The following is a 72089-nucleotide window of genomic DNA, read 5'->3' on the forward strand; positions in this document are numbered from 1 at the left end:
CCTTCTATTCTTGTAATTATTCCCCTCTCCGAAACAGAAGAAAGATCTTGTTTTAGCTTAGAGAGAGAAAATGTCTAGAGAGAGGTAATCCAAAATTGAGATATCTTTAGAAATAAAAATCTTCCTAGTGTCTAAAATGGTTTCCCCTGAAACAAAAGTTCAAAATGAACTTTCCAATGTGCATTAGGAATCAATTAAAAATGATATAAGGGACCTTAGCCTAAGGGACTAGATTTTCAGAAATTTATGGATTATGGTCCAATTAAGCTTCCTATGGACTAATAGGATTAATCCAAGTGTTGGGATGAGATAAATCCAAAGAATAAAAGAAAATACCCAAAAATGAGTAAATGCTCACATAAGATGAAGAGTTGACTAAGTACAAGGTTTATTAGTTAAAAATTAAGAGATATTACTTAAAAAAATGAGATATTTTGAAGAAATGATGAATTTTTGACACCTTGGTAAGGAGGGGGAGACTTGAGGCAGGTACCTATTTCACACACGTGGATGAGTTTTTAATTCAAAATAATTATGATATTTTTATCTCTCCTCTCTCCTGGATCAAACCAAATAAAAAAGGGAGCCAAACTGGTCCAAATCTTGTCCAAATTCAGCCAAATTGAAGTTGGAAAATTCTAGAACTTAGTTGGACTCAATTAGTGGCCTCCCTTACCTATAAATAGACCCTCATTCTTTTGTATTCTCATCTTTGAGCTATACCATGCCAGTATTACATTAAAATAATGATATTTTCTATTATCCCTTAAAAATCCTCTACTTTTGGAGAGATTGGAGCAAAAAGAGGTATTCTTATGATAATAGAGATCCATGTAATTAAATGAAAAATGTGAAATTTTGGTATATTAAAATAATGAATATTTTTATTTAAAGAGAAATTTTAGATAAATTTATTTTATGCATGAGAAATTTTTAAATGATAAAAGAGAAATTTCCATGACAATTGGAATTCAATCATTTAAATGGTAAAAGTGAAATTCTTGCTATATTTAAAATAATGGATATTTTTATTAAAGAAAAGAGGAATTTTAGATAAATTTATTTTATAATAAAAGAGGAATTCCCATGACATTTGGAATTCAATCATTTAAATGCAAAAAGAGGAATTCCCATGATATTTGAGATCCAAGAAATTAAATGGAAAAAGAGGAATTCTTAGCATAATTCAAATTATGAGTATTTATCAAAAGTGGAATTTTGAGTATTATTGGGAAATATGGGTAGAATTGATTTTTGTAAATCCCATGAATCTTTTACTCAAAAGAAGGATATTGAATATATTTCACTTGAGAAATTTGAGAAAGAATATAAAAATATATGTCGAGAAAAAGTACCTTTAACTAGGCCAAGTAATTGGCAGAAATTTAAAAAAGTCTCATCGATATCGAAAATAGAAAATGTTACTCATGTGCACACAAGAGGTGGATACACCACCATCCACACAAATGAGGAAGAGCCACAACTGGCAGATTTTGGAATCCAACCCACATGGAGGCAGGAGTTTCTAACAGTTCCAAAATACAACATAGTATACATGAGCGCACCACCAACACTACGGGTAGATCCATTGTACATGCCTACTATCAAGAGAAGGTGGACGCTACTGGAATTCCAAGAGGCAAAAAACAGGGACTCCCATGTTTCTTATAACTTTCCCATCTTCACACCAGCAACATTTAGCCATATTCATCAAGAACAAAGACAGCAAACTACTGACCTGGATCAGAGCATGGCACAGAATACCTGATCCTACCATTGTGGCAAGTGTTAGATTTATGAAATTATTGGTGATACTAATTGATCAACTTGAAGAAACCTATGATGGCTTTGAAGCACAGCACTTGCAATTCAACATGAACCAAGGGCCTTCAGACATAGGAATGATGATGTATTACCACCGCTTACGATGTCTTCCAGCCTATATGCATCTTACATTTGAAGACATGATAGACACTGGATTTTGGAAGTCACACTCAGCATTCCGTCGCACTCTTCAGAAGCTCAAGTCCAGATGCAACTTCTACCAACATGAGTTCGGTGACCAGGTCTTCCGACCTCGGTAATAGGTTCTGAGGACAGAACCTATATCAGGAAGGGGGGAATGTTAATCCCATTCGGATTAACAACATGATCCTCAATTGAGGACATTAATAAGTGTCATGCAAAGGCACTATAAAGGTTGTACATTATGAGATATTGGCCACCCACCAAGGCCTAGTTAGTAAGTTTTGGGCGCCCAAGTGTGAATAAGGGCCAATTGTATATAAGGCATTTTCTTATAATGAAAAGGACACAATCCCCTTTGTGCTATTGAGAGCTCTCCCCTTGTGACTTGAGAGACAGTGAGGAGTGAGAGCATTCTAGCATTGTGCCTCTTTCATGCTTGTGTGTCTATGCTTGTATGAGAGAGTGGGAGAGAGTGTGATTGGTCTATGTGATGGTGTGAGCGACTCCAGGGTGATAGTGTAGAGGTGGAGCTTGGAGCTTGACAAGCGAGCTTGGAGGCCTCAAGGGACTCAAGATCTTGAGGCCTCAAGGGACTCAAGATCAAAGCATTGGTAATAAGTACCCCACGACGGTTGTGCTCTATTGCTCATCCATTAGGTGAATGTGTAGAGTTCCCTCTTGGAGGTGTGGAAGTCCATAACACCCATGCTGTAAGTGATGCCATACTCAAGAGTGCCTCTGATGTACCTAACCCTCTTCCCTTCCTTACAATGACTCTCTCATGGCTTGTTGGAAAACTTGCTCAACACACCAACTGTGAAGCTGATATTAGGTCTAGTGTTAGTGAGAAAAACCAATTTCCTGTATTTCTTGATGTCAACAAGTGATGAAGAATCCTTTGCAGAAAGCTTCATGTTCACTTCCATTGGCATAGACACGGGCTTGCAGTTTATCATCCTCCCAAATGCTTTAAGAATCTCCCAAGCATACTTTTGTTGTGAAATGAAGATTTTACCTGACTCTTGCCAGACCTCAATCCCTAAACAATAATGCATAAGACCCAAGTCTATCATCTCAAACTCATGGCTCAACATATCCATTGTCTTTTGGATCATCTCTTCATTGTCACCTGAAATGTTTAAGTCATCTACATACAACACAACCAAAACAATCATGACTTTTTAGAACATACAAGTTAGCATCAGAAGCACTTCTTATAAACCCAATATTTTTGAAAAATTGGTCTATCCTATGATACCATGCCCTCGGGGCCTGTTTCAGCCTGTACAATGCCTTCTTCAGCCTACAAACTTTGTTTTCTGATCTAGGCATCTCAAAAGCTGATGGTTGAGCTACATATACCTCCTCCTCTTGAGATGGCCGTTCAGAAATGCTGATTTGACATCCATGTGAAAGACTGGCCACTTTTTGTGAGCAGCCAAGGCAAGTACTGCCCTGATAGTTCTCATACGAGCTGTGGGAGAAAAGGTTTCATCAAATTCGAAACCCTCTACCTGTGCAACCAACCTAGCTTTTTATTTTTCAAGTGAGCCATCAGCCTTATACTTAGCTTTCCAAACCCATTTGGTACCAATTACCTTTTTGTTTGGTGGTCGGTCAACTAGCTCCCAGGTGTTGTTCTTTATGATGATGTCATACTCACACTACATCACAGCTTTCCACTTTGGATTTGCTAAGGCTTCATCCACGGTGGGTGGCTCCTTCGCTGTTCCCATTATCTCAGCCCCATCAAGCCCATATTGACAATGAGATCAAATGCTCTTATCTTCTCCTCTATTCTCCTTTATTCACGTGGTCCATCTGCTAAAGATTTTTGGTTCTCAGGTACTGGATTACGCTCATCAAAGAGCTGTTGTGCCCACTTTGGAAGTGGCTTTCCTTGTGGTGCAGCAGCAGAGGCTATTGTGATGTGTGAGAGTCTTCATCCTTTGAAAACTCCTCCTCCTTTGAGAGGAAATCTGACTGGTGGGTTGGGCTCATGGTGGACTATTTCTTTGGTTGATGATAGAGTGGACGGACCTCCTTCCTCCACTAAGTGTGGCTATTCTACAAATACCACATCTCGGCTGGCCACAATCTTCTTTGCCTCTATATCATAGAGCTACCTTCAACTCTTGACTATATCGAAGAAAGATACACTTCTTGCTTTTGGCATCTAGCTTGGTCCTGGATGCATTTGGAATATGCACATAACATTCATAGCCAAATATTCTGAAATGAGAAACTGAAGGTTTCTTACCAGAGTAGGCCTCTTGAGGTGTAACATCCTTGAGTGCCTTTGTGTAGCTCTGATTGAGGACATAAACTTCTATGTTGACTGCTTTAGCCCAAAATGTATTGGGCAAACCCTTTGCCTTCAACATGCATCGAGCCATCTCCACCATGACAGTTTGATTGCGGCGTTCTAGAATACCATTTTGCTGAGGTGTGTGAGCAGTGGTGAGTTGGTGCTTGGTGCCATTCTCCTTGCAGTAGCTGTCAAATTCCGTTGAAATGAATTATCCTTCTCGATCTCTAGAAAACTTCTTCATCTTCTTTCCTGTCTCATTTTCCACAAGCTTATGCCACTATTTGAACTTGCCAACAAAAGCTTCAACCTTATCTTGAAGGAAATAAACCCACATCTTCCTAATGTAATCATAGACTAATAGCATAAAGTAAGAAGATCCTCCTAATGTAGTAGTAGACATTTTACCACAAATATCAGTGTACTAGCTCTAGAGGAGTCTTTGCTTGATTGCTCTTTTCCTATGGAAATGCCTTACATTGTTGCTTTCCCGCCCATCATACAAGCTTCACATAGTTCCTGCAATTCTGAAAATGCAAGCAAAATTAGCTACCATACCCTTTTTCTACATCTCCTTTAGCTAAGCAAATCCAATGTGACCAAATCGCTTGTGCCAAAGCTTACTTCTGCTCTTATCTACAAACACTGTAAGGGCACTCAGCTCATAGAGATTGTTGCGCCTTACTCCTTTGCTGACTACCTTTCCAACAACATCTAGAATTTTTGCTTCAGTTTTCTTGAAGCGTACTTCAAGCCCACGATCTGTCTCATCACAGCAGGCTTATAGTAGATTTCTCTTTATCTGGGGTACATAGAGTACATTTGATAGCTTCTTCTCTTCACGTGCTACCACAAAAAATATGGTTTCAGACCCTTCGGTTTAGCATTATTCCTAACAACAACACTAATGGGTTCCTGTGTAGAGGCTTCCAGGAACTATACTTGCCCTTCTTACTGGTCATGTATCGGGATGCTCCACTATCCAAAATCCATGAATCATCAATTGGAGCCTGAGCAAATGAATATACCTCTTCAATGGCGACCCTAAGTTTAGGCTTGGTCTTGACATTGTTGACTGACTCCTTTCCCTTCCATGAAGACTTCAAGGTGTCATTCTTCTCGTCAGCCTGCTTCTTTCTACAGTCTTTGACAGCATAACCCTTCTTGTCATAGTAATAACAACTCCCTTGAAACTTCTTCTTTGGCTTCTTCTGCTTCTCATCTTAGAAGGTGTCGTGCCTTTGCCTTTAGCATTGGCCGAAAATGCAGCATCACTACCATCGCGGGTCTTTAGCTGCATCTTCTCCTCAAGTAGCATAGCACTAAATTCTTCAAATGATAAAGATGGTACTCTAACATAGTGCAATGCAGCGGTGTGACAACGCTCACGAGAGACACGGTGGAATTGCTTCTCAAGGAGTTGTGAAGCTTGGAGACCTCAAGGGTTACAAGCTCGGCCATTGGAAAGATCCTCACAACAGTTGCGGTTCACCAATAAAGCTCTTTTGGATGTGTTTCAAGGAGGGTTAGGGTGAGCCATAACATTTTTGGTGCCGTTTTCGGGGAGCCATCCCTTGGCTTTTTCCATCGTTTTGCCTCTAATCTACACATAACCCATTGCCTATTATCTTGATTAGTGGTTTTCCATGAAAAAGATGTGGATTTTATGGTGATTTGTGTGGATTTGGTGTAGAATAGCTCTCTTTTTTGTTTTTGAAAAGAATGCTTTTTGCTTAATTTTTAGATTAATTTGTTGTTGTTTTGGTGGTTTTTCATGTTCTTAGGGCTTGCACATAGTTTGTATTAGGCTTAGTTTGCATCCATTACATCAAACAATGCAAGAGAATGCATTTCTTAGTGAATGTTAGCTCTCTTTAGTTTAAACATAGATCTAAGATCATTAATTCTAGTTTAATTGTGTGTTTTTTTAAATTGTTTGGATTAGAGTGTTAGCAAGCATTAGGAGTAGCTTAATATTTCAAAAAATTTCTTAAAACCATAAAAAAATCCTTGAATTTGACTAATTTCTCTTAATGGACTGGTTTTTGTCATTAAGGGTGATTAATCTTGTTCAAAAGGCTAAAAAAATTAGAAAATGTGTTAAGTGGGGTCTAAATTGATCATATGAGTAGTCAAAATCAGAGTTTTTGAGTGTTTTGAGAGCATCTAGATGTATCAAAACACCTAATCACATCAATTTTTAGATCAATTGGAGAAATTTGACTCTCTTTGCTTAATTTTACCTTAAAGAGGAGACTATAATTAAGAGTCTAATTAATCTCCTAATTTAGATTAATTTACACAATGGTTGATGCACAAAGATTAGTTTTTCCTTGCTCTATGGTGTGCTCAATTGTGTGAATTAATTAGAGATTAGTGGTTAATTAGAGTCTTTGATTAGTGTAAAAGAGAAAAAGAGTAGTGAAAGGATTAATCATGGATTAATTCTTAATCATTTTTTTACATAACTCATTAAGGCTAATGAGCATTCAATGAGAAGATGTTCATGAGTTGTCAATTTGTCCATTTTGGGGGTCATTTATGAAGGGTGTAAGGGGTGTCATTAAAAGGTTGACTTTTTTTATTCCACTTACCTTTTTTGGAAAAATGCCCATATCCCTTTCATTTTATATTTAAAAAATATTCCCCCTCAGAAGGGAAATTTGTATTTCTCACTAGACTCCAAAAAAAAAAATTTAATTTCCACGTGAAGTCCGGTTCACGCATGTTAACCCTAGGAATAAGTTAACATACCTTTATAGTTTCTTTTGGAAGGGAGGGGTGACTTCGATGTTGTCAGTCAAATTTGACTCAACTAGGCTTATGAACTCCACGGTTTCTATGTCTATTTGGGAAAGACTCCTCCAGTATGATGGCCAATGTATACAAGGATTCAAGCCTAGTCCACCATGAGCACTATATATAGAGAGCTCTTTGAACACTTCCTCCTCTAGCCATTGTTCAAAGGGTAGTTTTATCCCACTAGGATCTTGATCTAACTTAGCTATGTCCACCACGTTACACTACTCAAACCCTTGATAGGACTCTAACCAGTTTTCCAATGGTTCAACACTTTTGTGTTCTAGTCATAATAGATCCTAGTTCTTATCCAAGGGTGTTTCTTGCCACTCCTCTAATGGAAACTCATACCATAGTATGGCTAACTCCTCTGACAATAGATTCCCCTGCTCTGTCCTCAAGTACCTCCCCTATGGGGATGGTATCATTCAGGGTGGCTCCACCTAAGGCCTCATCAATACCCTTCTCTAGAGAAAAGGTCACTGCGCCTTCATATGTGGGAACATCTAAGTTATCTTAACCCCAATCATGCACCACTCGAGCTGCTCGCGCAACCATAACCTTCCTATCACTAAACTAAATGCTCCTTTGGCTAGGGCAAGTCCAGGCGTACAAAAATTCATGTGGAACATCAATCATTCAAGGGAAATCGAGACTCACCATTCCTAGAGGCATGACTTCTCTTTGGTTGGCCACTCTGATGGAAAAGGGGGCTGGTCGGTGATGCAAAGCCCTAAGGCTTTCTTGGTCGCCTTTGGCATGATGTTGACTCCTGACCCGCCATCTACAATGACTGAAGAGACTTGGGTTCCATTGATGGAGATTGTGTCACCCTTGGGTTGCATGGTCCGCTAGTAGAGGTGAACTTTTATCCTGTAGGCATCTAGGATCAATCCACCTTTGAGCCAAACTTTGAAGATGCTCAATGGCTTTTGAGCTTAGACAACAAAATTGAGAAAGGGGCATCTCCTCCTTCAAAACCCCGACAATATGAATTCCCACCCTTTTGCTATGGTGGATGAGGAGGAACCTTTAGATGCGGCTGTGCCTCCCAATGGATGAGAGGTATGCTGGGGGAGTGAAGGGCCAAGATGTACATCAATTTCCATGGGGGGAGTTTGGCTCAACTCCTCCATCGCTTTGTTAACGGCTTGGTCTACCACGCTTGGAACTACAGTTGCTACTGAGGGTGGGGGAGGTGAAAACTCCCGTGACTGCCACTATCAGGGTTCTTGAGGACCCGCAAGTGCGATTGCCTCAACTATGTTGACTATAGGGGTTTTAAGCAAATCACGGGTGTAGTGATCTTTGCTCTCCCATCAGTGCAAGCACGGTAGAGAGCTTTCTTGTAAGCAAATCACGGGTGTAGTGATCTCTGCTCTCCCATCAGTGCAAGCACAATGGAGAGCCTTCTGGTACTTGAGGGCACCCAAGGCCAGGTAACTGGAGGAGGTAGGCCAGAGTGGGGTGGTGTGCCAGGAAGGATGCCGTCAAGTTCACCACACTGGCACACCTAATAAGTAGTTGGGGCATGCGTGGTCGTGGTAGTCCCAGCAAGACCCGAGTGGTGTTGCAATGGTTGGAGCCACCATATAGTCTTTAACGAATGGATCTAGAGGGAGCAACCATTAGTGTAGCAGGGGTCTTGAGGTAGTCGAGCTATTAGGACCTTTGCTTGAGTGATGAGATGGCCACTAACTCTCACCATTATTCATAGAAAGTTGATTAAGCTCTTGGGTGATAAGGTCATAGTAGTTTCTTGGCTAGGCAAGAACAACATTGTCATAGGGAATCCCAATCTGGAAAGAGGTGGAACTGGCTGTACTACTGGTTTGCACTTTCTTCCAAGGTAGTTGGGAGAAGACCAGTCGCACATCGTCTTGATTAAGTCCAGGGGAGTCACACACTGTGAAAAAACAACGCACATGCCCATGTTCTCAGGATGATTTAAGCTAAGTTATGCCATTGAGAGGGGGGCTGCTACCTAGGTTGAGCTCACAACCCATTCCACTTGTTCGGTGTCCACGGATGGATCCATGCAAAGGTAGGCACTATTGTGTTGCACACACACCCACAGGCACTTGTACATTCTCATGTGTAGTGGATATTAACGAGGTTGCTCACTATCTATTCATAGAGAGATCCAATTCCTCTGGCGCCCATGGATGGATACTACATGGTGTGCACACCAAAGAACTTAGCTAGAGCCATAAAGCAAACAAAATTTAGCTAGAGCCATAAAGCAAACAAAATTTGACACTTTTTACATTAGCATTTGCCTTTGACTTACTACTGCAACCGTATTTTCTCTTTTTTTTCTTTCTTGGCTGTTCTCGCGCCCCGTCGTTTGGTTCCATCATCAAACACCATCTCCATCATAGTTGTTGTTCGATTTTCAGCATAATTTTCGTTCGATTTTTGTGCAAACAACAAAGGGTTTCCCTGCAGCACCATCTCTGCAGAGAGGGTTTTCTGCCTCTCATCCCCGTATCCTGGTACGTGCCCTCCGCCCCCTCGCCGCGTCCCCTCACCCCCAATAACGATGTTGTGTTTATTTTCCTCCTCTCTTACCGTGATTTCTGATATTCTTTCAATATTTCTGCAGATTTTAGCGTTTCTTCTTTGCTCTCTGCAGTCTCCTTCAAGCTTTCGTGCCCTAATTACCAGGTTAGAGACTTCTCTGTATTTTTGGCTTCCATTAATCACGGCAGACTCTAGAAGAATTGTTACAGCAATTTTATGTTGCAACAGACAATGAGAGGATTTTAGAATGCGTTAATCCCGTAGCCGCATGTCGTATGCCTACCCTGGTGATGCTGGACATGACAACAGTTTAGTTTGGGATCAAAATAGAGACAGATGAGTTTCAACTGTAGCATTCTTCTCCGACGACAAGATCCTAGGGTTCGACTGCATGTGCTTCAAGAGCTTGAAAAGCGTTGACAACGGTGTCCTTTGCACTGGTTGCTGAAAAATTACATCCATACCCCAGCACGATGAGGAAAAAGCTAGACACACGCTTTCCAGCGGTAAAATCTTACCTTCCTTGTCATTTTGACCTTCAATTTTCAGTGCATTGTGATTTGCACGAGTTACTTCACTCATTTTTTTTTGGGGAGCACTAGCTTTGCTGTTTTCATTCCGTTTGCATGGACGAGTGTTTCATTCCGAGTCATTTTCATTACAGTTGGCTCAGTAGTAACCTTTCTGCAGCTTCAAGCTTCATAATTATATTGGTTTGAATCGCCTTTGAAATGTTCACACGGTGAATTTGCAAGGGCTTCTTTGAGTATAGCTTATGTAGACTGTATCATCCTTTGCTCGATCTTATCACTGCATAATACAAAAGAGCCTTGATGTGGTCTCTTCCAAAGCTTAATAGAAGTTTACATTTCTCAAGCCATATGCAATAAGCACATTAGGTTTGGGACCTGCATCACAAGTCATAGATGCCTTGAGTACATAGCAAGGAAAGTTATTCACATGATCAATTCATGGGACTCCAGGTGTGTCTAATGCCTCAAGGAACGTTATTGTGTACACACACAAAGGGGGTGCTTGTATGATGACACGACTTGCGGTGGGGGTGGGAGGGGAGGGGCTACGTCATGACCACGCTATGAGGTTTCAAGTTTTTGTGCCCAGTTCTCGCTCACCGAAGCCTTGTGGTGGACACATGGTTAACCATTCCAAGCCTCCCAACTTCATGCAATCATTGTGGCATCCTTAAGGAGTCGCACTGCCACTACCTTTGGGATTGCAAAGGTGCAGCAGGTATGGTGGAGGATTCTCCATTTGCTCACCTTCGAACCCATCACTCTTTGCTTTGTCATTTGGGGCACGGCTGCCTGGGGTAGAGAGGTGGGAACGTCTACTCTCTTTGAGGAGGATGGCATTGGTCTTGCCCTGAATGTCACAAAATTCCTCATTGCTTTTGTTTTTCTACTGTTCATGTGTGGCATATGGAGCCTGACAGGACATACATGTATGGCTTATGGAGCTTGACATGGTGTGCTTGTGTGGCATATGGAGCTTGATATGACAGTACATGTATGGCTCATGGAGTCCAACATGATGTGATTTCCCGAGACTAGCTATCTTGGTGATTATCTGCACTTATGTTTTGGGAAGATTCCGGAAGGATTTTGGATCCTTGAACACTTTACTTGATACAACTGAGCAGATGGGCGTTTCTTCCGGTCTAGTTGTACTCATGTGTGTGTATGACCTTAATTTTATTTTGGATGACTTGTCTTGTTTACTTGGGCAATGCCTGAGATTACTGCTCGTGTTGTCCATGGGGCCGGGGACGCTTGGGCACCCTGTGGACGTGTATGTGCACACTTGTTTTGGACTGACAGGTGGTCTACATGTGTTTTACAGGTGGTAAGTGTCCCTCAAACTCAATTTACAGCTTTATGATTTCACATACTAATATTTATTGATGCAGGTCGATACTCACTTATAAGTGATCGGGCAAACTTATAAGTTGTGCATACTAGGCAGGACTATTTTAATACACGTGGTGGCCAAAGGACGGGCACTGAACAGATTATGGGCTGATGGCTTGTAGGCGCCCCTTTTTGGACCTTGCATGGTTATTTCTGACGGGGAGAACTCTAAAATTGGAGGAAAATCTGGTCGCATGCTTTCTAGGTGGCTAGGGAGTTGGTCGATGTGTTTTGGAGTGCAAAATTTGTTGGCTGCTAAGATCAAGTCTCTCCTATGTGCTGGTTGCTTTTTTTGGAGCTTTCCCTTGTGTTGGCCGACTGCTAACAGGCATTAAAAGGTGTTGGGCGACTTCTTCTGGTGCAGTCTATGTGCTGGTCAATTGGAGAATTGAACCCTATGCGCTGGCTGACTCTTCTTGGCATGAGAGATTGGTGGTGGAGTGCTGCAGGAAGCTTTGAGGGCTGGTCGACTACTACTGGTTCAACCCCTTGTGTGGTGTACTGTGCAGAGTTGTTTTCTTCTCTCTCTACTCTGGCATGTTCATGTGTTTGATCAAGATTCATGATTGATAAGATTTCCGTGTTACAGCTGCCCCTCCGTTACACTGAAGCTCACACACTTTCCGATCTAAGTGTCTCTACTCCTTGAAACAACTCAAGGCAAACAATTCACCCTTCTTGTATACACATACAAGAGTAAGCACTTATCCAAAATGCATATTTGCTAAACACAAAACAAACAACAATGGAAAGTACTTATCTCTTGTTTGTCAAGTTCGTCATGAGTCGAGACGAGATGGCTTTGGGCTTCGATATAATAACCCAAATACCTATACAAGTGTACGCACAAAAGCGAAGTTTGTGCTTCCAAAGTAGATTACAGGAACTTATATATCCATAAGCCTAACATTCTTCTACTCATGCTACCCATGATGTATGTCTGCCACTAGAAGTGGATAGGCTCGCAGTGTTTAACTACACTAATAGCCAGTGTTTATACCCCAATAGGATCGTATTCACACAAGAGTGAGAAAGCCAAAGCTCTGATACCAATATAACTTCGAGTTGTTGGGTGTAGAAGGGGTTTTCTCAAAACACTTTACCATTAATGCAATTAAACACTTAAATTGGCCACAGCCTTAAACTTATGCCACTTAATTCCACAAAATTGTAAAAGAGAGATGTGCACATCTAACACCACATGGAGGCTGGAATGGACTGATCCACCCCCTCCCCCCACTTGGAGTATTTTATTACCCAAGGAGGAAATATCATGTACAAGCTTTAGGGGAGCACACGCTCTAGGGTTACCCACATACAACGATGAATAATTTATATATATGGGCTGTCATCAAAAAGCCCATGAAAATGCCAAGAATATGTATATTCCGGCCAACATAGCTTATCCAATTGCCCACATGGCTGTCCATAAACCACTGAATCACGTGTCCATAAAGCTGTCTATGTACCCATATGGCTGAGTTATAAGCCCATAAAGCTGTCCATGAATCCATATGGCTGAGATACAATACCCTATGGCAATAGCAAGTGCCCGATGGCTCAAATACATGCCCAGTTGCTATAGCAAGTGCCCAATGACTGTGCATATATAAGATAAATGCCCAATGGCTGAAAATCATAATATAATGATCAAATACCCTTGCCTTCAAGATTTCTTGGTGATGGAAGCCTTCAAAACAGTCCCCAACAGTCGGTATACTTCATTGGCAACCTTGCAAAGAGAGAGAAAGAGAGCAACCAGCATTAGGGCAGCCTGTAGAGGTAGTAGAGAGCCTTAACCATGGAGTAGAGAACCATCAAGATAGAGAAGAGTTGCCAACATGGTAGAGGCTAGTTTGCAGCAATAGAGCCTGCCCAAATGAAGAGAGGGCTCCAATTTATAGATTTTGGCCTCTCATGAGCTAGAATGACAAGTAAAAGTTATAATGACAAGTGTAGAGCTGAGGTGACAAGTGTGAGGCCACTTGTCTCACTTTGATCCATTGTTTTGCGGCTTGCCGCATGTCCCAATTTAAGAGATCGTTTCTACCCATAAATTTCATCTCTAAAAATACTTAACTCGTAGACATTTTGTCAAAGGTGGGTTATGGCATTGGCCCACAAAAGCCCCATAGCATTGTTGGCCAGCCTCTAGAAGGTATGGCACTGTCGGCCAACCTCTAGGAGGCACGGGCATCTTGTTGGCTAGGTGTAGAAGGCTTGGGCAGCAAGGCGGCCAGCCCATGGTGACTCAGACCATAGTCGGCCAACCCAAGAGGTTGAGGGCTTAGTCGGCCAGCCTTCTTGAGCCTTCACAGCAGTTGGCCAGCCTTATGGGTCTAGACCCCAGGCGGCTAGAAGCCTAAAAAGCTCACGTGTGAAAGACGCATATTTTACAAGTCTTGGATCTATAGCAAGTTGGCCGACCCCTTGTAGGTTAAGCGATCAACATCTGTTTGTGCCTATAAAAGCCAAGGCTTGGCAAAGGTCTTTACCATCACATTATTCACAAGTGGTGAAGTGATCCAAGGGCCAGGATAGCCAAGGGAGAACCCAAGCAAGGTGAACTTGAAGGTCTGGTCACTACAGGAAGGCAGATTTATAGCCAAGGAAGGCCTACGAAAAGTGAGTCATTTTCATCATTCAATTAAGCCTATACACCAGTCCTTGGTGGGGGCTCACCAGAGGGGTTTTTTTTTTCAACTGGCCTTTGGCTCAAGATCCTCCCACAGTTACCAAATTTCACAACCCATAGGCGGCCGCCCATAGGCGCTTATTTATCCACCCGTAGGTGATGCTGCCGAGGAAGCACCAAGTGGGGTTTTGAACCCAAGACCTCTTGGTCCTAGGCAAACACCTTCACCTCATTGGCCTCCAAATGGAACCCAATCGGGTATACTTTGTTGTTGTTGTTCTTCTCTCTCTCTCTCTCTCTATCTCCCTCTCTCCCTCCGTTTCTCTCTTGCACTCTTATCTCCTCTACATTGTGCAATCATCAAGAACCAAGGTGCTGAATATTCCTTATCAAAGTATGATCCTGTTTGTAAGCTTCCACATGTTACAGTGGTATCAGAGCATGAGGCTCAGCAAAGCTAAGTGCGGATGGTGTCCTAGATGAAGGTGCATAGTCGTCCAAGGAGAGTAACACAGACATGGAAGAAGATCCCATGAGGTTGGTTGGTGTTTAGCAAGACCTAAGGGGAATGACAAGCCGTGACAGTTTGGATGCCGGTTGGGGCATCCCTAGAAAGCTTTTAGGAAAACGGTTCCAAGGGATGATGATCATCCGAGGGGTGGAGTGCAGATGCCACATCAATACTCGGGGGGGGGGGGGGGGGGGGGGGGGGGGGTACCTAACTTTCCGGTCATTAGCCATAGCCAAGCTAAACGAGAGATTCGGAAAGATGCATAGTTTGCGGTGATCTATGTTCACACTACCTAGACGGTTTCTAGTGCACAAGGCCTTGAATGACCGGATCCAGAAGATCTTTCTTTGGGACAACGTGCCTCCTAAGCTTCCCCCATCTAGACGTAAGGACCACAAAATTGAACTCCTCCTAGGTTCCGAACAAGTGGAGTGACAAGAGCTGATGTGACAAGTGTGGGGCCACTTGTCTCACTTCGATCCACTTCTAACAAGTGTGAGGTCACTTGTCTCACTTTGATCCACTTTCTTGTCATATGTCCCAATCTAAAAGATGGGTCCTCCTATAAACTTTATCTCTAAAAGTATCCCAATTGGTAGCTCATTTGTCATAGGTACTTTGGAAACTCTTGGTATTTGCTCAATTCTAGACGTAACGACGAACAGAGTCGGGCCAAAAATAGCAGCTCGCGTAAATTTTAGGGGAGTGATCCTTTGTATGCCAGGATAATCCCCCATTCACAAAGCTTGTACTTTCCAAATATTTAGATGTCTTGGAGTTAATCAGACCCTTTTCATATTGAGAAATGTCTAGGTTGGTGACATTCTCCCTAGCTTTGTAAAAGTTGTCCGAACTTTAAGCTTCAAGCCATATATCCAAGATATAATCATTTCCATTAAGCGGGCGAGACGAGATAGTCTCATAAATCTGATATGCCTGAAAGAATCCATGTCGCAAATAAATGGGCAAGACTAAATAAGTCTCCATTATACCAATATCAAAATCATGTCCCAAATAAGTGGGAGAGACAAAACAGTCCCATTAAGTCCAGATATCATAATCATGTAATGGGTGAGACAAAACAGTCCCATAAGTCTAGATATCATAATCGGGTGAGACAAAACAGTCCCATAAGTTCAGATATCATAATCATGTCCCAAATAAATAGGCGAGACAAAACAGTCCCATAAGTCCAGATATCGTATCTCTCTATCCATGCTCCAAGAGTATATCCAAACAAAATAAGTTTTGGTGTCGTATCCACTAACTCAAAGGAGCAATCTCTCGTTCCCCAATCCCTAGTGTCACGTCAAATGCATGCTACTTTCCACTGGCTTCCATGCTTACACCTGCAAACACTAGGCCCGAGAAATAGAAGACTGATTGACCGTGCACGCGGATGTCTTGATTTGAGCACAGACGTCAAGTCCCCAGCCTAACAGATTCCAGTTTATTGACACTTGGCATAGACATAGTTCCTTGCCAACAAGGTGTCAGTCCACATTGACCCTTGGCGTAGACATAAGTCCCTTGGTTGGTAGGCGTCATGTTCACTTTACCACTTGCACTCCGTGTTGGTACCCTGACCACACACCACACCTTGGAGGAGAGGTGGGCTCAACTGGGTAACATAAGATAAGAATCATTCACATGCATAGATATCCTGGTGCTTCATAAATATTTCTGTTACACATACTTTAGAGGCATTTCGGCCAGTGAGAACTCTCTAGAGAAAATCCTTGATCCATGAGGTAACCATGAGTTCCATAAGTCCAATGCATCTCAAATATAGGGAGCCAAAAACATAATCCATCCCAATAAAGGGAGCCATAAACAATGTTTCCGTGAAACCATCTCAAGGCAAACAACAACACGCTATTCTCCTTGTACAAGCATACAAGGGTTAGTGAACAGCAAAAGCACTTCATAATAAGTAGCAAAAGCACCAACTTTGCAAACTCAAAGTATACTTAGCTTTTCTTTTCCAGGTTCGATCCTGTGATGTGAGGGTTATGAACCCACCATGCCAGCCAAAAGATATTTCCCCATATCAGTTGCCTTTGAACTTGATGATAAGATCCATAAATGAGGCATAAATAGCCAATTCCATATAGAAAAGAATATAGGCAATAAAGCCAATTCCATGATTCCAAAATAGATTCTAAAAATCCATAAATCAGATTGTCTTTTGCACATGTCTTGATGCATGACTGCTCTCATAAGTGGATAGGCCGGGTGTATTTAACTACACTAATAGGCAGTGTTTATACCTCAATAGGATTGTCTTCACTCAAGAGTGTGAAAAAGCCAATGCTCTAATACCAATGTAACTTCCGGAGGGCCCGGGGGTTTGTGTCACATGCGGGAGCTTTGGGAGTCTTCTTAGAGCCCTAAACACCTTCTTGGAACAACCTGAAGCAAGAGATGGAGAGAGAGCTGAGTTTTAGTATATTCATTTAGTACAAAAAGGTGTACATCATGGCAAGCCTTGTGATGTCCCTCAAAAGTGGTAAACACCTAATCTATGCATATTCTAATGACTCAATCCACTAGGAACTGAATTAATGATAAGGACCCATGCGATTGCTATAAATAGCACTTGGAAACATTTGTGGACTGGCCAACTTGCTGTTGGCCATATCCTTGGACACAGAAATATTCCCATACAGTCGACACCTTGTGATAAGCTCCTCCTATGTTGGCCGACAGGGATTGGTCCCACCACAAAGTCTTCCATGCCCATGCTAGCTGCACAAGCTCTTGTTTCTGGTTCCAAAACTTGTTTTTTATCCTTGCCCTTAAAGGATCAGCCCCTAGAAATGAGCATGCACATGACATCCCCCTCTGCTAAACTTGATGACGGGATTCCAACTTCTATTCTTGGATGATTGTCATTATCCCTTTGTCTCTTCTTGGACTCCCAAACTTGTCATCTTTCCCTTCCTGGCAACCTTTTCACTGAAAACCTTGCCCGGTCTCCAAGTCCAACTCCAAATCTGATGAAGATCTATGCAACTGTTCCATCTTGTCCCCTAGTCCTTCATGCCCTGCCCCTGAACACTGTTTGTGGTCTTCTATTCGTTAGTATTGAGTCTGGCACTCACTCCACCCCTTGGAGGATCGTCCTCTCTTGGAACCGTTGCTTGAACGGCTTTCTTGGTATGCCCCAAGTGGCACCCGACTCACAGGAATGCCGTTTTCCTTGGGTCTTGTGGAACACCACCAACCAACCTCCTCAGAACTTCTTCCATGTCTTGTGTTACTCTCCTTGGACTGTGAACCTTTATCTGGGGCTGAATCAGTTTTTAGCCTTGCTGAGCCTGATGCTCTAATACCAGTGTAACATGTGGAAGCTTGGTGGATGGAATCGATAACTTCAATGTTCAAAATTCAACAATCTTTCGCGACAAAGATAACACACAACATAGAGAGGGAGAGAGAGAAGAAAGATATATTAACGTCTGCGAAAGGCCAAAGTTGCCTATGAGACTAAAACATAGTACACAGCTGATGGTGTCTCATCAAAAGGAAGACAAAAAGGACTAAAAAAGTCCTAAAACAGTCCTAAACAGCTATGAAAGGAAAATACTCCTGCTGCTGAGGTACAACAAAAGTGTATAATATCTACAACTAGCATAAGACTGGTGTAATCTACTAACCTTAGTATCTCTCTCATGGGGTGCTGTAAGATAGAGAAACTAAAGTGGCAGGGCAGTTGTCTCCTGTGGTGGCGGGTGATGATGGCTCTAATCCACCGGTGATGTAACTTGGTTGAACACAATGCTAATCAATACACTTAAATACACTAAGATTTGATGGACAGATGCTCAATACAAGAAGTAATTTGCTGAATTGACAAGAGACACACAATGAGCTGGAACGGCCGACCCCTTCCTCAAATAAAGTATATTGATCTTGGGAGAATCAAGTACATAGTGTCATGGGCATTTCTGACCAGATTTCCATGCCAATGCATATGAATAGAGTATTGCAAACAAGTGGTTGTCGATGTAGACTTGCAACTCACACTACCCTCTCAAGTGTCCATGTTCCCTACCATCTGCTCTCTATTGTTTCGCCAGCACAAGTCCTTGGAGTGATGAGATCTTCGATTTGTCGCATTTCGTCGCGACAACAGTCTTGAAGAGGATAAAGGGAACCCTGGGAAAGCTTCCCCTATGGTTCAACTTGAGAAAGGAGGGCTGAAATTAGGGTTTTTAGCAAAAATACTAGAAATTACAGCAATAAAGAGAGCTGTTTTGCTGAATTTCAGTCATTGGGAGTGTGTAGGAGAGTGATTAGCACCCGAAAACTCTCTTGGAAGCTTGAGAAACACCTTAGCAAGCTTGGATATGGAGTTGGGAAGAAGAAAGTGCAGAAAATGCAGCCCAACAGCCCTCATGAAGGAGGCGCCAATATCTAGAGAGAGGAGTGAGGTGGTGAGTTGTCCAGTGTAGGTGGCAGGCAGGTGCTTTGTGGAGCAAGCTAGAGTGGACACATGGCTGGTTACTACCTTTGTACAAAGGGGATAAGGTCTGGGCGGTGGACATTGGGTTTTGTCTACCTCGGGACATCAGTGCGTGTGAACACCGGGTTGGTCATAATTTATAAGTGAGTTTTGGTCGCCCAAAACTTAATGAAGTGTGTACACACTCACTTATAAATTAGTGCTAACTCCTAAGGCTAGGTCTATGACCAATACTTACCACTTGTCACATGCCACATAACCATGTTAGCAGACAGTTTCACACGCACGGTTAGTGGGCGGGCGTCCCCTTACACGAAACTACACATTGGTCAAGCAAGCATGAAAACAACATGCAATTTCAATTGCAAGCAAGCACATAAAGATGCTATGCAATGTAACATTGGTATGGACAATCCCCGTTCATGAGACTATATCAAAATAGACGTGCTCCAGGCAAGTACACGAAGTACCAGACCCAATGGAACTCTAATCCACCAAGCATTTCCGGGCATGTACACAGAGGCACAAGTTCCAACGGAAAGCCAAGTCCACAGTATCACATGAGTGGCATCAATCCTCGGCATGTACAACTGCCATGGACACCAGTCCAATGTACATACATGATGAGAAAGCACGGGTGGACCAATTGGGTGGCCAAATGGTGACAGGTGATGAAGCGGCCATGGACGAGGTCCTGGTAAGCGTGGGTGTCTACCATCGAGGCGGTAAAGAAAGTAGAGGTGGTAGGGCGGGACTCCTGTGGCTGTGGTATGGGCGGCTGTTGAGGGATATGATAGAGGCTCTTTGCATGTGTGCCATGTGTGTGGATCCTCAATCGGGGTGCGAGGGCGAGGCTCTCTCATCCTGCGCCATGCAGTGGCTGCATCTCTGCTCATGAGTAGGTGGTATATACTCCAGTACTGTGCCTCCTCATATGCACGTCTCTTACGACGTGTGAGGGTCCTCATTTGTAGGCTCGCCTGTGTGTGTGTAATGGTCCCTAGTGCTCTCTGGGCACGGAGGTGTCTATATAGCTCTCTGCACTCATCATCATACCACCGATTTTGGGGCATGCTCCTAGATCTATCTGTGTGTGCAATGTGTGTATGATGGGGGAAGCTGCGGGTGGCGGCCGTATGTAGTAGAGATGACAACTGGGTGGTGAGTGTGTCTGGAGGTGACAGGGGATCCATCTGGAGTAGCCCGTCATATACATGATGCTCATATATGTCTGCCAAGTCATGGGTGAAGTAGAAAGTTGTATGCGATGCTTGTGTGGGCTGTGTGGGTGCTGGTGTGGAGCTCGCCAGTGATAGTAAGAGGTACGTGTGATCCGCACCAATAGGACAGGGGGGGATGGTGAAAGATGTCACTGCCTGTGTGGTCTCCATGGACCCCATGATGTAGTCCACTGTGCTAACCCCCCCTGATCGTGGAAAGCATGTCAGTGTTCCTGAATCCTACCATTGTCTCATCCTGTTATAAATAATGAGATGGTGTCGGGCTCCCAGCTCAAGTAAGTGATGACCATATCTGGTGTTATCCGGCCCCATGTCCTCTGACACCCTGGAAGCTCCTGTGTCCTCCACCTCTAGTGTGTGCATCACCTCGGGGTGCGCGAAATCATAAATGTCGCATTGTCGGCTCTGTGTCCGTGCATTGAAGTCCCCCGTAAGGAGGACTTCCCCTAGGTTGGAGTAGTGTATGATCTCATCTGAAAGGGTTGCATATGGTGACTCTCCCAATGGCCCTGTGTCCTCCTCCCCTCTACTCTCCTCCTCTGCTATCATGGCATATCTCGATCCTCTAGGAGAGAAGTAGCATAGAGCAATGTAAAACACCCTCTACTGAGAGAGAGAGAGAGAGAGAGAGAGATAGATCTGTGCACCTTATTGGGTCCCAAATTACGGACTGAAGGGCCCCCTCCTATTGCTAGGAGTATTTGCTTTATTATTTTTGAAGAGAATGAATGTAAGACTACTTTGGATTGTAGATAAACCAAACGCAAGACCTTTGAAAGACCAAGAGTCGGCTAAACTGTACCCGGCTGTAGAAGCACCAATGATGACTGATCTCAATGCCAATGCACTCTTCCAATGGAATGTAGGAAGGCCTCAAACTGAGGTTGAGAGAGAGGCTGTTTTGGGACTGTTCTAGGCTGAGTTTATGCACTATGAATGAATGAAAAGCTGCGTTTTACCTTCACCTTGATGGCTGTAGCAAAACGATGATGTGAATGAATGCTGAATTCTAATGTATGTTGAAACACGACTTGCTACAATGGATAAATGCCGAAATAATATGGTAAAAATGCGAGAATAAATGCTAATAAATATGGTAAAATGCAGAATAATATTCTAAGCCTTCTGCCGTGATCTATGCACAAATGGGATGAATGATATGCAAATGCAACCATGCTCTGGTGCAAACCCTAAGGTTTCTACTGACTCTATATGCATGAATGATTATCTCCAAGTAGGTTGCCTTCATCCCTCTCCAGGTGTGTGAGTTTGGTGGTCAAGTACTCTTACGACGAGTCCTGCAATGACATTCTACTCCGACACACTTTTGTTTGGGTAACTTACTTGCATTGCATTGGATTATCTGGCTGGCAAGCCCTTCGCGAACTTTGTATAGATTTAAATACTCCAATAATATACTTAAGTATTGAGAGGGCTTCTTCGTGGCCCCTGTGATGGTGTACTATGTAGTGCTTGTCTCTTTTGCAGATTATCTTGTGCAATGTGTATCATTTAGTTGTTATGTGCAATGTGGCTTTTACATATTTAGTGTGACGTGCGTATTGTTCACGAGACGGTGCCCAAGGACGTTCACCCCTAGCCGGTGTAGTTTCAGTGGTATCAGAGCAGGGTTGTTTCCCTCTTTTCAGTGGGGAAACGGTCGATTGGGCATTGGGCTCTGTGTGGACAGCCGTCGAACATTAGGGACAGCTATGCACAAAGTGGTCAAGGGGTTAGTTCACATGACCAAGCAAGTGGTACTCATGCTTTTGAAGCTTTGGGCAATAAGCATATGCATGGAGGTTGTATAGAGGAGCAAATACATGTGGGACAACCTTCTTGAGGTAAAGAGAAGATGCAAGAGGATGAGCCAAATGTATTGAAAGCAGAGAGTGAGCATGTCAAAAGGCAGTTGAATGCCATGGAAGAAGAGCTCAAGATGCTCTATGATAATCCATAGGTTCACAAGCTTATGGTGGTCACAAAGGCTGAGTCTATGGTGGCACACACTATGGATTCTATGGCGAAGGAATTGGGTATGAATCCCCGAGAGGCAGCTCTCAACTACCTTATACGCATTGGAGATTTGGTGAAAGGCAATGTAGGGGAACTTTGTGTGAAAGAACCCCTGCATGGGGAGACAAGTAATGCTATGTCTCGTAGGGTCAAGTCTTATGTGCACAAAGATGAGGCTTCCATGACTTCCAAGCAAGTCTCCACCCTGCTTGGGTTGAGAAAAGAAGGGATGTACATGTCAAAGAGCATGGCAAAGAGGATGTTAATGTACATGTGATGCATGCTCCCAATGGGGAAAGTGATAGGCTAACAGAAAAGAAAGGGATGTACATGGCAAAGAGAGTGGCAAAGAGGATGTTAATGTACATGTGATGCATGCTCCCAATCGCGAAAGTGATAGGCATGCTAGCCACCATGCTTTGCCCATGGAATTGGCTAGAGATGAGCCTCATCATAGGTTGGAAGTTGTGCGTAATATTGGGACAGCCAAAGCTGATTATGTATCACATGCCACTCATGCCACCGAGTATACCTATGGTGAATGAGTCTCAAGCATGGATCCTTACGTGAATGCAAGTATTGGGAGGCCGCCTTTGCACAGGTCACCGTTGCATAGAGCACATGCCTCCGTGTTGTGTGTTTCTCGTCAAGGTCTGATGCATGTACCAATTGCTGTCCCATTGGATAAAGGGAAGAGAAAGCTGGAAGATGAGTGTCATCATGCCAAGAGGCTTATAGAATTTAAAGCAAGTGAGAAATCTGTGAAGTTTGAAGCCTATCATGGTGATTATGATGGAAGCAAGGCAATGGCTTTTCTAGCCCAGTTTGACATTGCCTTCAGTGATGAGGAATTCTCTGAGAAATCCATGATTTGCTATGTAAGCATGTTTCTAAAGGACTCGGTTGCCCATTGGTGGATCACAGAAAAGCTCTCTAGCAGCTACGTTCAAACATGGGAGGACTTTAAAGAGAGATTTATGCACAATTCTTGTCTCCCAATGCTGTGAAAAACCACTATGAAAAACCACTATCAAGGAGGCAATCATAAAGCACTTTACCATGAAAGGGAAATAAATCTATTCGCAATTACTGTACACTGAAGAGGCATGCACTCACACCTACACTTGCCAAAGACTAAACAAGATATAGACAATGGGACTTTAGTTATTGAAACTCTAGATGCAAATTTTTACTTGATAAGTTCTAAAAAAACATTTTTGGTATAAAACATTTGATTATGTGAAGACATCATGATCATCATTGAAAACAAGATCTTATTTTCTCCATTAAATCTATTCAAATATGTTTTTTCTACAATATGATAAGAAAACTTTATGTTTGTGTGTTATTTCCAAAGCTTGAAAATTTTAGCTTTAGAAAAAAGGTCTAAACTTTGTCTTATGAGCTTGGAAATACTAAAACCTATGCATTTGATGTTTTTTAGTAAATTCTAGATTTTTTTCATGATTGAAAAATGTATGATTTGATAAAATGCACATTGGTAAGAAAGTAATGTGTACCCGTGTATGATTTGGTGATATGCACATTGGTAAGAAACTAATGTGTACCCTTGTATATATATATATACCTAGATGAATCCAGGAACATGCCCAAATTCACCTTTTAGGAACGTGCATGTTATATACTCATGGTAGTCAACCCACAAGACTATATAACTATCAACCCATGTATAGTTTTTCTTTTCTCACTAGATATATATAATCATAAGGATTAAATGTTTGCAATCACACTCTCTTGCATGCAAAGTAGCATAAGCATGGCTTTTTTTATGGTTATCTTTATTTATTTCATACTTCCTTAGTCACGCAGAAGCAGCCCCTAAATGGTGATTCACATTGGATTTTGTAAAATGTCATATCAACTAATCCCTAATAAGGACCTTTTTATGTTCTGTTTTGGTACTTAAAATCACAAATTTTTGCATGAAATAATCCATGTGGTCAAGTTCCCCCAAATAATTAAATTGTATTTTTAGTCCCACATGTTGATGTTTAGGTGTTGGGCACTTTTATTACTTTCACATACAAACATTTAGTCTTGGCCACCTTAAGAGCTTCACATATTATGTCATAACACTTAAAAATCATCATAAAAAAGAAATAAGGGCTTGTTCATATGCTCAGCACTTGCAAATTCCATTCACACTTATAGGTTTAACGAGGATTGTTGAATGATGCCCACTCTTGGGGTTACCGTCCATTTTGGAGACCCATCGAAAATTTCACATGCAACATAAAACACACAAATCCCCCTTTTTATAAGGCTTTGTACCAATTTTTCCAACTCCGGAAAGATCAGGAAAGTTCACATCTAGTGACCTTTCCTGATGGCATGTCACATCTGGTGACATGCTTCTTTTGCTCCTCTTTGCCCACAAGGATCTTGTAAGGCCTTGTCCAAAGGCCAAGTTGTATAAGCTCCCATGGCAGCAGGATAATAATTTAATATGTTTATAATATATTAAGCTAATTTACAAACATATGTGGTCTCGTCATCTTTGCAATTGGACCTTTATATCTGGTTCTCTTAGGTTTTGCAGGTTTGGATTTGATTCTGACTAGATGACTCTGAGAAGTATATGTAATTGTGTCCTGTTATGCATAACATAAGTATACTTTCATTCTCAAGTAAAAGAAAAAAGAAAAAGAAAAAGAAAAAGAAAAGGAAAAAGACGTTTTCACGCATTTTCTGGTTGGCTGTTTCAGCATATGCCATACTTTAATTGTGCTTGGTGTGTTCATCCTTGTTGATAATGAGTTTTCCTCAAATAGCTCTTGTTGACATTGCAGGCAAGGATTAAAAAGATTATGCAAGCTGATGAGGAAGTGGGAAAAATTGCAATGGCAACTCCTGTTTTAATCTGTAAGTTTTGTGTGACATGATAATTCTTTTACTTTCTGCTGCAGATGCCAAATAAATACTTTGCTATTCCTTTGAGAAACATCTTTCGCTCTGTCTTATGATTAGGTAATTGTGACAGGTTGGTGGGATAAATTGTCAACTTAGACTGGCCTTTTGGCAAAATATACCTATAAAAGCTTTAAAATTATGCGTTCTAGAGTCCAACTTGGGTTTCAAGAGTTTTACCACATGGTTAATTGATGCTCTTTTCCAGGAAGTTGTCATCATATGTTAGATTTGTGTCTCACATATCAATACAAGACATTTATTCTTTTCCACAATGGGGGTCTTTTTTAAAGGAGAGTTGACAATTCTGGGTTTTTTGAAAAGATTTTTTTAGGGATATGGAGTTCAACATGGAGCTTCCTTTTAGAGGATTCTTCTTGAAGTCTTTTCTTATCTCTTGCAAAGCAAGTCTTCATGCGATCTCACCAATCAGTTTATTTTTTAGGTGCTTGAACTTTGTATTGAATGCCAAGCATAGTTGTTTCTCGTACGCGTACGAACCTATTCGTACGTACGAGTCGTACGGTACGATACCGTACGAATTCGTACGATATCGTACGGTACGAGTTAGGTTTTTTTTTTTTTTTTTTTTTCTCCCCCAAAATTTTTTTTCCCTTGAAAAAAAATTTCCAAATGCTTAAAAAAAATAGAAACCCTGCTTTACGAAGATCCCAAATGCTCGCAATACTTCGCAACTTTCGTGTCCACTCAGTATTCCATATGGGGTTGTGGAGAGACCTAAAAAATCTGGCGAGGTAGACTGGTAGTGTACACTTGATTGGTAGGATGAGAGAATCTTGCTACATCACTTGGGGATCCCTGGTATAGGTAGGCTAGACAATTAGATTCTCAAGTTATGCACAAAGGAGAACATTTGGACATGGCCATTTTGATCTAGAGAGGAGTCCCTAAACTTATCACCCTAGATGCACTCCTCGTATTTGTGCAAGGACGGTCCCTTAGTCATAAACGCTACACTGGGAGACCTTTGGTATTGCATTAACCATCCAGGTTCTTTTTTGGAGACAATCGGGAGATCCAACCGGGAGAGACACATATCCATGTACTGGTTTCTCAAGCACTGTAGACTCCTCCCCTCCCAACCTTCCCTCACATTCAAGCTTGAAGCTCCATAGCTTGTAAGTGTAAAAAATAAAAACCGTATTTTATCGTACCGTATCCCAAAATTTCATATCGTACCGAATATTCCCGTACGGTATCGTACCGTATCGTATCGTATTTTCGTACCGTGACAACTATGATGCCAAGCAACCAATCACTACTGATTGTTGATAGCTTTGTTTCTTAAATTGAAGATGCCTTTGGGATTTTGCTTGCTGTGTTTGGGGATCGACCAATCACTAGTTGTTGATAGCTCTGTTTTTCCATAGCCCCCATGCGCGTTTTTTGTTATGTGCACTGTACACTTGTGTACCATATGGACATACCAAACCTAATTATGGTTAGTGATAAAATTTGTGCCCTGTTGTGAGCCCTAGTCCAGGAACATTCCAGACCAGTCGCCATCAGGTTCAGGCAGTCTTTTGTGCATGAACCTCACAGCGTTTTGTAATCCATTTAGAGTTAATCTATGTACATATGTCTCACAACTTATTAGGCCATGTGCCGGGCACCAAACAGTAGGTCAGAGCAGGTGCAAGGCAAGATGCAGCTGTTCTGGGCAGGTTTTGGCCCTTCTGGGCAGGTCAAACAGCATGGGCGGGGTTGGGAAGGTGGGCAGTTAGGTTGGTAAGATGGTTGGGTTGTGTATAATCAGGTTGGGTGTCATCAGGCGGACATTAGTTCCCTACTTCATGGTAGTGATTTGTTCATGGATTTTGTTCCGGACTCATGGCTCTGATTACTTGGAAATTTACACGGGGAACCATGCGTATGCATAGTGATTTATTTTATGGTGTGAACATTTTGTGGACTTACTGGATTTTACGTGGGCAGGGAGAGGTTTATATCAGTGCTTGGATCCATGATACCTTGATTGGATTTCTATGTGGGCATAGAAAGGTATATATACCAGTGCAACTTCTGGCATGCAATATAAGATGGGAATTTGCTTGAACAATAGTGCATAATACTTGCTTGATTAACCCCGTGGAGGAGCGTGCATGAACTTGTTTGGGCCTAACACATTTATTTTATGTGTTTTGTAGGTAGCGAGAATGTTCGTTATGCCCTAATATATTTTTAAAGGTTTAAGCCAATGTGAATGTTGCAGGTACACATTACATTTACTAAAGGCCCGACAATTTATTAAAATCGAGAGGGCCCAAAGTCTTGCCTGAGCGCCGAGTTTGTAGAGGAGGCGCCCAACTATTCACATGGGTGTGGAAGGGGCTAAAGGCCCATATTTACCAACTGTTTTGGCACCCAGCCAAGTTGGCGTGTAGGACCCAACACTTGGCACTGGTGGGGTGTTGCAAGGAGGCCATCCTCCAACCCCTAGGGGCTGACTATTGAATGTGGGTCTCTCTCTCCATCAAAATCACCTGTATGGAAGGAAAGCACCCTGCTTACGCTACCTGACTTGCATCCGTACAACCCACGCTTCTCATGTACATGCCCATACAGTTCATGCAGCACCATATTTTATTGCCAAGGAGTATTTTATATGTACAACCGTGGGGGCCCCTTCTCTTCTCCAAAATACAATAACCAATGTTATAGAACATACGGGCCTCTGTCATATGCCCAAAAACATCAATCATAGATACAGGTCTTCATCAATAGCATAGAATGTGGTTGAATCAATAAAATCACAATACGCCATATGTCACCATTTGGTCAACCAAACGGTCTTCTTCGGGCCAAGCAACCTTCGTGCCGAGGCTAGTGTATGGATTTGAGCGTCCGGGGTCCTTGTTTTCGTGCCCATGTGTGGCCAGTGTGTGTGGATCTGACTGTCCAGGATTCGAGTTCCGCGCTTTCCATGTGCCAAACATGTGCCTGGAAATGCCAGAGTATGCTGTACATGTTCCATGACTGGGAGATTTGTTCATAACAAAGTGCACATGCACACATGTTTGCATGTCTAAAATTGTTTTTGTGTGACTGCTTGCTATGAATGTCCAGTTCATGGGCTTGGGATGCCTACCTGTGAACCATGCAAATGCCTTGTATTCTGATGTGTTTTGTGGCATGTGAAGAAGTGGTGCAAAGTTTCATTTTCAGCAGTGTCTTTGTCTTGTGCTGTTTCCATTTCATGAATGTTTAAGTATTCACTATTCACAAGAGAGTGCCCAATTGATTGGGTGAATTACATTGTATTAGACATAGTTGCCTCCGGTTCGCGAACCACAACATAAATTCGATTCGAACAGTTGGGTTCGATCCGGTTCGTTCAGTTCGGTTCAGAGGTTACCGTTTTCTTTTTCTGACCATTTTTTTCTGCCGTTTCCGCCCATTTTTTCCGCCGTTTTCTAGCCGTTTGGAGAGCCGTTTGATGGCCGTTTGGAGAACCGTTTGATGGGTGTTTTTTGGGGCTCTTGCTTGCTTGCCTTGGCCCTTAAGGCTTGAGGCTTGGCAAGTTGGCAACTTGGCCCTTTGGTTGCGAACTTGCCTTTGCTTGATGCTTGAGTCTCTTAGCTCTAGGCTCTCCCTATTATCTACATTCTATATAATAGGCCCTCCCCAACCCCATCCTCACAAGTTCTCATTGCTAAACCCTCCCCTCACAAGTGCTCAAGTCTATGATCTATCCTCTCCCTTGAGTCCCCTCTAGGCTCTCCCTCTTCCTCAAGGGCCAAGGCTCAAGCCTCTCCCTCCACCGAATTTTTTTAAAAAGTATTTTTAAATGGACCGTACCTCCACCGTATTTTTATTTTTAAAATTTAGTGGTGCATTCTGAGACCGTATTTGAACATACCGTACCGAATCGAACTTTTTGTACTTGACAACTATGGTATTAGAGCATGGTTGTTTCCCTCTCCTTAGTGGGGAGACGACCTCGTGGCCTTAGACACCAGGTACCTGGTAAATATTGCACTTTACATTATGGACAGCCAAGCAAGGAGTGGTGAAGTGAATTCAAGAGGGAATTCAAGTGATACACATGCCTTAGAATCTATGCATAACAAATACGCACCTACATCACATGCTTTGGATTACGCACGGGTTGAACAGCCATCCACAGGCAAAGAGGTCATGCAAGAAGATGAGCCTAGTGCATTAAAGGCTGAAATTCAGCATGTGAGAAGGCAATGGTTGGCAAAAGAAGAGGAATTGAGGCTTCTACATGAGAACCCATAGGCACTAATGTAGTGCTGTAGTTTCTTGTAGTAGTGACCCTTGCCCTTCTTCTTGGGCTGATTTGCATCGCTTTTGCCTTTGTTTGATGGCTGTCCAGAATCAGCCTTGGGCTGATAGCCACTCTTTGCTTTTCCCTTGCCCTTATCATGGGCATCTAAAGCTTGATCACTGCCATGTGCCATGGAAGACTTATTCTTCCATTTTTGTTCCTCTTGTAATAGCAAACCAACCAACTCCTCAAACAATAGCGGTTGAGGGTTTCCCCTCAATGACAAGGTGAGAGAAGTGTGGAAGTTGAGGTACGACTCTGGCAATGAATTCAATGTCCTCGATACAAATTCTTTTTCCAGTACAACTTCATCTATATTGAGCAATTGCTCTCTAAGATCTTGGATCTTAGTTAGATGATTAGCCATACTGTGATGTTCTTTCATATCCAAGTTTTCAAGCTCTTTCTGCAAAAAGGCAATTCTGGCCTCATTCTTGGCATGATACATGTTCTCCAAGACTTCCCATGCACGCTCTGACGTTTTATATGACCAAATGTGTGGGATAATTGATCTCTTCACAGATAAAGAGATCATTGCCATGGCCTGGGCATCATGTGCATCCCACCTTTTTTGCTCCGGAGTGGCAACTATAAGCTATGCATCTTGCTGAGCACCTCGCCCTGGAGTGGCAGGTGCAATGTCTGTAGGACGAGGTTCATCCCTGCTCACATAACCCCGCAGACTTTTAGCCACAAGAAGATTTTTGACCATAAAGCTCCAAAGTGAATAGTTGGTGTCATCCAACTTATCCTCCTGACTAAGTACACCAAATACATCAGTTGCATTCTGTGCCATAATGATTGTATGCACAAGTTGCAAGTAGACCAGACGGAAACTACCGATCTGTCGATAATGAAGAGGAATATTCAAACTCTCGTAAGCATTGTGGGGTCGAGTTTACCGATTCTCGGGTTCGAAGATACCGAATGGGGTAGGCAAAAACCAAAAGCACGCTGTGCTATGCCAGGCAACCTGGAAGTTCCTCTGCAAAGATTTGCCGACAAAAATGCAAATAGAGGTTGTAATCTCCTTCCAATGTGCTGATTTTGTGCCCAAATGACACCAAGCTTACAACACTGTATTAAATGCCTGCAATGGAGCACTAATGTGGCTCCCAAATAAAAAGCCCCAAAATTTTCAAACTCTAAAGTATGAAAATTACCTGAATCAATCTGTAACCACAGTACCACTTGTAGGGGAGCTTGTACAGATGCAAATGAGTATTCAACATTGCACTATTGTAGGAAATGCCACATCAGCAAGCTACAGGTACACCCTATCTGTTGTATGACTGTACGGACACAAACAAAAGCTATACGACAGACTGAGCGAACACAGATATGCAGGCAAAACCCTAATTAGGGTTGGTCGTACAGTTTTACGAGTAGGTCATATAGGCCTGAAATTAGGGTTTTCAGATTTTGACCAAATTGGCAGTTCCGAGATGTTTTGTAGTGTCCCTTGTATGAAGGGTTTGGGCAGATTCAGAGCAAAAACCCTAAAACGGGCTGAAAACCTAAAATCTGCAGAAACCCTAAAAGGGTGGGAACCAAGGGCTCTGATACCAAATGTTGGCTCTTAGGAAGCTAATGTCAGGGTTTGTAGGGCAAAGAAAGCTCTCACACACACAAGAAGCAAAAACGAGTTGGAGAGAGAGTGGTAGAAGAGCTTGCACATATGTTCACTCAATAATAATCAAATAGACAAGTACAAGTGATAATAATAAACCTACTCTAGGTGTTCTATCATACCAACAAGGGGAAAAACCCGCAGGATAAAAAGTGCCCTTGGTAAGTGCCTGTTCACATGTAGCACTACACATACGCATAGAGTGCCTTCAGTCACGCTAAGATGTGGTGTGTGTGGACAAGATGAATCTGATACCAATCTAACATGTAGTGGAATTATGCGTAGATGTAGAATCCTATCACACAAAGTCTCACACTGCCTTCTTTATCCTGAGTTTCGTGAGTCTTTAGCAATCCACTTTAACACTTCACACTTTAAGAGATGATAGAGAGAGAGAGATTTGTACACCTTATTGGGTCCCAAATTACCCATTGAAGGCCCCCCACCTATTGCTAGGAGTATTTGCTTTATTGCTTTGAAGAGAATGACTGACTTTGGATTGTAGATAAGCCAAATGTAAGACCTTCAGAAGACGAAGAGTCAGGCTGACTGTACACTGTTGTAGAAGCACCAATGATGTCCAATCTCAATGCTAATGCACTCTACCAAGGGGTTGTAGGAAGGCTGCAAACTGTGGTGGCTGAGAGATGGCCGGAATTGGGACTATTCTAGGCTGGGAATATGCAAGGGTAATTACTGAATATACATTTACCTTCACCCAGAAGGATGGAGAAAACGATGAAGTATGTGAATGCTATAATCTGGTGTAGGGCTGAGAAATGCAAGGGGATTGCAGCGCTTCTTCCTTGGGCTGATGATGATGCGTTTTCTGTTGGCTGAATGCCTTTATGCTTCAAGCAATGATGATCTACTTGCTGAATGCTGAATCGATGATGATCCAATTGCTGAATGCTGAGATGCATGAATGATGCAAAACGATGGCTATTTATATGAGCATACAGTGTTGGTTGGCTAGCTACAGAGATGGCCGACTGGCTAATAAAGTCTACATTACTTGAATAAATGGTATATGTTGAATAATATTGATTTTAGCTGGTCGACTTAACATTAAATGCTACCAACTATATGATAATAATGGATAAATGGTGAAATAAAGTTCTAAGGCTTATGCAAGGGTTTACATGCACATGGGATGAATGCTATGGAATGCAGAATGCTTTCTAATGTAGAAAATATCAATCGCCTCTGCGAATCTTTGAAGATTCCCCACATCTACAAGAAGGAAAGCTTTTGTGTCGTCTACAAACTCTGAGTTAAGCATCTCCTCTTGCGTGCGGAGGGGAAGACACAATCCTTGAAGCCCGGTCTCTTGGGTTGAGAGAGAACTACTCATGGCCTCGCGACGAATAGGAAGAGGTAAGGTGCCAAATGACAGCCTTGCCGAACTGAGCGGGAAAGGGGGAATTTGTCTCCACGGGCTCCCTGTATGAGAACCTGGCTGTGAGGCTGAGTAAAGTCTTGAGAGACCACAAATCCACTCCATGGGGAATCCCATCCGGCTTATCGAGCCCTCCAGAAAGCTCCAATGCACCCTATCATAAGCTTTCTCAAAGTCTAGGAGTAGCACTATGAGGCCCTACTACCGCATCTTGGCCGAAGCTGTTGCCTCCCAGAAGGTAAATATGTTGTCGAGAATGCTCCAATCCTGAACAAACCCGGTTTGAGTGTCATGAATCAAGTCCAGGAGAAAGGGTTGAAGTCTCCTGCTGATGGCCTTGGCCAAGATCTTATAGGTCGTTCCAAGAAGAGTGATGGGTCTCCATAGCTGGATCTCCAATCTTATAGATCTTATAGGTCGTTCCAAGAAGAGTGATGGGTCTCCACTGTTGGATCTCCAATCTGTCACCACCCTCTTTAGGAATCAAGTGTATCACACTCTCTAAGAGCCTCTTTGGCATGGCACCTGTGATCATAATCTTGTTGAAGGCAGCTCAAAGGCTGCCTTCCATGAGGTCCCAGTTTGATAGAAGAAAGAAATGATGCATTCTGTCTGTCAGATGCAATGCAAGACATATCAGTGTCTGAAGCCCGTCCGCCCCCGGGCATTTTTCCTTGGGTAGTGCCGTCACCGCCTCCGCCAACTCCTCCGTTGTGAATGGAGTCAGTAAGGAGGACTTAAGAGAGGGGGGAACCACCTCTCTCGTATGTCGCCACACCCTCTCGCGCGCATCCATCACCTGTGGGGATAATGGGGCACCTCTTAGAAGAGAACATAAGAAATCAGTGGCGATGGCTCTCACATGGATGGGTAGAAACAATAGCTCCATCTTGGCCATGTAGTCTGCGAATACTATCTCTCCTCTTGTGGGGGTCGGCTATCGCGAAGAAATCTCCTGTGACTCTGTCCCAGCCTGGGTCCAGAATGAAGCTCTGCCATGGTATCTGTACTCCACCCTCCTCTCCTCAATGGATCTTTTCTCCGTGCGGGTAGTAGCTAGTTGACTCTCAATCCTTGGCCTATCTGGGGTGTCATGGCCCTGTGAAAATGGAACAGTACAAGTGTGGGCATGGTGGTTGCAGAGTCAGAATATTTTATGATTCACATGGGGGGTGCCCGGACAGAGTTTAAGATGTGTGGACATCTCTAGGTGTGAAGGGGGGAACTAAAAACATTAAACTTTAATGTTTAATAAAGTTTGCCCCTAGGCCTTAGTGGCCCTAGGAACTTATTAAAGTTTGGGGCCCTAGGGATTAATTTGGGGGAGGAGTGTTTCTCTCTCCTCTCTCTCTCTCTTCCCTTTTTTGGGAGTTGTGGAGCAAAAGTGGAGGAGCCTTCATGCGCATGATTCACAAGCGTGGAAAAGCTGAGGAAGCTCTAGGCGGCTGCAAAAGACTGGTCTAGCTGCTGTTTTTCTGTGAACTGTGTGTAGAAGAAGCTGTACAACAGCCGTACAGTACTGTACGACTGTAGGGATTGCTGTGGACAGAGAAGTGCAGGTCTGTGGGGCTGGTACAGGCGCCTGCAACTGCAGGATACAGGCTGTACAGCCCTGTACTTTCTGCAGGTACCAATGCTGTAGCAGGACGGCGCAGGCAACCAGTAGCAAAATCCAGCAGGCGGCTACCTCTGATTCTCTGCAGAAAGACCGTACCGTCAAGTAGTACAGGCAAGTACAGTCAAGTACAATCAAGTACAGTGCTGTTTTTCAGATCTGTACTTTCAAGGACAGCATAAGAGTGAACATAAGGAGGAGGGTACAGGCAAGTACAAGCACATGTGTGAAGCAGGGTTGTGGATACAAGTGCCTGCAAGTACAAATTGGTGCTGTTGCTTTCTCCAGTACTGTTTCACGAGCTGAACTTGGTAAGCCTTGTTTCTGTTCATCTATCTCTCTTTCTACTGCTTGATGTCTGTTGCAGATATGAGTTATCTGGCCCCTTGTGAGAGGAGGGGTATGGCAGATTGACAAGGGTTGAGACAGAGTTTGGACAACACATGTATGTTTGAGCTGAGATGATGTATCATGCACTTGAGTTATGCCAGATGTATGCCCATGGCTGGCCTGCTTAGTGATCTTGGCTGATCAGAGGGAGGCACAGTGTGTTATTTGGAGACACAGATCTGTGTGCATAGATCCTCTGTGCTAAGAAGGATTTGTGGGCCGTCAGATTGGATATACAGGTGTAAACTCTTGGCTGATCTTTGTGTTGTACTCAGCCATTCATTTTATTATAATTGAATAAAGAAATACCGCAAGGGGCGCCAAGCTTTGGGGCCAACAGGTGTCGCTGTGTTTTCAGATTTGGGCACTCTAGCTCCAATCTGTGTTTTGTTTCTCATCTAGACTACAAGTGGATGGGTGATTGCTTCTACCGCACTCTGCTTTTCTATCAGAGGCCGGTTTCAAGGTTCCGTCCCCGGGACCAATCATCAACTTTCTGAAGGGGGTGAGCTCGTGGTTGCTTTGAAGAAAGCCATCGCTGAAAATTCAGCAATCATGTCTGATACAGAGGAAGAGTACTTCTATCATGAAGAAGAAGAGCAAGAGACTTCTCCTGAAAGAGATGTATCTGAGGATATTTTTGCAGGAGAACAGGCTGCAGATGTTGAGCCTTATGAGGATGTAACACAGCCAGAAGATGTGCATGGTAAAGAGGATGATGATGCTCGGTTCAAAGATCGCTTGGCTAGTGTTATGGATACTTTTATGCAGCTCACTCAGAGTGAGAGATTTGCTGAATTTATGAGATCTCGCACAGAGCCCCGCACAGAGCCCCAGAAAAAGAAGAAGAAGGTTCGTTCGAAGAATCTTCCTCAGGGTCATAGTGGTGCCATCCCACAGGAACCATCTTTTGGCCAGTTTCCGAATATGCAGCATCTTTATGGTGCAAACTCTCAGAGTTCCTTCTATGGACAGCCACCTATTCCTCAGCAGAATATGCATCCAGGTTATTTTGGTGGTGGCTCGGTGTTTCAATCCATGACTGGGGGTTATCCTCAGGGAGGCATGGGTATGTATGGGCCTTTTGGAGCCAATTTTCAGCCTGGCATGCAAGGGAATATGTATGGTGGTATGCAGTCCGGCATGGCTGGAAATATGTTTGCAGGCATGCACCTTGGGATGCAAGGCAATATGTTTGGTGGCATGCAGCCAGGTATGCATAATGGAATGTATGGAAACATGGCTGGAATGTATGGTATGCCTGGCATGGGAATGGGAAATGTTGACCCAATGATGGGTATGAATGTTGGGGGCAGCAATCTCACGAAACCACTTCCATATGATAATCTAACGCCTATGGGAAAGGCGAAGGATTACAAGGAAGGGGGAGCTGGAGTGAAGTTTGACACTTTCAGTGGGGCCAAGGATAAATTGAAGGCACTTACCTTTTTACAGCAGTTTGATGCTGCTTTTTCTGGTGGGAATTACACAGAGTCCTCTAAGGTGAGGAAAGCTGCCACTTTTCTCAAGGGCAATGCTTTGCAGTGGTGGTCTACTCTTCTTTTGCAGGGCATAACACCCACCACATGGGTCCAATTCAAACAGGTTTTCTCTTCCGTATGGCTCACATCTACATTTGAGGTGGATGTTATGACCGCATGGCACAAGCTGGATGCTTCAAAGTGTGATAGTTTGGAGGATTATAACAAGAAGTTTTGGGAAGCTCTACTCCTAGTGACTTCTTATCGTGCCGTGCCATTATCTGAGCAGGTTGAGAAATATTGTTGTGGGCTGCCCAAAGAGGTACGAGATTACTGTATAAAGACAAGGGTAACGAACATGTCACAGATGATTGAAAATGCTATGATAGCTAATGCGTTACTCACAGGTGGTTCATCTGGATTTAAAGGCAGTAAGAAATTGGGCAAGAAAGCTGAAAAATTTGGGCATGCTTCTCGTGATACTAAAGGGTCTTCAGAGACAAAGTATAAGAAGTTGCCAATGCCCAAGAGGACTTCTGAGGAAAGACAGGCTTTGAGAGATGCTCAAAAGTGTTTTTACTGTACTGAAGAGGGGCATATGTCATTCAATTGTCCCAAAAGAACGTCCAAAAAGGACCCTGACAATAAAGGAGAGCCCAAGCCGAAGAAACCAAAGCCTTCTGCAGGCTTAGTTCCTGATCTTGTGGGGGAGCAGCTAGGTGGTGAAGCTACAGAGTTGTGCAGGGCATGGGGCAAAGTGAGAGATCAGACTGCTTTGATCTTCTTTGATACAGGTGCTAGAGCCAACTTCATTTCACCCGACTTGGCTGGCCGATTGGGGATTCGCGCAGAGGAGATGGGGCCGTTACATGAGGCTAATATGGCTTGTCCAGGGTATGCAGAACCCGTTACTCCTATCATTGGGAAGTTTCGGCTTCATTTGCAGGGTTATGTGGACAGCGAGGAGTTCTTCATCATGCCTTTGGATGGCTGTGATGTTTTGTTGGGGATGCCATGGTGCCACATGGTACATGCGGTGGTGGATACTTACAATAGGAAAATTACTTTGACTCATAGAGGGAAAGAGCATGTATTGGATGTAAAACTCAAAGGGGAATCTGTTCCTATTGTATCCGCTTCGGCGATTTCATCAGTAATGAAAAAGCATCTTTCCGCGTACTTGATTTATGTAAAGGATGCACAGGATGATGAGTCTAAGTCTAATTTGTCAATGTTAGATAAGGACAGGGCTGATTTCTTAAGTGGGTTTCAAGACTGTTTTTCCGAGTCATTGCCAGGAGAATTACCTCCTGAGAGGCCACAAGATCATGCCATAGATCTGATTCCTGGTAGTACTCCACCGAATAGACCGCCGTATCGTGTTAGTGCAGCCCAACAGGAAGAGATTATGAGTCAGGTGCAGGAGCTTCTAAATAAGGGGTTGATTCAGCATAGCTCATCACCCTTTTGCTCACCTGTGCTCTTAGTGCAGAAGAAGGATGGTTCTTGGCGCATGTGTATAGATTACAGGGCGCTGAATAAGAATACCATCAAGAATCGATTCCCCATACCGAGGATCGATGACATATTGGACCGCTTACAGGGCTCCACAGTTTTTAGTCGTATTGACTTGAAAAGTGGGTATCATCAGATACGCATTAGACCCGAGGATGTGCATAAGACAGCATTCCGAACCACGTTTGGGTTGTATGAGTTCTTGGTTATGCCCTTTGGTTTGACAAATGCGCCTGCCACGTTTAACAGAATGATGGACAGGATTTTCAGGCCTCATAGAGAGTTTGTGGGCACATTCTTTGATGATATGATTGTGCATTCACGAACTGAGGAAGAGCATAGAAGGCATTTGGCCATTGTGTTTGCAGAACTCAGAAACCATAGGTTGGTGGTTAATGGCAAAAAGAGTGAGTTCTTTTTGCAGGAGATACATTTCTTGGGGCATATTGTGTCTGGTCATGGAGTCCGTATGGATCCAGCCAAGGTGGAAGCAATACTTAATTAGCCAGCTTTGAGGACCGTGCATGATGTACGCAGCTTTCTAGGATTGTGTTCCTATTACAGGCGTTACATACGGCACTTTGCTGAAATTGCTTCGTCTCTTCATGCTTTGACGAAGAAAGCAACTCCGTTTAGATGGGCTGATCGGGAAATTACAGCATTCAAAAAGCTCAAAGAAAAGCTTACTTCGGACCCAGTATTGGTGTTACCGGACCTCCGAAAGGCTTTTGTTGTCCAGTGTGATGCATGTGGAAGTAGCATTGGTGCAGTTCTCATGCAAGAGGGACATGTGATAGCCTATGAGAGTAGAGTTTTGCAAGATGCTGAGAAGCATTTACAGGTGTATGAGAAAGAGATGTTGGCTGTAATTCACGCTCTTTCTACATGGAAACACTACTTGCTTGGGGCTGATTTTACTGTACAGACAGATCATCAGACCTTACGTTATTTCCTCACGCAGACTAAGCTTTCAGAGAAGCATATGCGTTGGGCAAACTTTTTGTCAATGTTTCACTTCCAGATTGTGCATGTGGAAGGCAAAAAGAATGTAGTGGCAGATGCTTTGTCACGCAAGCCACAGGTTTCTGCAGTTTCACTTGCTTATCATCATGAGCTTGATGAAATGAAAGAGCATGATGAGGATTTTGAAAGGTTGTATGATCAGATGTCTGAGGGTCAGCGGCATGAGCATTACACTCTCAGAGATGGGTTTTTATTGATGCATGGCAGACTGTGTGTTACCAGGCCATTGCGACTCAAGGTTATGATTGAAAGTCATGCTCCACCGTATGCAGGTCATAGAGGTATTGACGCCACAGTCAAAGCAGTGGAGACTTTCTTTTATTGGCCAACCTTGAGAAGAGATGTTGATGCCTTTGTGAGGCAATGCATCGTATGTCAGAAGGTAATGTTTGACCGTCAGAAGACACCTGGGTTATTACAGCCTTTACCTATTCCGGATAGACCTTGGGAGAGCATTGCCATGGATTTTGTGTTTGATCTTCCACGGACACAAACGGGAAATGATGGCATCTGGACTATCATATGCAGGTTCAGTAAGCAGGCACATTTCATTCCCGTGAGGAAGACAATTAAAGTGGACCATATGGTGAAGTTGTTCATGGCGAACATCTTCAAGTATCATGGCTTGCCTACGTCTATCATTAGTGACCGTGATCCACGGATGACGAGTTTGTTTTGGAGAGGGTTGTTTGACAACATGGGTACAACTCTCAAGTTTTCATCGTCATTTCATCCACAGACAGATGGTCAGTCAAAAGAGGCTAACTCTACAGTGTTGGATCTTCTCAAATGTTATGTGTCAGAGCACAAGCAACAATGGGAAAAGTATCTTCCTTTGGTGGAGTTTGCATATAACAACACTGTACATAGCTCGACAGGCAAGGCGCCTTTTGAGATTGTAGAAGGAGGGAAGAAGATACCACCCATTTTGCATACAAAGGATAAGATCTTTGAGGCTGATCAGTATGTGGAGAGCTTGGATGAAGCTTATCGGAGAGTTAAGTTGGCCCTCCAGAAAACTCAGCAGAAGCACAAGAAAGCCGCAGACCGTCACAGACGTGATTTACAGTTTGCATTGGGTGATTGGGTTCTTTTGTGCTTTGAAAAGGCTAGACTCAAGAAGATGAAGGGTAAAGAGCGCTTATTCCCTAAGTTGAGCATGCGATATTATGGGCCTTTTCAGGTTTTGGAAAAGATTGGTGAGGTAACCTATCGTTTGAAGTTACCAGATCACTGGAGGATTCACAATGCTTTTCACGTGAGTCTTCTTAGACCTTTCCGTGGGGATGTGCCTGAGGATGTATCAGATGAGGCTCAGCCGGAAGTTGAGGAACTTGATGAGGTTCTGATTCCAGAGCAGATACTGGCACATAAAGAAAGGAAGGTACAAGGTAAAGTTTCCCGTCGCTATCTTGTGAAGTTCAAGAACTATTCACCGATGGATGCGAAGTGGATGGAGGAAGGTGACTTAACAGATTCACCTCAGGTTTTGCAGCTTTATCTCGATGCCTTTGAGTTAGAGCCGACTCTTATTGTGGCTCATTCAGGTTCAGCAGAGCATGGGTCTGGAGCATTACCTGATGCTCAAGAGGGGGGTAGCACCTCCACTCCCTTGATACAGACAGGCTCAGATGACATCTAGAGGTCGCTTGGTGCAGTTTTTATCTCACCCGAAGGTACTGAGGCTGACAGTACATCTGTTTGTGGGACTTCTATGATATATGTGTACTAGTCACATGGAGATTTTTGTGGATATGTATGGTTCACAGTGGTATACAACTTGGACTATTACTATGCCGTTGGTTTGCAGTGAATGTTGATACATGTGTATGGCTCAGAGAGATTGGGACGCTGATCTTGCCATATTGTATATTTCACTTTGGATATTTTGATGCATCACCAGAATGCAATCGAGGACGCTTGCCATTTTTCAAGAGGGGGGTATGTCATGGCCCTGTGAAAATGGAACAGTACAAGTGTGGGCATGGTGGTTGCAGAGTCAGAATATTTTATGATTCACATGGGGGGTGCCCGGACAGAGTTTAAGATGTGTGGACATCCCTAGGTGTGAAGGGGGGAACTAAAAACATCAAACTTTAATGTTTAATAAAGTTTGCCCCTAGGCCTTAGTGGCCCTAGGAACTTATTAAAGTTTGGGGCCCTAGGGATTAATTTGGGGGAGGAGTGTTTCTCTCTCCTCTCTCTCTCTCTTCCCTTTTTTGGGAGTCGTGGAGCAAAAGTGGAGGAGCCTTCATGCGCATGATTCACAAGCGTGGAAAAGCTGAGGAAGCTCTAGGCGGCTGCAAAAGACTGGTCTAGCTGCTGTTTTTCTGTGAACTGTGTGTAGAAGAAGCTGTACAACAGCCGTACAGTACTGTACGACTGTAGGGATTGCTGTGGACAGAGAAGCGCAGGTCTGTGGGGCTGGTACAGGCGCCTGCAACTGCAGGATACAGGCTGTACAGTGCTGTACGACTGCAAGTACAGCCCTGTACTTTTTGCAGGTACACTGTACGGCCAGTTCTAGGGCATGTACAGGTGCTGGACAGTGCTGTAGCAGGACGGCGCAGGCAACCAGTAGCAAAATCCAGCAGGCGGCTACCTCTGATTCTCTGCAAAAAGACCGTACCGTCAAGTACAGGCAAGTACAGTCAAGTACAATCAAGTACAGTGCTGTTTTTCAGATCTGTACTTTCAAAGACAGCATAAGAGTGAACATCAGGAGGAGGGTACAGGCAAGTACAAGCACATGTGTGAAGCAGGGTTGTGGATACAAGTGCCTGCAAGTACAAATTGGTGCTGTTGCTTTCTCCAGTACTGTTTCACGAGCTGAACTTGGTAAGCCTTGTTTCTGTTCATCTATCTCTCTTTCTATTGCTTGATGTCTGTTGCAGATATGAGTTATCTGGCCCCTTGTGAGAGGAGGGGTATGGCAGATTGACAAGGGTTGAGACAGAGTTTGGACAGCACATGTATGTTTGAGCTGAGATGATGTATCATGCACTTGAGTTATGCCAGATGTATGCCCATGGCTGGGTGATCTTGGCTGATCAGAGGGAGGCACAGTGTGTTATTTGGAGACACAGATCTGTGTGCATAGATCCTCTGTGCTAAGAAGGATTTGTGGGCCGTCAGATTGGATATACAGGTGTAAACTCTTGGCTGATCTTTGTGTTGTACTTAGCCATTCATTTTATTATAATTGAATAAGGAAATACCGCAAGGGGCGCCAAGCTTTGGGGCCAACAGGTGTCGCTGTGTTTTCAGATTTGGGCACTCTAGCTCCAATCTGTGTTTTGTTTCTCATCTAGACTACAAGTGGACGGGTGATTGCTTCTACCGCACTCTGGTTTTCTATCAGAGGCCGGTTTCATGGGGAATGCTCCTGAAGCCACTGTAGCCAGGCCCCTCCTCAGACTTGAAGGAGATAGCACAGTGCGGAAGCATAAACTGTAAATATATGAGAGAGTGCAAAGGAGAGAGAGAGTGTTGGACAAGATCACCTTTTATAACAGCAGTAAAGCTTTACAATGGCAATGGCCAGCAACACGGTGTTGAACTTGTGCAAGGGAATGGACGAATAATGTGATGATGGGAGGCCTCCTTTTATAGTGTTGTGTGGAAGCTGGCCGACAGCTCCACGACCCCTAAAAATAGGAGAAAAAGCATAAAACACCCAACAATGGGTAGAGCCCATATACACAAGAGATGCACAATTCTAACACCCCCTCTGTAGCTCATATTGTGCAAGAGTTGGAAGAAGATAAGTCGATGAAGATGCAACCATGGACCCTCCAGCACCGCGAATATTGGAATCATCTCGCACCCACCAACCTGTTTCCTCGAAACAAGATGCCACCACGAACAGCAAGGAACTTTTCTTGGCCACGAATTCCTACACAAGTGTGCAGTGAACTCCAAGAATAGATGATGAGCTGCTGGACACACCACGCCCATAATCCCCAACAGTGTACGGAACACATCACGTCCCAAAAGCCTCGAACAATGAACTTGGAATAGATCCAGTTCATAATCTCTGCTGGACCAAAGATAACCATGTCCTGCCAGATGTCTAATGCTTGGAACTCCGAATCACGGTCCCCATGCACCAGTAGGTGGAGCTGTAATCAGCTCCCTCTCCCTCCCACAAGCCTCTTCTGGCTGGAAGCACATGGGGGGAAATTGCATGTGTACTAGAGAAGCACACCATCTAGGGTCTTTTGAGCCGGAAGCGCCCTAGGAGCCCTAGAAGTGCTACTAGAATTTGTATCACTATCCTGTGTCGTGTCTTGCCTTTTCTCTGAGATGAAGCCTTGCCCTTGGTCTTCTCCTTCTTCTTGGACAAACAATCCTTGGACAGATGGCCTTTTTTTCCGCAAGAGAAACAGTGACTCCGACCTTTCTTTTGAACCGAGGAAAGTGCCTGGTCAGAACTGTTGACTGACACCTTCAACTTACCCTGTGAAATGAGAATGGACGACGACTCCAAAAGTAGGGAGCTAAGGTCATCAAAATCGAATTGAGTGGATGTGACTTGGCATCGCAAAGATCGAGAAATAACACCATAGTCCGAAGGAAGCTTGGTGAGGATAAGAGCAGCCAACTGAGAAGAGGACAAAGCAGCACCCATAGCCAGTAACTGGTCATGGATAATCTTGGCCTTCATGAGAAAAGACTGCATGGAATTGCCTTCAGGAAATAACAAACCGCAGAGCTGCCCTTGCAAGGTAACTGCCCTCATCGATGAATCTCGTGCAAAGAGATCCTCCAACTTTGACCATACCTGATGAGCACTAGAGATGTTGGAAACATGGATCCTCCCACTTCCCGGGAGGTCACCCATCCCAGTTGTGTTCCTGCGCAAGCGCGCTTAACTGAGATGTTCCACAAATTGGTCTAGCCATCCAGACCCCAAAACCTTAAGGTGTTAGGTGACCTCCGGTTATCCTATTTGTAGAAACCTCAACTTCCCAAGATTCAAACCCAGTCTCACCATGTGAGCTGGTTCTCTCTAGAAGTGTGGATTGCATCTCTAACAGGAGAGATTTTGCACTGCCGGTGAGATAACCTCGGTGATGGTCCGCACAAGCACAGAATGCGCCTTTGAGTCCCGATTCTCCTAGTCTTGTAATTCCACAGCAAATTCATCCTCCTGATCTTGAGTCCACCTCTTGGAGTTTTGAGGACGCTCGGGCTTCCTTTCAGTGCCGTGAACAATGTCCCACAAACCCTTGTGGATGAACCAGACCCGCATCTGAAGCTTCCAATGAGCGTAGTTGGGTCCTTTCAACTTGTCATCGTTGTTCGTACAAGGGGGAGCCATATCCACAGTAGCAACGAACAAATCTCAGCTCTCAAACACTTCTCTCAAGTGCTTTCCAACGAAGCGAGTCACCAGGAACAATCAACCCCCTCTCAAACCGTAGAGAGAAAGAGCAGCAAAACAGTCCAAGATCCACCGGGAACCTCCTCCGGAAGGGCAGGGACTCGTGGAGGAAGAAGAAAATGTACAGCCACTTGTCTGCCAACTCCACATGCAAGAGAACTCACTAAATCTGATGCCGGTGCAGAAAACACAGCCACAACTCCACCGTTTGCCCCTGTAGAAGAAAACGCAGCCACCAAAACTGGCCAGATAGCCTCTGTAGGAGAAAACGCAGCCAAAACACTTGAAGACCTGCCTCTGAAGAGCAAAACATAGCCTGTAGGGCTGGCCGACAGCAACCAGAAGAGGGCTGGACCAGAAATGCAGCAAGGTACTGAAAACGCAGCAACTGTATGGACTGATCTGCAGCCGGAGAAGTGATGGAGGCAAAACGCACAGCAGAAGTTGGCAGATTTGCAAGGTTTGGAGCAGCCTGGACCTAAGCGTATGATACCACGAAGGAGATAGCACAGCGCGGAAGCATAAACTGTAAATATATGAGAGAGTGCAAAGGAGATAGAGAGTGTTGGACAAGATCACCTTTTATAACAGCAGTAAAGCTTTACAATGGCAACAGCCAGCAACACGGTGTTGAACTTGTGCAAGGGAATGGATGAATAAAGTGATGATGGGAGACCTCCTTTTATAGTGTTGTGTGGAAGCTGGTTGATTGCTCCTAGAGCAGGCCGACAACTCCACGACCCCTAAAAATAGGAGACAAAGCATAAAACACCCAACAATGGGTAGAGCCCATATACACAAGAGATGCACAATTCTAACAAGACTCCGCTCCTGTTCCCGAAATCCCTCCAATCTCCTCTGGGCTGCCTTCTACAAGAAATCGTTGATCTCCCCTAGGCCAACATTGAGTGTACACGCAGCAGAGTCTGAGGTAAAGTCCAGTCTCGTCCAAATATATATTCATGTATATGTGTGTGTGCACATGTGCATGAAAAAAATCCAAAAAGAGATCACAAAGAGCGAAAAAAGATTTTAGGGCTTCATTGCCTTCTCAAACAAAATTTGCATCAGCATTGGCATGGAAATGCTGTTGATAGAGACTATTCTTCGACGGCATGTTTTCGAGGGGAAGTTTTCAAACTCCCCAAATTTTCTAATTCCTATTATGTTTGAGTCATGGGTTCTTTGGCAGGAAGTCCCAAAAATCTGAATTAAATATTTTGTGTGTTGTGTTTCATTTTTGTAATGCTCCATCATTCCCATTGTACTCCTGCTTAGAGCAAGGGGGGTTGTCTTGATAGACTAATATAGGTTCTCATCTAGTGGTCAAGCCCTTATGTATGGCTCGACATCAGGAGTTCGGGTGTTGGCAGCACTATGTTCTTTTGTATCACGTGATTGTAGTTTAGAGTCCATATCACTGTGACTATTAAAGGTTTGTCAGGATCACCTCCATCACTTTGAAGGGGGGTTTGTTGGGTATTTCTTAGTTAGTTGGTGTGAACATCCTCTTTGGGTGTGAACAACCCTTATTTGGTTGGTGAAGAGATAAGACTTGATGCCTTAAAAAGCATGCACTTGGGTGATTCTATAACAATTGAGCATCGTTTGAGTTGTGCAATCTTTCTCTCTTGTTTGCTATCACATCTCTCTCTCTCTCTCTCTCTCTCTCTTTGTGCACCAACTCGTCATGTCGTGAACCTCCCTCTCTCTCTTTGCACTTGATCCACTCTTGGTAGCGTGAAAACAGCCCAAGGTTTTGATGGGGATTAGGGACAGGTAAGCAACGAAGAGGGGAATCTGCAGGGTGGGGTGTCACCATTTGGCCATCCATTCGGTCCATCTCCATTTATGGTGCCACTTCTATGGGACTGTCACTCCAGAGAGTGGTCAGGTTTGTGCCATGTTCACATGAGGCCAGGCCGGAGTCTCATGTGAAAGGGCCGGTCATTTTGTGTCACATGGACGGGAACTAGTTTCGTGCCACATGTGTGTGACGAGGATCGTGCCATATGGATGGGAGCCTGTATCGTGTCTATGGCCAGGACGATGTCTTGTCCATGGGATTGTCACTCCACGGAAGGATCCGTGTTTGTGCTGCGTCTTGCCTATGGGACTGTAACTCCATAGGAAGGCCAGGATTTTCACATTCTGTCGCGCCAGTTTTGTACTCGATTAGAATGTTTTGTACAAGTTTCATGAAAGGGAGATTTCGTCTATTACATGTGCACGTGCATCCATCTTTGTATGTTGGATTTGTCTTTGCGTGATTTATTTTTGTGTGACTGCTTGTTATGTCGTGCCAGTGCATTGGACGGGGACGCCCTCCAGTGTACCGTGGGTGTGCCTCTCTTCTGACATGTTTTATTGCATGTGAACAGGTGGTAAGTTTGGCATATTCATTTATTTTAAATGTTGTCATTCTAACCTTTGTATTTATAAGGCTATGTGTTCACACTCATTAAAGCTATATGCCATAAATCATTTAAAGAAGGTCTTGTACTTGTCATGTAAATGAATTACACGTAAAGATGTTGGGGAAGGCCACGTATGTGTGAAGGTGAGGGAGACCTCTCAGCCATACTCGTCAACCCCATGCTTGACATTTTGGAGAGTGGTATACCATCTACTCGGAGCTGATGTTGCTCCCATGTTTTTATGTTCTTAGTATTCCATGACGAGTTTCCATGGACAGTTTTGTATCATCCCAGTGAGATAGCTATATTTATGTTTTCATTCTGTTTTATTTCCCATTCCATGATGAGATATGCCATGGGCATTATTATACCACTTTGGTCTCATAGGCCCATTGGGTCTTTAGTAGACACTTAATATATCTTTCTTTCTTTCTTTTTCTCTCTCTCTTCGAAGGTATTTGCAGCAAGAAAAACTTGACTGCCTTTCTCTCTTTTTTCGACGTGCTGTAGCAAAACCGACTGCTCTCTCTCTCTCTCTCTCCTAAGGCTAGCACGTGAAAAATCGTGGGTTGCAGCCTGTATCTAATTCCGCACTTCAGCCCGTACAACCCCTTATCATTTGAACAAGCCCTATTTGCTGTTGGTACTTGCTCCGTTTTGTTCTGCCCAGTCTGTACCTCTACCTATTGCAACCAAAACATTGCTCTGCTTGCACAATATACCTGCTCGTGCCAGTCTTGTACCTCTTGTACATGTACATAGATAGATACACCTAATTTTCGAATCAGCAACTTGGTGGAACTGTTGGGCTTCACATGGAAATGGCAAATAATTCATTCATGCTGTAAAAATCTAGTTTTCTCTTTTATCTGATAAGATTTTTGTATAAATCAAATATCTTTATTTAGTTTTGCAGAATTTCTTTTACAAATGTTTCTTCTCTCTCTCTCTCTCTCTCTCACTTTGGGAGTCTATGAGAACCAATTGTCCCTGTGTTTACCCTGACCGTGTTCTCAAGTTTTGAGAGCCAATGAAGGTCAGTGGGCGTGGGAATTTGGGAGCAATGCTTCATTTGGAGAACCCGGTTTTCTTCTCTCCATGGTGAATCACCCTACCAGGTGTTAGTACGGGTGTGCTTGCTGGTACACGGTCTCGGAAGACCAGTGTAGTGCGGGTGCCTAGCCTAGTGAAGGTGGGAGACTGCCTGTGACACGGTTTTCAGCTACAAATGGATTCGTCATCGATAATATCTACAATATTTGGCACATTTGTATTCTTAGGAGCCCTTGAAACTTGTAATCATCAAATACTCCAAGAAATATATATTGTATTGAGGGGGCACGGGTCGGCCTTTTCTGGCCCAGTGGTGGTGTCAAGTTGTGTCTTGTTATTTTCAGATTTTGTGGATGATTGTGTTGTACATTAATTGTCAAGCTTAAGTGATCTAAATTTGTGCATTTGCTTTCCGATTGTGATTGGTTTTCAGTGTGGAGCAGTTGCATTGGTATTAGAGCCCGGTTGTCTCTCTTTCTCAAGAGGGGACATGGTGTTTTGAAATTAGAAGCAATCACATGGACACTTGACTGAATGGACAACCAAGGCAATCCTTTGGAAGTGCGAAATTGAAGAGGTCAAACAAGTGTCTCTTGAGATTCTGATGCATTGCAGGGAAGGCACAAGTCCCTTGAGAGGGTTTATGACAGTGCTTTGAGACAGCTATCCCGTGGGAAAGAGCCTATGCATGAGGATGAGCCCGATGCATTGAGGGCTGAATTGGAACACATGAAGAAGCTTTTGTAAGCAAAGGAGCAAGAGTTGAAATTTTTGCATGAAGATCCGCATGTGCAAAGTGTCATTGAAGCAAAGAAAGTTGATACTATGGTGGATATGACCTTTGAGTCCATGGCTTGGGAAGTGGGTAAGAAGCCAAGGGAGTTGGCACCTTCCTATCTCATCCAAAAGGGGGATCTCGAAGAAGGAGAGGACGGGGAATTAATGTTCAAGAATCCACCTTGTTTGAAGCCTGGTGACCCAACAACTCAACGGTTGAGATCTTATGTGCACAAGGAAGAGGTGTCAGTCACTTCTGGGCCACAGATTTATAAAGCACATACTACCATGCCTTGTGAAACACCTTTGGTTGCTCATGAAGTCCATGCAGAGAGGGCTGCCCCTTTGGATAAGGGGAAGAGAAAGAGGGAAGAACATGAGTCACAAGCCAAAAAGCTCAAGGAGTTTAAGAGGTGATAAATTTGTCAAGTTTGATGCCTTTCATGGAGAATATGATGCATCTGAAGTGCTAGCATTTGTGGCACGATTTGACATTGCTTTTAGTGATGAGGACTTCACTGAGAAGCCTAAAGTCTGCTATGCAAGCATGTTCTTGAAGGAGATAGCTGCACATTGGTGGATCACTGAAAAGACCACCAAAGATCCCATTTGTACTTGGAAAGAGTATAATGATATATTTTATGCCGAGTTTTTGCCTCCAAATGCGGATCAAACTCTCACACTAAAGTGGGATAGACTTGAGCTAAGCGCAAAGAGAGGGCTGTCCCAAACCTGCAAAAAGGTGGACAGCCACCTAAAAAGAACTTTTGGGAAGCCCAAAAGGGAGGTAAAATAAAAAATACATCATCTAAGGATAATGGGCCAAAGAAGAACAAGTTTGGCTCGACTCCCGAGCAAAGGGAGCAATATGCAAAAGAGGAGAAATGTTTTTCTTGTGGTAGTAAAGAGCACATGTTTAGGTAATACCCAACCCGCAAGCAAAAGCAAGAGGATAAGCAACCTAAGGTCAATGTGCATGCCGTTCCCGATGTGCAAGGTAGCACTGAGCATGATGACAAAGAGAGGGTGGTATGCAAAGCTTGGGGGCAAATGAAGGATCAGTCCGTCTTGTTTATGTTTGATGATTGTTCGATGGATAACTTCATCTCTACACAGATGGCAACCGCTTTGGGCATAGAGATTGGGGATATGGGACTCCAGATTGAGACAGAGGTTGCTTTTGTTGGCAAAGAGGTGCAGGTTACTCCTCTTATTGGAAAGTTGCACATACATATACAGGGTTATTTGGATCATGAGCACTTCTTGATTGCTCCTCTTAATGGATGTGATGTACTGCTTGGTAAGCCTTGGCATCATAGGCTTGAGCCTTGCAAAGAGTACAAAACAAACAGGATTACTTTTATGCATAAAGACCGCATGCATGTCATTGATGTTGGCAAAGAAGGGGATTCCATCCTAATTGTATCACGCATCTAGATTAATAAGGCAATGAAAAAGAGTCTTTCCGCGTACTTGGTTTTTGTTCGTGATAAGATTGAACAAAGTAATATGAATGTGGATGTATTCACTCAAGATAGCCTGAATTTTCTTAATGCATACAAAGATTGTTTCGCGGATGCATTGCGAGGAGAGCTACCTCCTGAGAGGCCCGAGGATCATCGCACAGATCTTGTGCCAGGTAGTTTTCCACCTAACAAACCCGCATACCGTGTGAGTGCCGCACAACAAGAGGAAATCATGAAACAAGTTAATGAGCTTTTAGAGAAGGGTTTGGTTTAGCTAAGCTCCTCACCTTTTTGCTCTCCCATGTTTCTTGTGCAAAAGAAGGATGGCTCATTCCGTATATGCGTGGATTACCGAGCTCTAAACAAGCTCACCATCAAGAATCGATTTCCAATTCCGTGCATAGATGATATCTTAGATAAACTTGATGGTTTGGCTTGTTTTAGCCGCATTGATTTGAAGAGTGGTTATCACCAGATTCGTGTGGTACGCCAAGATGTCCATAAGATCGCATTTAGGACAACTTTTGGATTATATGAGTTTTTGGTGATGCCTTTTGGCCTTACCAATGCCCTGGCAACATTTAACCGAATGATGGACATGATATTTCGAGCCCATCGTAAATTCAGAGATGTATTCTTTGACGACATCTTGGTTTTCTCCAAGAATGAGCAGAGCATAGGATTCACTTGGCCATAGTGTTTGAAGAGTTGGGAAAGCATAAACTCTTCATAAATGCCAAGAAAATTCTCTCTCAGAGATACACTATTTGGGGCACATTGTATCCAAAGAGGGTGTGAGAATGGATCTTGCTAAGGTTGAAACAATTCGGAATCGGCCAGAGTTGTAGACTGTGCATGAGCTTCCTTGGATTATGCTCATATTACAAGAGGTTCATAAGGCATTTTGCCAAGATTGTCTCGCCATTACATTATGAAGAAGAAAGTCACTTTCAAATGATGAGCAGGATGCCTTCTACCAACTTAAGCATGCTATCATATGTGGGCCTGTATTCATCATTCTAGACTTACAAAAGCCATTCACGGTGGAATGTGATGCTTGTGAGAATTGCATAGGGACTGTTCTAAATCAAGAGGGTCATGCAGTGGCCTACAAAAGCCGTAGATTGTAAGATGCAGAGACCCATATGGACATTTATGAGAGCTCTTGGCTGTAATTCATGCCTTGAAAATATGGAAGCATTTTCTTCTTGGGGTTGAATTTATCGTCAAAACCGATCACCAAAGTTTGAGGTACTTTTTATCTCAAACAAAGCTCTTAGAGAAGCAAATGAGAATGACAGATTTCCTTTCTATGTTCCATTTTCAGATTGTACATACACTGGGAAAGAAGAATGTAGTGGCAGATGCCTTGTCCAGGAGGCCATACGTAGCTGCCATTTTAGTGGCCTCACATGGGGACTTGACTGCCATGCGTGATTTAATACCATTTGGATGCTGATTTGATGGATGGTCACTCACATGCCACTTATGTGATCAAAGAGGGTTATCTCATGAAGGATAACTGCTTATGTGTGGTGAAGGATATGCGTCCAAAGGTTATGGAGGAATGTCATGCTTCACCTTATGCTGGTCATAGAGGTATTTTACCTACGACACGCATGATAGAGAGATATTTCTTTTGGCCAAGCATGCGTCAAGACATTGAGGCTTATGTACATGCATGTATTACTTGCCAGAAGGTGAAATTTGATCGGCAAAAGCTTCCAAGTTTGCTTATTCCCTCGCAACCATGGGAAAGCATTACTAGGGACTTCATTATGGACTTGTCTGGATCCCTGCATGGGAATGATGCTATTTGGACCATTGTGGATAGGTTTAGCAAGCATGGCCAGGCCGGTGTCTCATGTGAAAAGGCTTGTCATTTTGTTACATGGATAGGAACCAGTTTCGTGCCACCTATGTGTGACCAGGATCGTGCCATATGGATGGGAGCTTGTATCGTGCGACTTGTGTATTGCCGGGACGGTGTCTTGTCCATGGGACTGTCACTCCATGGAAGGACCCGTGTTTGTACTGTGTCTTGCCTATGGGGTTGTCACTCCATAGCAAGGCTAGGATTTTCACATTCTGGCGCGCTAGTTTTGTGCCCGACTAGAATGTTTTGTACAAGTTTCATGAAAGGGAGATTTCGTCCATTACATGTGCATGTGCATGTGCATCCATCTTTGTATGCTGGATTTGTTTTCGTGTGATTTATTTTTGTGTGACTGCTTGTTATGTCGTGCCAGTGCACTGGACGGGGACGCCCTCCAGTGTATTGTGGGTGTGCCTGTCTTCCGACGTGTTTTATTGCATGTGAACAAGTGGTAAATTTGGCATATTCATTTATTCTTTAAATGTTGTCATTCTAACCTTTGTATTTATAAGGCTATGTGTTCACACTCATTAAAGCTATTAACCATAGGTACTAATGAGTGTGGGTGCCCACAAATCATTTAAAGAAGGTCTTGTACTTGTCATGTAAATAAATTACATGTAAAGATGTTGGGGAAGGCCACGTATGTGTGAAGGTGAGAAGGAAAGGTGGCAGCCAGAAACCCGACTACACTCACACTCTCTCTCTCTCTTCGAAGGTATTTGCAGCAAGAAAAACCCGACTGCCTTTCTCTCTTTTTCCGACATGCTGCAGCAAAACCGACTGCTCTCCCTCTTTCTCCTAAGGCTAGCATGTGTAGAATTGTGGGCTGCAGCCTGTATCTGATTCCGTACTTCAGCCTGTACAACCCCTTATCATTTGAACAAGTCCTATTTGCTGTTGGTACTTACTTCGTACTGTTCTGCATAGCCTCTACCTACCTGTTGCAACCAGAACATTGCTTTGCTTGCACAGTATACCTGCTTGTGCCAGTCTTGTACCTCCCGTACATGTACATAGATAGATACACCTAATTTTCGAATCAGCAACTTGGTGGAACTGTTGGGCTTCACATGGAAATGGCAAATAATTCATTCATGGTGTAAAACTCCAGGTTTTCTCCTCTTTTATCTAATAAGTTTTTTGTATAAATCAAATATCTTCATTTAAATTTGCAGAATTTCTTTTACAAATGTTTCTTCTCTCACTTTGGGAGTCTATGAGAACCAATTGTCCCTGTGTTTGCCTTGATCGTGCTCTCAAGTTTTGAGAGCCAGTGAAAGGTTAGTGGGCCTGGGAATTTGGGAGCAATGCTTCATTTGGAGAACCAGGTTTTCTTCTCTCCGTGGTGAATCACCCTGCCAGGTGTTAGTACGGGCGTGCTTGTTGTTACAGAGTATCGGAAGACCAATGTAATGCGGGTGTCTAGCCTAGTGAAGGTGGGAGACTGCCTGCTGTCACACGATTTTCAGCTACAAATGGATTCGTCATCGATAATATCTACAATATCTGGCATATTTGTATTCTTAGGAGCCCTTGAAACTTGTAATCATCAAATACTCCAAGAAATACATATTGTATTGAGGGGGCGGGGGTCGGCCTTTTCCGGCCCAGTGGTTGTGTCAAGTTGTGTCTTGTTATTTTCAGATTTTGTGGATGATTGTGCTTTACATCAATTGTCAAGTTTAAGTGATCTAAATTTGTGCATTTGCTTTCCGATTGTGATTGGTTTCTAGTGTGGAGCAGTTGCATTGGTATTAGAGCCCGGTTGTCTGTCTTTCTCAAGAGGGGACATGGTGTTTTGAAATCAGAAGCAATCACATAGACACTTGACTGAATGGACAACCCAAGGCAATCCTTTGGAAGTGCGAAATTGAAGGGGTCAATCAAGTGTCTCTTGAGATTCTGATGCATTGCAGGGAAGGCACCAAGTCCCTTGAGAGGGTTTATGATAGTGCTTTGATGGGTCAGCTATCCCGTGGGAAAGAGCCTATGCATGAGGATGAGCCCGATGCATTGAGGGCTGAATTGGAATACATGAAGAAGCTTTTGCAAGCCAAGGAGCAAGAGCTGAAATTTTTGCATGAAGATCCGCATGTGCAAAGTGTCATTAAGCAAAGAAAGTTTATGCTATGGTGGATATGACCTTTGAGTCCATGGCTCGTGAAGTGGGCAAGAAGCCAAGGGAGTTGGCACTTTCCTATCTCATTCGAAAGGGGGATCTCGAAGAAGGAGAGGATGGGGAATTAATGTTCAAGAATTCACCTTGTTTTTTTGAAGCCTGGTGACCCAGCAACTCAACGGTTGAGATCTTATGTGCACAAGGGAGAGGTGTCAGTCACTTCTGGGCCACAGATTCATAGAGCACATGCCACCATGCCTTGTGAAACACCTTTGGTTGCTCATGAAGTCCATGCAGAGAGGGTTCCCCCGTTGGATAAGGGGAAGAGAAAGAGGGAAGAATACGAGTTACATGCCAAAAAGCTCAAAGAATTTAAGATAGGTGTTAAATGTGTCGAGTTTGATGTCTTTCATGGGGAATATCATGCATCTAAAGTGCTAGCCAAATCCATTCGGTCCAGCATTTCTGGTGCCACTTCTATGGGACTGTCACTCCATAGAGCGGCCAAATCTGTGCCATGTTCATATGAGGCCAAGCCAAAGTCTCATGTGAAAGGGCCAGTCATTTTGTGTCACATGGACGGAAACCAGTTTCGTGCCACCTGTGCGTGACTAGGATCGTGCCATATGGATGGGAGCTCGCATCGTACCACCTGTGTATGGCGAGGACGGTGTCTTGTCCATGGGACTGTCACTCCATGGAAGGACCCATGTTTGTACTGCGTCTTGCCTATGGGATTGTCACTCCATAGGAAGGCTAGGATTTTCACATTCTGTCGTGCCAAATTTGTGCCCGACTAGAATGTTTTGTACAAGTTTCATGAAAGGGAGATTTCGTCCATTACATGTGCACGTGCGTCCATATTTGTATGCTGGATTTGTTTTCGCGTGATTTATTTTTGTGTGACTGCCTGTTATGTCGTGCCAATGCACTGGCCGGGACGCCCTCCAGTGTACCGTGGGTGTGCCTGTCCTTCTGACATGTTTTATTGCATGTGAATAGGTGGTAAGTTTCGCATATTCATTTATTTTAAGTGTTGTCATTCTAACCTTTTTATTTATAAGGCTATGTGTTCACACTCATTAAAGCTATTAACCATAGGTACTAATAAGTGTGGGTGCCCACAAATCATTTAAAGAAGGTCTTGTACTTGTCATGTAAATGAATTACACGTAATGTGTGAAGGTGAGAAGGAAAGGTGGCAGCCAGAAACCCGACTGCACTCACTCACTCACTCTCTCTCTCTCTCTCTCTCTCTCCCCGAAGGTATTTGCAGCAAGAAAAGCCTGACTGTCTTTCTCTCTTTTTCCGCGTGCTACAACAAAACCGACTTCTCTTCCTCTTTCTCCTAAGGCTAGCATGTGTAGAATCATGGGTTGCAGCCTGTATTTGATTCTGTCCTTCAGCCTGTACAACCCCTTATCATTTGAACAAGCCCTATTTGCTCTTGGTACTTACTCCATACTGTTCTGCATAGCCTCTACCTACCTGTTGCAACCTGAACATTGCTTTGCTTGCACAGTATACTTGCCTGTGCCAGTCTTGTACCTCCCGTACATGTACACAGATAGATACACCTAATTTTCGAATCAGCAACTTGGTGGAACTGTTGGGCTTCACTTGGAAATGGCAAATAATTCATCCATGCTGTAAAAATCTAGGTTCTCTTTTATCTGATAAGATTTTTGTATAAATCAAATATCTTTATTTAGTTTTGCAGAATTTCTTTTACAAATGTTTCTTCCCTCTCTCACTTTGGGAGTCTATGTTTGCCTTGATCGTGCTCTCAAGTTTTGAGAGCCAGTGAAGGTCAGTGGGCTCGGGAATTTGGGAGCAATGCTTCATTTGGAGAACCAGGTTTTCTTCTCTCCGTGGAGAATCACCCTGCCAGGTGTTAGTACGGGCGTGCCTGCTGGTGCACGGTCCCGGAAGACCCAGTGTAGTGCGGGTGCCTAGCCTAGTGAAGGTAGGAGACTGCCTGTGACGCGGTCTTCATGTACAAATGGATTCGTCACCGATAACATCTACAGTATTTCGCACATTTGTATTCACTTCATGTATGGAGAAGTCTGGCTTAAGAGCCCTTGAAAGTTGTGATCATCCAATACTCCAAGAAATACATATTGTATTGAGGGGGGGGGGGGGGGGGGAGGGGAGTCGACCATTTCCGGCCCTAGTGGTGGTGTCAAGTTGTCGTCTTGTTATTTTCAGATTTTTTGGATGATTGTGCTATACATTAATTGTCAAGTTTAAGTGATCTAAATTTGTTCATTTGTTTTCCGATTGGGATTGGTCTCCAGTGTGGGGCAGTTGCATGGGGATCTATGACGACTAGGACGTAATTGGTAGGGGGGATAGGTAGAGGGCAGGGTGGGTTAGTGGGGTTCTAGGTAGGGTAGGGAATGACGGGTAGATTAGATATTTTGAAGTTCTAAAATTTTTAAATTTTTTTCTTTAGGACCTAGTTTTATTTTTTTCCATTGTCTGTTCTTTTCTTTTTCAATTCAATTCATAAAGAAAAGGACATTATTATATGCAAGATAAAACAAGTAACAATAAGTGTAAAAAAAAGAAAGAAAAAATAACAAAAAGAGGTGTTTTTCAATTAAAAACCAAAAGACAAGTGGGGATTTTTTTTTTGGGGAGTTTTCTTTGGCTTTTATTCTAGAGAGAGAGAGAGAGAGAGAGAGAGAGAGAGAGAGAGAGAGGAATCTTTGGATTAACTCACTAAATCTCTCTCTCTCTCTCTCTCTCTCTCTCTCTCTGGTGAGGTTGAGGACGAGGAGCGCTATTTGTTTACATGCCCACCCTGCTAAGAGATCTAAGGGAGATTTCATTCTCTCTTTTGGGACAGATTCGGTCCATCAGAAAGTCCAGATTTTTCCCCAAATTAACTAATTTTAGTGGCTCTTTTGACCAGAATTAGTCACTTTCGTAAGCATAATTACAGGTAAATTAACTGTGTTTTTAGGGATGTTAATTGCTAACTAGCTTAGCAATGAGTTTGTTAAAACAATGTCCTAATTGGTTGCATCACTTAAATAATTTTAATTAGTTAATGTCTTAATTTGTAGCTCGTGTAGCAAGGTGATATTCCGTGCTAGACTTGGAGAAATTTCTAACTAAATGGGCACCACCCAATTTGGTGGGTTGTCCTTGGCCCCCTGGACAATTATTGGCAGTACTCTCTATGACATGGTCTAGGAGGGTGTAGGCTACAAGAAAAGGGGTGAGTTTTTCATAAACATTTAATGAAACTATTTACCCTCTGTTGAGACCTTAGCAAATTCAAAAAGATACACTCCCCCCCCCCCCCCCCCCCCCACCCCCTTTCCCCTTGAGTTGAATGTGAATAAAAAATGGGTCTATGAGACCAAAAGTGATACAATGGTTCCATGGAAAACTGAAAGAGAGTAAAATGAAAACATCCAACACGAGTGTATGTACATGTAGTCAGTAGTGATCCTTGGTAGAGAGAGAGAGAGAGAGAGAGAGAGAGAGAGAGAGATCTTATTGTTTCTTTTTGTGGTCTTTGTTGATTGGCTTTAGCCAAGGCTTTGGAGCTCTTCCTGCAAGACTTGTGTGATAGAACATATGACATCACAATTAAGAGGGGAGCAAAGACTATGAATTCACATCATCTGTGAGCACACCACTTTTCCCTCTCGTTTCCTTAAATTTTGAAGTTGTTTTCGTTGCGACTGAGCATCTGAATCTTTGTTTTCTACAGAAAGGAGTGTGTTCGTAGCCATAGTGTTTTTGATTTTTTACGAGAGACTGTCTCTCGTGTTCCTGATCTTGATGCAGAAGCTGCTGTAAGTGGTGACACTGGGCGTAGGAGGTAAGAACAGTGTCTGAATATCTAGTTTCGATTTTGTACCTTCAAATCACCCTTTCATCTTTCACTCATGCTGTTTTATGCGCAGGAAAGCTGTGGAGGGTGACAATGATGATAGCTGTGATGAGGATGCTAAGCGATCAAGATCGGTATTGTTCATATCGAAGTGGTGTTTTTTCAGTTGCTTGATCACTGATCTGTATGCATTGCTTTCATATTATTACCCACATGCAATTTATTGTGTTTACCTGGAAGACTTCCATATAGGTTTTGTAACCTATCAAAGACTTGTTTCTGCATTGTTTTTTAAGGATGTTTAGCTGAATATTCCTATGCTAACAGGATCTGCAGGCTGTCCCAAGCAGGGGGCGGGGCCGAGGGCGTGGTCGAGGAAGGAAGAGCAACAGTGAAAAAATGAGGATTGCTGAACCTGACAAGCCTGAAGACAATGAAGCAGCATCATCACCTCAGGTCAGTGATGACTGTGACGCTAGTCCCAAGTCGCCAGCCGATGACACAAACATTCATGAAGGTGAGACCAGTGGAGCAGTTACGGATACGGTGGCAAGCTTACGGTGTCCAAAAGACTTTGATCTCAACATGGAACTGGACGAGAATGGTGAAGTGGCAACTGCAGAAAAAGAGGTTGAAAGGTTGGGGACTGCATTCCAAGGATTCAACCCTGATGTCCTGCCGATAAAACCACATCAGGATCAGAATGTGTTTCAACCAGAAGAGGACTACGACTGTGAAGACGAGGATTGATGTGACTGCAGAAGTTTGGGGGTCTCTTCTTTTCTATTAACATCTTTCTTTACCCAGTCCTTAGTGTTGAGAGAGAGAGAGAGAGAGAGAGAGAGAGAGAGAGAGAGAGCATGTTGTCAGATTTGGCATGCAAGTAGTAGCTCAGAGTTCTCGTATGGTAGCTAACCACAAGATAAGACCAAGTTGTGCATGGAAAAGGAGCAGCTGTGCCTCCATTTAGGGCAGATCGCAGTGAGTAGAAATACTAACAGGGACATGGGTCATGTGAGCAACACATGGCGCCTTAATCCCTTGCTGTAATCTAAGGTAATGAAGTGAATTATCTTTTGGAAGTTTTGTGGTTTATTTTTATTAAGAGTACTAACATGTAAACTGAGATCTCTTGTTACTGCTCACACTTCTAAGTTGTGTTCTCTTGTTTGTGGAAACTTAGAATATTTGCTGAGGAGGTAGGTTTAGTGTTCTTGAATTTTAGAGGATCTAAGGGGTTTTGTAAGTAATCTGAAAGTTTGAGGTGTAATGCGTAGTTCATTATGATGTCGTATGTGTCATCTAGAGGTGTTTTGTTATTGTGTCAATTTAATACATATGTAAGCAATTTTTCATATCACATAAATGTGAAGCCACAAGAAAATGTAGAATAGTTAAAACTTAAAAATGTGAATTTTTGGTCACATCTTACCCCCTATCAAATCCCAATGCCTTTGAAGGGGGTCTATTTTTGGTGTCTCATCTTCCCCCCTAGCAAATCCCCATGCCTTTCAAGGGGGTTTTGGGTGTTGCATCTTCCCCCCTAGCAAATCCCCATGCCTTTCAAGGGGGTTTGCTAGCCATGCCAATTGTAGAAGATCTTCACACATGATTGACTTGTGCATCTTGGTACCTCTTGACCATCTTCATGTGCCACAATTTTTAAAATTGATTCACCCTTAAAAGAACTTTACAACATCAAAGAAGTTTTTTATGTAGTTGCTTCTCCACCTGACAAGAAATCTCATCACGAAGCTTCCTTCCTTGATTTTTGGCTTCTTATTCTACTTTGTTAAAATGCCAAGCCTTGCGTCGTGTCATTGTTGAGTTGCGTCAAAATGTTAAAGTGCTTGGATCCACTTCTCATCTAAGGTTTCCAGTTGTACTAGCTCTTGGAAAGAGGTGCGGAGGCTTGTGATTTCCAATTCATTGGATATAATGTTTTGTAGTCCATAAACTAGTCAGAAAGCTTGTGACTCGTCTTATAAGCTCATAAGAACTCTAGCAAATTCACATCTCCCTTTGTATTCAATGCATTATCCATAGCTTAGACAAACCATTAATATTTCCACTAAGCTGTTGCATTAATGATATACAGAGTTGACATGGAATGATACATTTTCAACCTCTGTACCAAGCATGTTACTCCATTTGTAAGGATTTTCAATCGATACCTAAGTTGAGCAAACATATGCTCCATAAATAAGGTATTACACTCACTTTTTAAAGTGTAGCTCTTTTTTGCATCATACCTTGTTACATAAACTGCCACCTAAGTATATATAGTTCACATGTGAAGAACAAGAAAGGGGATACAAAATCCAAGTCCCAACTTATCTATCTTCATCTCTATCCCTACACTTGTCACTTTGTTTGTGTTTCATGTTGCTCAAGGATCCGAGAACCAATTGTTTGCATCCATATTCTTGGCACACACAACTATACCACCATTCATAGGCATCTTTGTGGAGTTAAGGCCAATAGTATCGTGTGTGAAGAATCTTGTGAGTTGTGCTAGCCGAAGCAAAGTTATTTGAGCATTCTTGAAAAATTCCATAATTGTCTTAGATTTCTCAAAGCTTAATATCCTCTTGAGAACCTTATTCTTTGCCTTACGTGTAGAGAATGTAACCTAGAATGGTATAAGGATGAGCTATCATTGCGAGCTTTTACTTTTGTTGTCCACGAGAAAAGTATCGATGTGACATTATATGGAATGAGCAGTAACGTAACGAGAGCCAAACTTGCAGCATTATGATTGACCCTAGGCTCGGACAAAAGTAGGATGGTTGACCCTAATCAAGAGGCAAGCTTATGTATTTTGATTGACCCCAAGCTTTTGCCTCATCCAAGTTGGTCGACCTGTATCTATTAAGCCTATTCCCTAATAACATTGTTAGTGAACCTTTTGATCTAGCTGACTCACGTGAGAGAGCTCTATTGATATGCGATTTTGGTCCAAGAGAATTGTTGGAAATGATAATCCAATAGGTGATAGTGCATCAAACCATATGTTCTCAAACTCATCAAGCCTTCAGTTCCATCATAAATGACCAGTACTCAATATAATGCTTTCCAGATAATAAGTCGAGCTTTTGGTGAGCCTATCTCAAGGAATCTTGGGGAAGATAATCTAGCACTCAACATAGTGCTTTCTAAATAAGAAGGCTAGCTTTCATGGAGTCTACATCGAGCAAGGTGTCTTGGGAAGATGAATGCAGATTTGGGTGGAGGAATCAAGGAGCCCCTAGCAATGAGAGGCATCACAGTCCGCCAAGCCCCAAATTCACCTACATGCTCCAGTAAATAGTACTATGAACTTTGTGAAAAGGGTATTTAACCTTCCTACCTTTGGTTGATGCTCTATTGAGGAAACAAGAGCAGGACTGTGACTATCAAGGTTTACGCTAGTCGAAAGTACTCAATCCATGTTAGTGTAGATGCCATATTTTCTCAAACTTTTGGTGTCAATTCTGAGTTAGGCAACTAGCATCAATAATGACCTCAAAGGGTTTTCCACTCTGGTAGCTTGACGATATGATTTGTTGTCACCAAGGTAACTTTGGTTTATCAAAAGCACTTTGGCACATGGGGGTTCACTAAAATGCAACATCCTTCTTAATCATCAGAAGTGCCATCAGAGGAGAGGTTATGTTGGCATTCCTAGGTATGAAAATTCAATACCATCTAGTTAGTCCTAAGAATCCTCTCACTTCCTTCACAACACTATCTCGGGTTCGGCCAATCTATGATAGCTTGAATCCTGGTTGTCAGGTTATATTCTATCCTTGGAATAATAAAGCCCAAATATTCAATGTAATCAGTGAAGAAGGTACATTTACTCCTTTTTGCAAAGTGCTTATGCTTCTTGAGAATCTCTAAGACTTTGCATACACAATGCTTCTCATGATCAAGTGTATTCTTAATAGAGTAAATCAAGATATCATCAAAGAAGACAAGGACAAAATCATCTAAGTATTCTCTGAAAATTTCTGGCATCAAATGGTTAAAAGTGGCAAGAGAAGTTGTTAACCCAAAAGGCATTGTTGTAAACTCATAAATGTCCATACCTAGTATTGAATGTTACCTTTGGGATGTCTTACCACTTAATTTTGACATGTTAATACCTTGAATTTAAGTCTATCTTGGTGCCCTCTCTCTCTCTTCCCTCCCTTTCACTCTCCCACCCTCCCTCTCTCTCTCTCTCTATTTTTGTCTCTCTTTGCTAACTCTCTCTCTCTATCTATTACCACCGTTCCTTTCTCTTCCTCCCTCCCTTTCACTCTCCCACCCTCCCTCTCTCTCCTTATCCCAGCCTCTTCCCTCCCCCTCTCTCACTCTCCTTCATCTCCCTCTCTTTAACTCTCCCCCTCTCACTCTCTATAGCATTCTCTTTACTCACTCTCTCTATCCCTCCCTCTCTCACTCTCTCTATCCTTGTCTTTGCTCTCTCTATCCTCTCCCTCTCGCTCTCTCCTTCATTTCCCCCTCCCTCCCTCCCTTTCACTCTCCCACGCTCCTCTCTCTCTCTCTCTCTCTCTCTCTCTATATATATATATATATATATATATATATATATATATATATATATATCCTCCTCTCCCTCTCTATTCTTCTCTTAGCTCTTATCCTCATTTCCTCTCTCTCTCTCTCTCTCTCTCTCTCTCTCTCTCTCTCTCTCTCATCCCCCCTCTCTATGCTTCTCTCTCTCTCTCTCTCTCTCTCTCTCTATCCTTCTCTTTGCTAACTCTCTCTATCCTTCTCTCTTTTGTAGCTCTCTCTGTCCTCTTTTTGTCTCACTCCCTCTATCATTGTCTTTACTCTCTCTATCCTCTCCCTGTCTCTCTCTACCCTTCTCTTTGCTCTCTCGTCTCTCTCTCTCTCTCTCTCTCTCTCTCTCTCTCTCTACCCTTGTCTTTGCTCTCGATCCCTCTCTCTCCCTCTCTCTCTCTCTCTCTCACTCTCTCTTTCAATCCTTTTCTTTGCTCACTCTCTCTGTCCTCGCTCGCTCGCTCTCTCTCTCTCTCTCTCTCTCTCTCTCTCTCTCTCTACCCTTCTCTTTGCTCACTCTCACCTCCCTCCCTCTCTCTCTCTCTACCCTTCTCTTTGCTCTCTCTCTCTCTCTCTCTCTCTCTCTCTCTCTCTCTCTCTCTCTCTCTCTCTCTCTCTCTCTCTCAATCAGATCATGACACAATCATAAACAATTGCTAAACCTAGTCACTTGAATATTCACAAATAAATATGTTTACTGCACTCCAATGAAATCTTCATCAAGATACCCTCCACTACATCCTCTTCAAGATCAATACAAACAGTGTTTATGTCTAATTTTTGTGCTACCATAGCACAATCTCCATATCCAGCATAAAGCTCTACCATCACTTGTCCTTACTTTACATGATGCTTCAACAAGCTATCCCAAAAGTCATATCCACGCTGAGATCCACCTGCAAAGAAAACATCTCTTAATTCCACTAAAAAATGTAACGTTCTTATTTTGGAGCACAAAAATGTTAACTCCATACCTCACCATGCTTTCCTATCTGGGCGTCTTTCCCAATGCATGATGTTGCAAGGATCAATGATATAATTAGGTGAGAAAGGTTATGTATGATTTTGTCCAACTATGCTCATGAAGGAAGCAACGATGATGAGGGTATGTATCTACACAAGTGTATGAGATGATTTTTTGTAGCAAATAGTGATGCTCAATGGCAACCTCTATGGTTAGTGTTGCTTACCTCTTGTCCAAATGCCCTTCCAATCTGCGTTCTACATCGCATATTCACCAGGGTGTCTAAAGAGAAGCCACAGCACTTGACGTGTGAGCTATAATGGTTTCCACTTCAGACATAGTACTGATGACAATAATAGAGTCATTGTCGTCTAAGATGGTCTCACAAATTTGAAGCAATGCATGCTCCTCTCCATCTATGTGGCATCAGAATGACATACACAAAAACGTAAGTATGACATATACGCAACATATGCACAACAATACATAAGGTCTTAATGAGGGAAAAATTATCTCATCACTCACGTGCAGAGACTCCATGGTGGGACAATTTCATCGGGGTAGTCATAAATAGAACCTCCAATGGGTAACCTCACTATAATACAATCACACGCTATGCTTGTATTGACACCTTTAGCAGTAAAGGTCCTCTCTCCCACGTTGACCTTCTGCAACATATCAAAGACATGTTCTAGTTCCTGTGGACACTCTTGGTTCAGAAGTGCACGGCCTATCTTCAGAGGATCCCCAACAAATGTTATCATCTTTGAAGAATGAAGTCCTTCCACACCATGTTGAGTAGAGTTATACATCATTTATCACTACAAGATATAAAAGACTCACCTTTACAATCCTTTCACATTTGTTCACAATTGATTATTACACTTGTTAATGCCAAGGCTTCTAGCAATGGATTGTACCATTGACCAGGCTTTCGCCCACCATGGCCCCCCCCCATCCAGAGATGTACCTGGAAGTTGTTGATGGTGAGGCTTTGGTGCAAATGTTCTCCAGTGCATGAGTATGGATATGTACTCATAGAGCAGCTACTACATTAATTTAGCCAAAATCATAGTAAGCAATAAGCTTAGCAAATATATAGTGGCTATTGTGTGATATGGCTTAATCCGTGTGATGAGGCTTAAATCGTGAAAGGGTAGGTTCTTAAGCCATGAGATGGAACTCCTTAAATTGTAATTCCATGATATGGAATTCCTTGAATTTGCAAATTTTGATCCTCTTTTTTTTAATTTTTTTTAATTTTTTTTAAATGGGTCATCTAGGTCATGATTTGTAAGCAACAGCTTCTTGTGCGCTCATTTCTCAATCACTACCATAGGGGTGACAAGAGCATTGTTATTTTATTATTGATGTGCTCCTAAGTCTCCGTATTTGATCTTGAATTTGTTGCTAAAATGATGTCGAGGCAGTATAGGGAAGACTGCTATTGTTTTCTTGAATAGACAAGCTCTTATGTTGGTGCTGAATGCACGAGAGTGGTGGAGGGATTTGCTTGCTGTTGCTTGGGATTCATTCTCGTCGAACTATAGGTGAAGTTGTTGGGGTTTAAGTTGTGGTGAGGTTTTCTTCACATTGTTTGATTTTGGCAACCATATGATGGAATTACCATCATAGTATTTTTGTTGAAGCACATGCACAGGCACCCACCGTTGATGAACATTGTAATTTGGTTGCCGATGTGCTTGGTGTTGAGGCTTTCTTCTTTGTGCAAGCTTAGGAGACTTTGTGATGCTCTTGGGGACCCAAGCTTTGGTATTTCTTTGGTAGTACGTGTTATATGCACATTATGTGTGCATATATTAGGAGGCTAACCCACATTAAGCTTGTGAGCATGGGAGCATGGGAACAAGCTCTAATGGAGCATGGGTTAGGACTAACCTTAAGGGTTAAGGTTAGGGTCAGGCATCCAAGGGTCACACATGAGAAATGGAGAGTCAAGAGTCACATGAGGGCCCTCCTATATAATAGGGGCATGGGGCACACTCAAGGGGGCTTGAGGCTTGGGGGCTTGGAGGCTTAGGTTATGGTCTCTTGTGTAGAGGATCATATCTACTCACCTACCATTAATCATGCCAAAAGAAGCATTAAAATTGCTGGTCAGCTCATCAATCCGGAGTATATGAACGTAGTGTCGTTCAAACAAAACTCCAAAGTAATCAAGTGAAAACATGTGTGTAGCACTCATAAAAAAAAAAACCCTAGACACAAGTGATCTAGGCAGGACCTGATGAGTCCATATGAAACTTGGAAAACATCTAATAAAATCCACCAAAACAAAAAGATCAACTAACCCATGATAGAATTTGTCTTAGGCTTAAGAAATTAAGCACAAACCACACTTAAACAAGTGCAAAATAAATTATCATGGAAAAGTGTCAAAGATGAAACACACTTTGAACGCAGATTATAGCCATCAAAAGTATGGAACATGTCCAAAAAGAATGGCTAAACAATGGTAAAAAAATCATATAAACATCGTTTAGAATTAATCCAAACCGAAATAACTATTAATAAGAGGTATAATTGTATTAATAATATGCTAATAACCCACATCTATCTAATGTCAGCACGAGAAAACGAACTTCAACATTAAATAACCCTTGAAAATATTAAATTCTCGAGAAAAAGAATTATCATGATTTTTTCTAAATTTTTATTAATTTTCTAGGGCCTCAAAATACGATAATTTTGAATTTCACCAAACCTATCTTATGGCATTCCAAACCTATATTATTCTAGAAAAGTTTTAGCAATTAGATTTGCCAAAATACCATTGATATTGTGAAAATATCAATTTCTAGGACTTCTAAAAATAATTTCTAGAATATTCCTAATTTTTCTTGAGAATCCCATCATTCACGAAATTTCCAATTCTGCCTGACATTTCTCAAATCCAATGAAAATTTATAATTTAAATGGATTTTTTAAATTTTTAGGTCAAAAAATATATTTTAAAGGAATTTGAATGGTCACGGGTGCCCAAATAGACATACCACATGCCAAACACTAATCCCACATTTTCTCAAAATTTTAAATAACCTTTATCTAATTTTTCACTAATTTTTATGAATTTTTTAAAATTTTTAATTTACCCTGAACACATTTAGAATATGAACGATCAAAAAATTTTGGAATCCCAACGATTTTCCTGAATACGAAAAGCCAATAGTTTCAGAAAAATGAAAAGACAAAAAAAAATTGGAATATGAAAGGTCAAAAGTTTCCGGAATAATCCGAAAGGTCAAAAGATTTTCCGGAGTTTGGAAAGCCAAAAGGTTTCGAGAAAACGGAAAGCCAAAAGGTTTCCCGGAAGATGAAAAGCCAAAAGGTTTTAAGAGAAAAAATTTCAGAAATTTCCAGAGATTTTTTTCTCAAATATCAAATTTTCTCTATTAAAGGCTTTTTTCCAAGCTTTTTTTTTGAAAAAATTTCAAAAGCTTTTTTTAATAATAAAAAAAACTCATTAAAAAAAACAATCCTTAATAAAGCTTAATTAAACTTTATGTAAAAGCTTTTAAAAAAAATTTCAAGGGAGGGGGGATTTTCTCCCGGCGGCTTCTGCGCAGCCCCCCCCTTCCCCTGCCTGCATGTAGAAATGAGAGGAGGAGGTTCTCTTTCTTCCCTCTCCACTCTTCTCTCTCCTTCACTCCATTTCCATGGAACCTCTCCAACCCTTCCTTCTCTATAATCAAAGAGGAGGATTAACATTTGATGAAAGTTTTTAATTAAACTTTTACTTAATCATAAATAAATATTAATTATGATTAATGTTTAATTAAAAAAATCCCTATTAAAAGGAGTTCACATGGGTGGGAGGAAAATAGACAAGAAAAATCAGATTTGAGAGGTGAAGAGGGTCCCACGCACACGGGAGAGCATTTCATGCATCAACATGTTGCCCCCTACTGCATTTCAGCAGAAAATCGACAGAAATTTGATCGCATACCCGCGAAAAAACTCGTAAAAATGTATAAAAAATACATTTTTAACCATAAAAATGCTCAAATGTTTTTTTAAAAATTAGAAAAAAAATTCTAAAATTTTTAGAAATTTAGGGAATCCATTCTGCCAAAAATATCCACCCATACCATTAAGAGGTATAATTCCATTTGATGGCATGCATTGATTTTTATGATCAACTATGGTTTTCATGGATTCGAGGAGCTTCTATGCTTTTATCCATGGTTTTATAAGGATCTTGTGATATTTTGGATAATTTCATGTGCTTTGAAGGTAGCATTTGCCTTTATTTTTTGTACGTAATTTTGGAGTATATTTCTTGTACTCTTGTACATATTCCAACTCAGATACCTAGTTGTTTATGTATCTAGGTGAGTTATTTTTCTACCCCAACTTTCTTGTGTTTATTGGTTAGTTATCATTAGAAAGGCGCCAATAATTCAATTTCTTTTCTAATGATGTACTCGAAAAGAGTTATTCCTTGATGTAGTCTCAGGAATATAGAGACAGGTTTTAGTATGTGAAAGTCTAGGATAAGGCCATCTTATTTCTTTTATACAGGATTTTATTTATTTTTCCTAGACGACATACTAGGGAGTTTAAAATTGTTAAGGTATGTATGGGTGGTATGGGACGCTAGTGATCGCTCACATATATTATCTTATGGGATAATTTGGGCTCAGGACTGTTGCTTTGCTTACATCACTTGGCATGTTGACCTCAACATTCAAAGACAATCTCATTTTTTGAATTCACTAGAAGTTATAGTATGGGCATTCTCTAGATAAACTTCTTTTATCTATAGCCTGCATGTATTGATGAGTGTAATCTCATCAACATTTTCACTTGTTGAAATATCTCTTTCTTTAGAGTTCAACGAATTTATTTTGTTGTGTTCGGATTAAGGAAATTTGAATTTTTCCTTTGTTGGCATTTCTTTCTCTAGTTCCGTACTTTAGGTGATTTATACAATCAACCTGATGGTTTACGGATGGACATATGTCTCATCGAGGCGTTGATGACTCTCTGTGTTGATATGGATAACTCGGGACACCGATAATTCCATGAGCAGATGTGGGTACGTATAATGCCATTTTTTCCTACTTTATTCTGAATGGTTTACAATGAGGAAACTACTTTGAGTATGAATTCCTCTGATTATCTGCACTCTGATGGGGGACAAACAGAGCATATGAATCAGATTATAGAGGATATGCTTCATGCATGTCTCTGGAAAAGCATCAAATTGGGAAAAATATCTTCCAATGATGGAATTTGCCTATAATAGTTTTAAACATACAGCTATTGGTTTTAGTCCGTTCATGCTTATGTATAGGTATTAACCCAGGGCACCTATTGATGTCGGTCTTAAAGGACATTGAGCTTGATGCATCGAGGGATTTTCGAATAGCTTCTTTTTCAGCAGCATACCAGCTGCTCATCTCATCAAAACAACATCCCTGCTTACCCTCAACTCACGTGTAGCAGGGTTATAACGCCTGTATCCCTTTTGCTCAAGGCAATACCCAATAAACACACATTTTTTAGCTTTTGGATCCAGCTTAGTTCTCAGCTCATCTGGCACATGCACATATGCAATGCATCCAAAGACTTTCAGATGAGACAAATCAAGTTTTTTGCCAGTAAACTTCTCCTCTGGAGTTACATCATGTATGGCAGTTGGAGTCCTGTTCATGATGTAAACTACTGTAGAAACAGCCTTAGCCCAATAGCTATGCGGCATATTCTTCTCTCCCATCAATGCTCGCGCAATTTCAGCAATGTGCCTGTTTTTCTGCTCAGCAACTCCATTTTGCTACGGAGTGTATCTGCATGTAAACTGTCTCCGAATACCATTCTTTTTCAAAAATTCAGAGAACTCATTGGAGAAGTACTCTCACCCCTCCATCTGACCTTAGGCACTTTACATATTTCCCTGTTTGCTTTTCAACCATAATTCTGAAATTCTGAAAATGAGTGAACACCTCACTCTTCTCCTTCATGAAGTATACCCACACTTTCCTTGTGTGGTCATCAATAAATGTCACATAATACCTGCAGCCTCCCATAGACATGGTCTTCGTAGGACCCCATACATCTGAATGCACAACATATGGTGCATTTATGCTCACATTTCTTTCACGTGGAAATACATGCTTTGTTTGCTTTCCAAATTGGCATGCTTCCAATATTTTCTACAGACCTTCAACTTTAAACTTTGGCAGCCCTGTCACAATTCCTTTAGTCTGCATAGACTTCATTCTCTGCACATTCACATGTCCAATTCTTTTATGCCAAATGTCTGTGTCTGCAACAATTTCTGAACCATTTGCAAACATCACAACACTCACTGTAGGCATGTTTACATTCAATGTAAACATTCTGCCCACTATGTTGCCTTTTGCAACCAACCTGCACTTATCTTTAAAGTCTTCAACATAACAACCATCAGGATTAAACTGAACCTGCAAACCCTACTTAATCATTTGGCCAACTGAAACCACATTCTTTGTTATGTTTGGAACATGAAGTACATCTACAAGGTACTTCACTTTGCCATCCTGCATAGACAATGGCACATCTCCAACATGGGCAATTGGATGAGCAGCTGCTGTCATCCCCTGTTTCCACAAACCTGTTCTTTCAAGGTTTTTCATCTCCTTGAACCACTCCCCATGACTTGTCATGTGGTTCGAAGCACCTAAATCAACATACCATACATAATCTTTATGTGCTGCTTCAACATTTTCAGACATGGCATTAACAACATGCTGCATAACAAACAACCTTTCTTTATCCTCATTGTTTCTGCTCGAGGATGCATAGTTGTTTTGCTGCAATTTCCCATTTTGAATGTCAGCCTACTTCTTATAACAATCTGCCTGCACATGTCTAGGCTTACCACAATAAAAGCATCCACGTGTATCATTATACTGCCTTTGCTAATTTCCACGACCTCTTTGATTCCCCTTGCCTCTGAATTGGCCTCTTCCACCTGAAGGATGTGATGTGATGTAAATGGATGTGGATGTGATAGGATGTGATGTGATGTAAATGGATGTGGATGTGGATGTGGATGTGATGTGATGTAAATGGATGTGGATGTGGATGAGATGTGATGTGATGTAAAGGGATGTAGATGTGAATGGATGAGATGTGATGTGAATGGATGTGAATCGGGATAGATGTGAATAAATGAGATGTGATGTGATGTGAATCAGGATAGATGTGAATGAATGAGATGTGATGTGATGTGAATCGAGATAGATGTGAATGTGATGTGATGTAAATAGATGTGAATGGATGAGATGAGATGTGATGTGAATCGGGATAGATGTGAATGGATGAGATGTGATGTGACTGGATGTGATGTGAATCGGGATAGATATGAATAGATGAGATGTGATGTGAATCGGGATAGATGTGAATGGATGAGATGTGATGTGAATCGGGATAGATGTCAATGGATGAGATGTGATGTGAATGAATGTGGTGAATCGGGATAGGTGTGAATGGATGAGATGTGATGTGATGTGAATCGGGATAGATATGAACGGATGAGATGTGATATGAATGGATGTGATGTGAATCAGGATAGGTGTGAATGGATGAGATGTGATGTGAATCGGGATAGATGTGAATGGATGAGGTGTGATGTGAATGGATGTGATGTGATGTGATGTGGATAAGGGTAGATGTGAATGGATGAGATCATTGAGATGAGATGTGAATGGATGAGATCATTGAGATGAGATGTGAATGGATGAGATGAGATGTGAATGGATGTGATGTGATGTGATGTGGATATGGATAGATGAGAATGGATGAGATGTGATGAGGATAGATGTGATGAGATGTAATATGATGTGATGAGAATGGATGAAGGACTATGAGAATACATATGATTGGATGTAGATTAAGCAAAGTGAATTGATTTTTTAGAAGAATGAGAAATAACGGGAAATGATATGGAACGATGTGAAAAGATGAGAGTTCGTTAGAAACTGTATTTATGATCTGTTTTTAAATGACTGTTTTATGTCAAGAATGTTGGGGAAACATTTTGACCATCTTGTGAATGAGGTCATGGAGACCTAAGTGATAAAGTTGCAACAGTTGATGGAGAGTCAATGGAGGATATCTCGCGTAGCAAGGTCCTTGACCAGCCTCGATTTAAATGGTGAGCTTCCGGTACGGTGGATGAGGGACCAAGGAAGCGGCCTATGAGTGAAGCGCTAGGTGACCTATGAAGGATGTCATCGAAGATACCCATGCGTGCATCGAGGAAGAAAAATGGAACAAGGTGTTAGAGTTGTTTTCTGAACTCGGGCATGGATCTGGTTGTTTTCTGAACTCGCGCATGGATCTGGTTGATTGACCTTGCTGGTTCTCAATGGATGAGTCCATGGCTCTTTTATATGGATCTGTTGGTTGATCTTGCTGATCTTCAATGGAGAGCCCATCTGGATTTTTATAAATGAATATATTTCCCGGTACTATGAGCTAGGAACTATTAAAAGGCCCTTGAGTGGACAGGTGTGGTGAGCGTTTTGGTTGCCAATGATGCCATAGGTACACCGATGAAGGAATGATTGGAAATTAGAATTCAATCGAATATTTTGGAGGATTATGATGAGTGATATTATGGTTTCATTAAAAGATTGTTTTAAGGCAATTTCATATTGGGTGTGTAAGTGGTGTGACTATCTCGAAGTTTGCTTGAAGCGCCGGCTAGGGGGCCTGGAAACGCTTTTCCCTGCTGGTACCCGATGTTAAAACCCTAAGATCTCTCTAGATAATTATTATGCATAAACAGGCATAAATCAGGCATAAACTCAACCACCCAACCACCCTCGAGCCCAAGGGATGCACACATGAATCATAAATGAAATACGTCATACCTCTACCTTGATGTCCCATACCATCAAGAGGCATAACTCCAATCCAATAGCA

General features: G+C 42.5%; 1 protein-coding gene across 2 annotated transcripts; it reads left to right on the top strand.

Moving 5' to 3' along the window:
• The first annotated feature begins 9342 nt into the window (after positions 1 to 9342).
• LOC147625920 (uncharacterized) lies at positions 9343 to 58783 on the top strand. 2 transcript variants are annotated; one of them, XM_086817454.1, is made up of 8 exons: positions 9343 to 9570; positions 9681 to 9742; positions 9827 to 10104; positions 25208 to 25280; positions 57337 to 57430; positions 57518 to 57628; positions 57714 to 57774; positions 57968 to 58783. In XM_086817454.1, the coding sequence occupies exons 3-8, from the start codon at positions 10072 to 10074 to the stop codon at positions 58388 to 58390; spliced, it is 795 nt and encodes a 264-aa protein (XP_086673580.1). In that variant the 5' UTR covers positions 9343 to 9570; positions 9681 to 9742; positions 9827 to 10071; the 3' UTR covers positions 58391 to 58783. The 2 variants fall into 2 exon arrangements, with proteins under 2 accessions (XP_086673580.1, XP_086673581.1); XM_086817455.1 differs by having other exon boundaries at positions 9383 to 9570; positions 57977 to 58783.
• Positions 58784 to 72089: the final 13306 nt, after the last annotated feature.

The sequence above is a fragment of the Cibotium barometz genome, chromosome 23 (assembly GCF_041138505.1).
Source record: "Cibotium barometz isolate CiBa-2024 chromosome 23, ASM4113850v1, whole genome shotgun sequence".
NCBI classification, from domain to species: domain Eukaryota; kingdom Viridiplantae; phylum Streptophyta; class Polypodiopsida; order Cyatheales; family Cibotiaceae; genus Cibotium; species Cibotium barometz.

Bases quoted from the DNA above. Each gene is read 5' to 3' on its own strand.
- LOC147625920 (XM_086817454.1), top strand. From the start codon at position 10,072: ATGAGGAAAAAGCTAGACACACGCTTTCCAGCG. The intron at 25,281-57,336 runs GTAAGTTTTGTG...GATTGGCTTTAG, and splicing joins GGCAACTCCTGTTTTAATCT to CCAAGGCTTTGGAGCTCTTC. The intron at 57,431-57,517 runs GTGAGCACACCA...TGTTTTCTACAG, and splicing joins ACTATGAATTCACATCATCT to AAAGGAGTGTGTTCGTAGCC.